This window comes from Chenopodium album, chromosome 11 (assembly GCF_948465745.1).
Source record: "Chenopodium album chromosome 11, dcCheAlbu1.1, whole genome shotgun sequence".
In the NCBI taxonomy this organism is placed as follows: domain Eukaryota; kingdom Viridiplantae; phylum Streptophyta; class Magnoliopsida; order Caryophyllales; family Amaranthaceae; genus Chenopodium; species Chenopodium album.
In genome coordinates, this window is record NC_137844.1 from 9,173,571 (window position 1) to 9,245,659 (window position 72,089).

The window sequence follows — 72,089 nt, forward strand, 5'->3', positions numbered from 1 at the left end:
CTGTAGATGCAGATCAAATAAAACTGTACATAAACTTATACCGATTTCAGACAGTACATAAATATATGAATTCGGTATTTCTTTATTTTGGTGAGTAATATGGTTGATGACAGTTGGGCTTTTTAATCCATATGTCACTTATATGGCCACGTAGTCAGCTAGTCTGGTAAAGACCCATGTTCTAGAATCATCTAGAAAACTGCCCACTGATTTTTATTTCCTAAAGTAGCTAACATCTGTTCCGGTTCAATCTAGGCTTTTCCATTTCAATATCTTTTTATTTATTTTTTTAATATTTTTGCTGGGGACCAATGCCTTGCAAAGTTGCATATTTGCAATAAGCCAAAAATATACTTCCTCCGTTTTCTTTTACTTGCAACACACCTTTTAGGCACACAGTTTTAGGAGATGATTAGTGAGGGTAAACGAGCGATTTTATCAATATAATTTTTACAAGAAGATTAGAATAGGGTTAAGTATCATTTGTAAAAATTATAATGAATAATTTATCCGTTTACATTACATAAACCCGACCTCAAAACACGTGCCACAAGGCTGTGTTGCAAGTAAAAAAAAACGGAGGAAGTAAATACGTACATACGGAGAGATTAACTGGCACTGGTTAGTTATATGGTGGGAGAGATTAACTTCCGTTCTATCAACCTTGAGGATGCAATGCTGAAAAGTGTTTCCAATCTTGATAATCTCCTTCAACGTCCATAAAAGGTAAATATCTGAGGGACCCTTGTTCCTTATAGCCGTGACGAGTATGGCAATACCTTTGGTGTACATAGAAGTAGGTGCATTTAAAGTTAGTTTTTTTGCTCATTTGATATTATATTTTTTTCTATTTTTAAAATTTTTAAATGAGCAAAATATATTAAAATGTGTTGAAAATTTGAAAATACCCATGGTTGTACCAAACCTGGGTGTTTTTATATTATTTTTTATTTTTTTTTTATTTTTTTTTTTTGTTTCAAGAGTACATTTTAATCTAATCATAATTTTAGGAGGTTATATTGATTTTAATATAACAAGATTTACTTATAATTGGGATAGTGGAGTGAAAAGTAAGGGATATAAAAGAGATAACAACTAAAATGAAAACATCAAAACAACATTGTATAACATCTAAAAAGGAAAACAAGAACTACTCTACTCCGTATTTTTTAAGACGGAGTGAATTTCGGGAATAAAAGGTCATTTTGTCTTTCCATTTGTATTTTTTCATGTTCTCTAATTTCACCATTAAAATTTCTAATTTTGTAAGTTTGACTATATACGGAGTAAATACATAATACGTTTTAAATAAATGAAAAGGAAAAGATAAAAAATGATACATAATACGTTTTAAATATAAAAAAAGGCGAAAAAAAACATTTAAATGATCAAAAAAGAACATGCAAGTTTTTGATAAAGAACATGTTTGTGTTTAACACTGAAATGCATTATTAAAGAACATAAAGACATTACAAAAAGAACGTGATAAAAATTTATTAAAATTTTATGAAAAATTACATATAACGGAAAAAAAATCTTTATCAAAGATATCATTTCTCTAAAAATAGTTTTCTCTCTCCAAAAATTCAACTTTCTATAATAATTTTAGTTCTCTCTCTAAAATATTTTCAACTAAAAAAAATTCAAGATTTCATTTTCAAATTAAATTTCAAATTTCAAAATTCAAAATAAAATAAGTTAAAAGAACATAAGTTATAATATGAAGAACATATAATTCATACCCGAAAAACACACTGATCAAACTCAAAGAACATACAATAATTAAAAAAAAATGATATATGATAATAAAAAAAAATATAAAAATTTGTGTGTCACTCATTACCTTAAAGAACATACATGCCAAATTCAAATAACATACTTTATATTATTGAAACCCAAAAAACATATTTGATCAACATATATTAAAGAACATATCAAACATAAGTATATTCTATGTCAAACACGGTATAATTTTTTTTATCAAATAAACGTATATTTTATTCGCTTTTCGGGTGCTTCATGCACACCTGGATATACTATCCTATTTTTAGATAAAAAAAGAACGAACAAAGTACCGACGTACCGTATTTAATGATTTTAATCCCCTCTACCAAAAAAAAAAAAAAAAAAAAAAAAAAAAGAAAAAGAAAAAAAGGCGCAAAGTAATGATGAAAATTCTAGTAAATTCTAGGAAAATCATCCGACTTCCAGACTCCTCTGTCTCTCCTCATCAAAAACCCCTCCATTTCTCCTCTCTCTAAATCAATTCAAACTCACATTTTCTCTCATACTACGCTCTTCAATTTCGATCGTTTTCTTCTTCTATCAGAGATTCACAGTTATTTCGTCTTCAAATTTCATTTCCAAGCTTTTCGATTGTTTCTCAAAGGTATTTGCTTCTTCTCCTGCACTTTTCTGTTGGATTTTAATTGTTTGTTTTCATTCTTATTTTGCATGTTTGATTTCCTTTGAATGTCTGCTTTTTTTTTGAATTTTGATTCATCTTGTTTTGTTTCTGCTCTGTTTCTTGATTATAACTTTTATGTTTAATTATTTTGATTAACATTTTATTAGTTTGAATTTTGAAACAGTGTTTTTGAGTGTAATTTCTATTTATGTTCTTACTTTTTTGTATAATTGTTGGTTGTAGACTTGTAGTGTAATAAACTGGAAAACTTCAATGTTAATCATTTTTGTGAAATTAGGGCTTTGGTAGCTCTTAATTACACTGAAAATGTATGATTTGTTTCAATTTGTTCGAATTTTGTATAATTTTATATAGAATGCTGGAATTATTGATTATCTTGACATTATAATCATCAATGTTAATGCTTTAATGGATTTGAGCCAGAATTATAGTGTTTGAGTTGGTTTAATCCTGAAATTTGATTTCTGTATTGCATTACTACTGATAAATTAGTTATACAGAGGATGTTTATCGCACTGTGAGTTAATTGATCTAGTATTTCTTGATAATCGAAAGGTATAATTTTATAATTGGTTGCATTTCGATTGAAAAATCTAATATTACTGGTGTTTTGGTTTGTGAATAATGGTCTATGAGTTGTTATAATTTGGTTGCATTTGTGTGATCTTTGGTTTGTGGATTTGTAATTTGTTAGTGAATTGTTGAACTTACTATTTGTGTGCAATGCACGATAGGTGATCGAATATGAATCCTGATAAGTTTACCCACAAGACAAATGAGGCACTACTTGCTGCTCATGAATTGGCTTTGAGCAATGGACATGTACAGATTACTCCACTTCATGTTGCCACCACCTTGATTGGTGAACCTGGTGGTATCTTTTGCCAAGCTGTGTCACATGCTGGTGGCGGTGATGAGGCTGCTAACTCGGTGGAAAGAGTGTTCAAGAGGGCTATTAAGAATCTTCCATCTCAAAGTCCTCCACCTGATCAGGTGCCAGCTAGCACTATTCTCATGAAAGCTATTCGACGTGCTCAGTCTCTTCAGAAATCTCGTGGGGATTCGCATTTGGCTGTTGATCACTTGATTTTGGGGATTATTGAGGATTCTCAAGTTTCTGATCTGCTCAAGGAGGCTGGGATTGCGATGGCCCGAGTGAAGGCTGAGGTTGAGAAGCTTCGTGGGAAGGATGGGAAGAAAGTGGAAAGTGCTACGGGAGACACCACTTTTCAAGCCTTGAAAACTTATGGCCGTGATTTGGTTGAGCAGGCTGGGAAACTCGACCCTGTTATTGGCCGTGATGAGGAGATTCGGAGGGTTGTAAGAATTCTATCAAGGAGGACTAAGAACAATCCTGTGTTGATTGGTGAACCGGGTGTGGGTAAAACTGCTGTTGTTGAAGGCCTGGCTCAAAGGATTGTGAGCGGTGATGTTCCGAGCAACCTTTCTGATGTCAGGCTAATTGCATTGGATATGGGTGCTCTAGTTGCTGGAGCCAAGTACAGAGGTGAATTTGAGGAGAGGTTGAAAGCTGTGTTGAAAGAGGTGGAAGAAGCTGAAGGGAAAGTCATTCTCTTTATTGATGAAATCCACCTTGTCCTAGGAGCAGGAAGAACTGAAGGTTCCATGGATGCTGCAAATTTGTTTAAGCCTATGCTTGCCAGGGGTCAACTTCGTTGCATTGGTGCAACAACCCTTGAGGAGTATAGGAAGTATGTGGAGAAGGATGCAGCATTTGAGAGGCGTTTCCAGCAAGTGTATGTTGCTGAGCCTAGCGTTCCTGATACGATCAGTATCCTTCGAGGGTTGAAGGAAAAGTATGAAGGTCACCATGGAGTTCGAATCCAAGATAGAGCCTTGGTGGTTGCTGCACAACTATCCGCCAGATATATTACAGGTCGTCATCTGCCTGATAAGGCCATTGATTTGGTTGATGAGGCATGTGCAAATGTCAGAGTTCAGCTAGACAGCCAGCCAGAAGAGATAGATAATTTGGAGAGGAAGAGAATGCAGTTAGAAATTGAGCTACATGCTCTTGAGAAGGAGAAAGATAAAGCTAGCAAAGCACGGTTAGTGGAGGTTACTAAGGAGCTTGAGGACTTGAGGGATAAACTTCAGCCTCTAAAGATGAAATATATGAAGGAGAAGGAGAGGATTGATGAGCTCCGTAGACTGAAGCAAAAAAGGGAAGAGCTCATTATTTCTGCACAAGAGGCTGAAAGAAGATATGATCTTGCAAGGGCTGCTGATTTAAGGTATGGAGCAATCCAGGAAGTCGAGGCAGCTATTGCTAGATTGGAATCTAATGCTACCGATGTTGAATTGTTGACTGAAACTGTTGGGCCAGAGCAGATTGCAGAAGTGGTGAGCCGATGGACTGGTATTCCAGTCACAAGACTGGGTGAGAATGAGAAGGAAAAGCTAATTGGCCTGGATGAGAAATTGCACCAAAGAGTGGTGGGTCAAAACAGTGCAGTTGCATCTGTTGCAGAAGCCGTTCTGAGATCTAGAGCTGGACTAGGGAGACCTCAACAGCCAACTGGTTCGTTCTTGTTCTTAGGTCCAACAGGTGTTGGGAAAACTGAACTTGCAAAGGCTCTTGCAGAACAGCTTTTCGATGATGAGAATTTGCTGGTGAGAATCGATATGTCTGAGTATATGGAGCAACACTCTGTGGCCCGATTGATTGGTGCTCCTCCCGGGTATGTTGGCCATGAAGAAGGAGGACAACTGACAGAGGCTGTCAGAAGAAGGCCTTACAGTGTTGTATTATTCGATGAGGTTGAAAAGGCCCACACTTCTGTCTTCAACACTCTCTTGCAAGTTCTTGATGATGGAAGGCTGACAGATGGGCAAGGGCGGACTGTTGACTTCAGGAACACGGTGATCATCATGACATCTAATCTTGGTGCTGAGCATCTCCTTGCTGGACTTGTGGGCAAGAGCACAATGGAGGCAGCTCGGGAGAAAGTTATGGCAGAGGTAAATATTTCGCAACTCCAAATATTGTTTTGTATGATTTAAATCTTTTACCTTAAATTAGTGAATGAATGTATTAACAATGTTGCACAGGTGAAAAGACACTTCAAGCCTGAACTGCTCAATCGGTTGGACGAGGTTGTAATATTTGATCCTCTATCACATGAGCAACTAAGGAAGGTTGCTAGGCTGCAAATGAAGGATGTGGCTAAACGTCTTGCTGAGAGGGGTGTTGCCTTGGCAGTTACAGATGGTGCTCTAGATTACGTCTTAGCAGAGAGTTACGATCCAGTAAGTATTTCTGGTGTCCTAACTATTTTTCCTTCTTCAATATTGTAACATTCTGTAAATGTTTTTTGTACTAACTTTTTAATCTTTCTGGTTATTAGGTATATGGTGCTAGGCCTATTAGGAGGTGGTTAGAAAAGAAAGTCGTCACAGAATTGTCGAAAATGCTCATCAAGGAGGAAATTGATGAGAATTCAACCGTCTTCATTGATGCTGGGATGGATGGACTTGTGTACCGCGTGGAGCAAACTGGTGGGATGGTTAATGCTGCAACTGGACAGAGGGCTGAGGTCCTGATTCAAGTCCCTAATGGACCACGAAGTAACGCCACACAAGCTGCAAAGAAGTTAAAGATCGAGGAACTTGATGACGAGGATGATGAGATGGTAGACTGAAGAGCTCAAGTATGATGAATTGATGATGAAAGCTTTCCTTTTTATGGGCTTTTTTTTTTCCTAATTTCATAGATTAACGATTTTCCTTGATAAAAAAAGGTTTATGTAACGTTGTTCAATCTGTAGTGGGTGTTAAACTGTTTGTTTTGGCTTCAAGTTGTATATAGGACAGTAAATGTAACTATGTAAGGGGAAAATTCTGACTCTTGTGAGTTGAAGTTTATACCCTTTGTCAGTTTTAATGGAATTTTAATTTTCCCCTAGGACCCCTACTAAATCTTCTCAATTTTTTTTAAAAATCTAATATCCAGGCTATTATTTACTATTTTTTTTCTTCTCCATATTAGGTATCTCCGAATAATTAGTTGCAAGTCTTGCAACTTCAAATCCTAGTGTAAATATTAGCTTAACTTTGGAAATGCAGTGGTAAATACAAGAATTAATAAGAATAGGCAAAATCATTTACTCTGTTCTTAAACTCATAAAGCATATCAATGGTATCATAACGGGTAGCATGAGTGCATAACGCTTGAAAGTACAAGATGTAGCATGCATTGTGTTTAGGCCAAGTTCATCGTCCTAAGTCCAGTGACTTGAAATTATAAAAATAGCCTTCTATAATTTAGCCTATCATTAATCATTGTAAAGTACATATTTACCCTTAATATGTCCAATTAAGTACAACTTCTGTCACCTGAAAGTACATCTATAAATATCTCATCATTCATTAATGAAGGGAACTTTTTCCTAATTCTCTTTCCTTCTCTCTCTAAAGTGCACACTCTCTCTCTACTTTCTCTCTAGAGAATACCTTTGCTGACTTAAGCATTGAAGGGGCTTTTCCGGGTCACACCCCTGGGGCAGCTAACCTTCCTTGTTTTATAGGCCGAGCTCTCGGACGTGCAAGCGGAGCCCTCAGACATCCCTTTGCTAGGTGGAGCTGAAGGACATCTGGGGAATTCGGACAATAAATTTAGGGCACCTTGATATACCTTATTACCTAAGACTCCTAGGAGCATTTTGTTTCCAGAAACACATTGTGTATATTTTATTTTGCGTAGAAAGAGAAAGAGGAAGTGATATAGCCGAAATTTGATTTTGTTTGAGGTTTTAAATATTGTGTTTGAAATCTTTAACTAATTAAGTTACTTGATTATAAATAATAGTAATGTGTATAGGTAAATTGATTTTTTTTTTAGTATGAAGGTATTCAGTGTTGTATAATTTTTACAAGCACTTGTGGAGAGTGTAGTCGTGAAAATTGTGAATGGAAGTGCTCTTTATACATCTCGGCTACCTTTTTTTTTTTTTTTTTTTTTTTTTTTTTTTTTTTTTTATATATATTTATTTATTTATTTATTTTTATTTATGGGTAAGAAGAGTTGTGCTATTGGTGTAGAATATGTTACAGGTTAATTCGATTGAGTTAGCTGGTAGACACTCTGACAGTGAAGAGTGTATTCTCGAAGTGTCGTTTATAGGTTTAGATTCTCAATTTTCAAGGTTAATTATAACAGGTCTTTTTTACCAATTACCATGTAGATCAAAACTGTTAGTATAATAATTTTGTTAATGGTACCTTTCTCGTCAATGTCCAAACAATTGATTTAGTACGACATTAGAATAGGCTACGTCATACGGAGTAGAGGGGTAGTTAGAATGTGTGGAAGATATATGCTAACCTAGTCACCTATCTCATACGAGGAGCAATCAAATATTCAAATTTATCAAATTAAGCTCTTGTCAATTTTATTTTTTATTTTTTATTTTTATTTTTTTTCCCAATTAAGTTTATTGGTAGGACAAATTCAATATGCCTAACTTTATTAACCTTTTTTTTTTTAAGGGAGCCTAACTTTATTACTACTGGTATATTAATACCTTTATTATTATTATTTTGGAAAGATTGTCACTATTAATCTCAACTTTGCTCCATCTGCCGATATTAATCCCAAAATATTCTAGGACAGGAAGGTAAGTTCTAGCCACTTGAGTTATTCTCACTCTCTATTTTAATTGTATAGATATACATTACTCCATATTATAAATATGTATAAGAAAAAATTAAATAAAATAAAATAGATGCGATAGAAAGGTAGGTGATTTTAGAAATAATGTAGATTAAGTAAAGGTAGAAGGGAAAGTGTATATGTGTAAATATTGTGTTGTAATAAGAGGGTAAAATAAATAAAGATAAAGGGATTCAAACAAAAAGTGGGTTGAATAAAATAATGAAAGTGCCTAGTATATATAAGTTTAATGGCAAAATTGGCCTCAACAACACAAATTTTTAACAAGGTGCATGTAGCAGCATGAATTTTGACTAGTAGTCGTAACAACACCAACTTCTTCATTGGGTGCATAAAATATCATAAATGAAACCTAGGACCAGAAATTTTATCGAATACGTGGAATCTTTAATATTTTATTAAATTTTTGCAAATTTTGATATCATATTTAGTCCTCAAGGTTCAAATTGACCCAAAACCCTAACCGAGACATTTTTATAGCACGGAAATCGATGTTTTTTGTAATTTTTTTTAATAAATTTGATCTCAAAATTGACTAATTTGATCTCCAAAACCTCGTTTGATAATTTTTTTTTTCCACATACAAATCTAGGCACGCAATACCAGACGATTTTTTATGATAATAAAATGTTAGATACCATGTCTTCGGTAATTTTTTTGGTATTGGGCTTCATTTATGATATTTTGTGCACCTAATGAAGAAGTTTGTGTTGTTATAGCTACTAGTCAAAGTTCATGCTGCTACTTGCACCTTGTTAAAAGTTCGTGTTGTTGAGGCCAATTTCGCCAAGTTTAATTCATTTGAACTCTAATTTAATCTAAATTGAAAAGTCAATAGACTAAGCTTGTATATTTTGGAATAGTATTTTGATTAAAAAAAAGGTTTTATTTTTGTAAATTAGAAATTAGAAATTTCTTACGTTAACGATCGATATTTACTAAATTTAATTTGAAGAAGTTATAAATGATCGTATAAACACGCATATATATAAGCATAATCAAGTTATCAATCAACCAGATTAAATCGAGTGCTCACAAATATAAACGAATCGAACACAAACATATTCGAGTTTGGTTTGTTTACTAAACGAGTTTATGCCAATTCAAGCTTATTTATGAACAATTGAGCATCATATGCTGCCCTAATTAAGAAGTATTCTCCAAATTCTATACTCTATTGCACTATTTTAATTGTTTATTTTTGGTGGTCACGTGGCAATCTCAATGACTGTAAGATGGGCACGAAGAAATGAAGACTATTAGAAAGAATATGGAACTCACAATACAACCACCACCTTCATATACAATATCTTATTTGTAATTTGTTCCACTCAACTTGGCAAAATCTTCCTGCCAATAACAAAATCTTGGCAATAACTACAGCTACTAGCTACTTAATTTTTTTTTTGTTTTTATTCAAATATGAATTAAATCTTGCTATTAATAGCATATTAATGATATTATAATGATAAAGCAATTTTTTAAATTGAAAAAAATACATATGAAAATAGTTTAAGTTGTGACTTGAATAATTACTGACTTGAATAATATTTACTTTTTATATAAGATGCAAAAGGTATAAATTTAATCATTTTAAAATTTTTGTCTAAAATCTTATAATAATAATCCAATCGCAACATGTTGCATTCCATATTAGTTTTGATTTAACTACGTTTATATTCCATAATCACTATAGCATATAGCTGATTAATACATTAACCATAAATATAATCTTAATTTAACAACGACCTAATAACTGAAGTAGGTATTCCGAAAAAAAAAAAAAAAAAAGTATTTGTTAACCCCCAAGAATATCTCCCCAGTCCCTTCACTATATAACAACCTTCCACATGCACACCTAACTCTTCACAAAAAAAGTACCTCACTTTCATATCATTGTTTTATTACTTACAAATACATTTTTCATATATCTTCCTCAAAGTAGTAAACATGTCACCCTTAGAACTAACCTCCTACACCATTGCACTAGCCATATTCATCTACTACCTCATCACCACCATCATCACTCGGAACCGGTTCCCCCGGCCGCTTCCACCGGGGCCGAAGCCGTGGCCAATAGTGGGAAACCTCCCACACATGGGGCCAGTCCCACACAAGGGACTGGCTGCCCTAGCACAAAAATATGGACCACTCCTCCACATGAGACTAGGGTACGTCCATGTGGTGGTGGCGGCTTCGGCTTCGGTGGCGGCACAGTTTTTAAAGAGCCATGATGCAAACTTCTCAAGTAGGCCTCCAAATTCAGGAGCAAAGTACATAGCATATAACTACCAAGACTTGGTGTTTGCACCTTATGGTCAAAGGTGGAGGTTACTTAGGAAAATTTCTTCACTTCACTTGTTTTCTGCTAAGGCTATGGAAGATTACAAACCAATTCGTCAGGTTCTTTTTAAAATTATTTATAATTTTTAAGTCATAATATTTGATTTTTGTTAAATTATTATTATTTTATTTTATTTTATTTTGGGTCGTACAACAATTAAGGTGCCACATTAAAATGTGGGTCAATTCCTAGAAAGAACGTAGCAAAGTTTGTATTGGCTGGCAAAATATTTATGTAAGTAGGTGGAAAAAAATAGTAAAATCATGCTTGATCCTAGATGAGCTTAATAGTAGCAATATACTCTAATTTTCCGGAATTAATAACTGTTTCATCCATTGTATATTGATCTAGTAATTAATTTAGTAACAACTAATTGAAGAATTACCACAATAATTAAATTTCTTTACACATGAATCTATATAAAGTGTGATATCTTGTATCATAAAAAAATAAAAAAATAAAAAAATAAAAAAAATTGTTACATATCATAAATGTTATCTTATGTATTTGAAGAATTATTTTAATTTGACTGGAATTTAACCTTTTGTTTTATCCAATAATATTTGGAACATACATAGGAGGAAGTGGCAATACTTACAAAGGCACTAGTAAAGGCAGAATCAAATGAACAAGTTCAACTAGGACAACTTTTGAATGTGTGCACCACCAATGCCTTATCAAGGGTGATGCTAGGAAGGAGAGTTTTTGGCGATGGCACGGGCGAAAGTGATCAAAAATCAGAGGAATTCAAGGATATGGTGATGGAAGTCATGACCCTTGCCGGAGAATTTAACATCGGTGACTTCGTGCCGGCTTTAGAATGGCTAGACTTGCAAGGGATTGCTTCTAAGATGAAGAAGTTACATAAGAGGTTTGACAATTTTCTAGGTGCCATTTTGGAAGAACACAAGGCTAACTTAAAGGGTGATCATTTTGGTGGGGATTTCCTAAGCACTTTGATTTCTTTGAAAGATAATTGTGATGGTGAGGGTGGCAAATTGACTGACACTGAGATCAAGGCCTTACTTTTGGTAATGACGTCTACAACTTTTATCTTTTATTTTATATATGGTATCGCTATAATTGCTTGTCAGCTTCAATAGTTTGCTTTTAAGGATTAGCTTGTAATTTTTTATAATTTTCAAGCCATTAGCCAAATTATTAAATGATAATTCACTAATCAAGCTTAGTCAAGCAAATTAGCTTAGAAATTAATAATTTCTAATAAATAATATTATTTAAATAAAATACGGTTGAAAATACATAAAATAGATATATACCAAGGAGGGCAGAATAATAATAATAATTAAAAAAAAAAAAAACACTCCGTATTGACATGTACAGATGAAGTTGTACATTATTGAAGTGGCAATTTAAGGCCCACGTCGTTGGTTGTGTAGTAGGTGCAACGTCATTATCATTATCTTACAAACAGCCAAATTGGTTAAAGGTCACCCCAAGTCGTTTTTGAGAGGTCTTTTCTTGGCTCTATTTTATCAGTCCTATTCACTTAATCGTCTGACAACATCAACCATTATTAATTACTGTACTTTGGAGTGACGTCGTTGTTCTGGTGTATCAACAATCAATTTTTTTTCTTCTCGTCAAAAAAAAAAAAATAAAAAAATAAAAAAATAAAAATGAGTGCTTGTTTGGTTGATAAGAGAAAATAGAAGAATTCTAATTTTCTACAAACTTGGAAATTGGATTTTTTTTTTTTTTTTTTTTTTTTTGGTGTTTAAGCTTTATACGATCTTATTTTTATTCTTTCCTAGCTTTTGTAAATTTTTTGGTACTCAGAGACTGTTCACGTTTACTGAACTGAATTGAATTGATTGGAGTTAAACTGAACTGAATATTTTATGAGAGAAGGAAATTAGAAACTGAACTGATTGGAGCTAAGTTGAACTGAACTGATTATAGCTAAGCTAAACTGAACTGAAATTAAGCTGAAGTGAACAGACCCTTAGTTACATAACATAAACTTTTGATTTCTTTTTTAACTTTAATCTTGTGACAGAATATGTTCACAGCAGGGACTGATACATCGTCAAGTACAACAGAATGGGCCATTGCAGAACTAATCCGTAATCCAAAAATCTTGGCTAAAGTTCAACAAGAGCTAGACTCAGTTGTGGGTCAAGACCGACTTGTTAATGAATCAGACCTCCCTAACTTACCTTACTTCCAAGCCGTCATCAAGGAGGTGTTCCGGCTCCACCCATCGACTCCGCTCTCCCTCCCTCGAATTTCAGCCGTGTCGTGTGAAATCAACGGTTATTACATCCCTAAGAACACCACCCTCTTGGTCAATGTGTGGGCCATTGCGCGTGATCCAAATGTATGGACCGACCCGCTAGAGTTCCGGCCTGAGAGGTTCTTAAAGGACGGTGAGAGGCCTAATGCAGATGTCAAGGGTAATGATTTTGAGATTATTCCATTTGGGGCAGGGCGGAGGATATGTGCTGGGATGAGCTTGGGAATTCGTATGGTTCAATTATTGACAGCCACTTTGGTCCATGGTTTTGACTGGAAGTTGGCTAATGGGTGGGTGGCTGAGAAGTTGAATATGGAAGAGGCTTATGGTCTGACCTTGCAACGGAAGGAACCCTTGATGGTCCATCCACTACCTAGGCTGCCTGCCCTTGCCTATAAAGCATCATACTAAAGTGGTGTTTCAGTAAGATAATTTGTAGCATTCCAAGCATTTTACATATTGAATTTGGTTATAGCTAGAACTTGCACTTGTTTTCTGCATGTGAGTGTTCCTTGTACTTTCAATCAAATAACTATATGAATCACAGAATGAGGTATACATGCTTTGCTTACTTGATTTAAAGATTTCGACTCAATTATCAAATTGATAAAGTAATAACATGATTGACAGAATCACAGAAAGAGGTACAAAATAACAATATAATCCTCTTCTTATATAGGCAATTCTACCTCATTCTGAAATTCACATTATAAGTCTGTAAATCTGTAATAGTGAAAACAATTGGGTATAAGAATTGCACTGTAAAGAGTAGAGTAGGATGGGAACTAACGAAACTTGTAATTATGTAAACATGGCCAAAATTTCATTTCATGATTTGAAGATATGGTATACACTCTACAGGCAAAGAGCACTCTTCATTGTCTTGTATTTGACATTTCAGTACACTGTATAAAGCATAAAAACAGTTCTGACCAATGATCGAAAACCATACACGGAGTATTTACAACTTAACTTGGATGCATTTTCCATTTGATGACTTTGGCAAGGCCTTTTGGGATTCTCCCTGATGAGATCTTCATCGGGCATACAGTTTTTTTCATTTTTCTTTTACGGTGCATACAACTTAAAACAACATAAAACTTGCCAAATGAAAATTCCAGATCAGATGAGAAATCCGTACCCTTACATCAGAAAATACTGACTTAAAGCAGGCACATTGGCTCTTGAAATTGGCACCTTACTAGACTCCTCAAGGCTGATCTTTGAGAAGTTCTTCCAAAGAGTACTCCAGTTCGTAACCAAGATAACAATCTGAGACCAAGATGAGCTTCAACCCCTGGATAAAAGAAGAAAGACATCAATTCAGACGAAATAATTGCTGGCTATCAATTAAGGCATATTATTCTCTAGTTTGATAAAATCAAGGTACCTGGCATATGACTAAATCTGACGGAAAATCTATGTTCGTAACCAGGTGGTCTGCAAATGAAACTCTCTTCAATGCATATAACTCAGAAGAGACAGTATTTCCGAGTACAAGCCACCACGCTTCATCTTTAACCTGTTAACATAATTTCAGTTTGTGTTACGGGTAAACTTGATTTTAGAAGTACACAGTGGTTACATGCTGATCTTGTGAAGTTGATGCTGGTAAAACTTTTAAGCCTGAATCTAGCACTAGCCCACATTTCATCCAAATAGTAAACATATTACTTAGAACTAACAAAGCCTGATATCATATGGACTGAAGAATCCACAGCTTAGAAATCCCAAAAAGAAATATAGATTCAGCAACAAGGCTGGTATTTGTCTTAGGGGTTATGTATATTTTTTTATTAAAAAAAATAAATAAATAAAATAAATAAAAAAACAAACCCAGTTTTGATCAGTTCAAACAACAAATTTACATTTGGCCAATACAAATCACCGCCTCTAAAGATTTACCTTGGGGAATCGAGGAGTAAATGCTCGTGGTGTCTTTCGCTTGGCATTAACATTCTCCAACCTCACATTAAGAGAACTAGAACTCGCCCTTTCATTCTTTTTCTTAAGTCTCAATTTCACATGTATGCGAGGAAACCTTTGCAAATCCTGAAGTAAATGAATAAGATGTAAGTCATACATAAATTTGGAAAAGGATGAACAGAGCAAGAACAATAAACAAAATCATACAAGTTTCAACAGTCTTAAGTAGAAAATAAAACATTGTGCAACTTCACACAAAATGCAGCAGATTGGTGAGAGACAAGAACATAGAACCACCAAACACATATTACCCATCCTCTGCGGCTTAGATTCCAAAATCAAGAAAATTTAGAAATTACCAGGTTTGATTCATGAGAACTTATCCCGTGCTATACACAGAGTGCAATGTTTTGAGTACAAATATCCCAAGAAAAAAAGAGTAGAATAACTATCAATGCCTCTATTAATCAGTGAGAACTGCAGCTTCTCGACTTACTACTAGCATTTGATAACCATCAAAAAGTGTTGCAGTAAATGAGACAACTGCAAGACCAAAGAGAACCTAAAACAATCCCGACCCCAGGAACAGATTCTTGGCAACCTTGAGTTGATGCCACTTATTCACAAATGCAATATATTAGAAAAAATAATAATAATAATAATAAGATAACTGTAGCTTCAAATCTTCCCAGAGAATATTTTTGGCTCTACACAGTAATTCAACTCTGAACAGAACATTTACCCTGGAGAGTAAGCACAAGAAGAAAACAGAAAATTTCAAACCCATTGTCCTCTCTTCTGTATTTCTCACTCATAATTGGCCAAATTCCTTTTCTTTTCCATTTGTACATATAATCACCTACACACTCAGCTACTCAACCACTAATGTTTGCACACCTCAACATCACCCACACTACAATATAGCTAATAAGCCCACACAGTTAGCAATAATGAGATGCCTAAATGCTAATTTCAAGATATGTCCAAAATTCAAAAAATAAAATAAAATAAATTGCGAGCAAGTGAGAGATCCTCTTTCATTGCTCTACCTCGTATAAACTTGAAGCTGGGAAACTTCCAAGTAGACCTTGCATAGTCGCCCTAGGAACATCCAATAGTTGCTGCACATTTGATATTCCTTGTCTTGTGAGTGTAACCATAACATTGTTGCTCAAGCAGGGTAACATTTGTAAAGCAGAACCATTGTCAAACCACAACCCCTGTAAACCAAAGAAACTTTTAACAGTAATTCTTCGCAAGGAGTAAAAGAAGAAATATATCTATTGAACACCACAGGAAGGTCACAGTTAATCATTAAACATAAAATGCAGCAGGAGGATTTTAAGAATGAAAGTTGCAGTGACACATCCTTCCAGACTTTACTATTTAAACCATCAGATTCTTTTTTTTCCTTCTTTGGGGAGGGAATGGGATGGCCACAGGTCCACAGCTAGGAAACAGTTCTTGAGGCTTTAGACTTGCAATTTTAAGATGCTTACTAGAACTCCTTACCTGGAGAAGAGCTAATAATCTGGAAACATACTTCAGGCATATAGTAAAACTTCCTAGTAAACTTCAAATAGAATTCTGACAAGCTCATGCATATACACACACAAAAACCATTTGTACAGACAAAACCAAGCAGAAAGCCATCAACAGAAGCATTAGTAAATCAATAACTTGAAATCTTACATAAAAAATTAAAGATAAAGAGAAGCTGAAATTAAAAGTCACGAACATCATTGTTTATTGGGTAACAAGCTACCTATGTCAGCTTAAATATAACTACAACAGACTGCATATAAAGCAATGTAAGCACATATAGGCTAATTCTTATGACAAAAAAATAAAAGACATATATATATGGGAAGAAAAATACCTGCATGACCATCTGCATTAGATGCATACAATTAAGTGTGCTAGAAAGCCATCCACTGTTGGCACATACATCTATCATGGCCTGAATTATACGTATACTCTGATCCAAAACAGACTTTAGATCTGTCAAATAGTCGCTGACTGGCAGCTCTAACTGGGAAAAGTGTGCCTGTATTCAAAGTTTCTTCACTTATAGTATATTCCAGAATATCTAAAGTCAACTTCACAGTATAAAAATGCAAAGAGGTGACATAATAGATAATATGGATAAAGGAATGACCTGAAAGAGCAAATTTGCTTTAACATGTGGATCATCAAGACGATTCTTATCCACCTTGTATGGAAGCCTCTCAGCTAATGTTGCATTGTGGTTTTCCTAGAGAGAGAGAGAGAAAGAGAGAGAGAGAGAGAGAGAGAGAGAGGTAGCAGCTTTAAGTGTTAAATCAAGGAAGACTAGAGACCTAGAATGACTTGTTAATTATTCATAAAGTTGAGTGCAGCTGGCAAAATTTTCAATTTTAAGTGATTGTTGTTGATTAAGCATAACTATTTTTGCAGATTAGTGACACCCTCTCTAAGCCTTGGTACTCATATTTATAAATGACATAACATATAGATACCGATTGAAATTTCCATCATCGAATAAAATTTCTTATTGCATAAATGATAATAGTGAGAGATACATTACCAAAAAAAAATATGCTAAGTTTCAGAGCCAAAATTTCTTATGGCAAATAATGCATTTATAATTATACCTCATTATGCCGCACAGGAAGCTCATCATACTCTGAAGCAGCAGATAATATATGCAACGAAACCTAGGAGAGAAGGATCTGATTAAAAGAAAAAGATGGGAGCTGAAAACAAACAATCACATCTCAAGCTAACACTCACTTCAAGCGAAAGGCCTGGTCCAAGGTTGGAGCCAAACATTGACACGGTCAAATAACTAAGGTAATATTGAGATGCAATCGAGCCTAGAATCATCGGTTCCACACTATCCTCAACCATTTTTATACAACCACTGTCTTCTAGATCCTCAAATGTACTTTGCACCAACCTGCGACAGAGAGTTAGAAGGATGAAAATATTAATACTAATAATGCCTTTATAAAAGAAGTCATGGAAAAAGAAATGAGCCACTAATTCATTACCTTGATAAGTAAGAGCTCACGACCACTGGATTGATATCTTCCAAACCATAATAAGCTGGATTAACCGTCTAGATTGAATGTAAAATGTGATTAGTTTTTGCAGATAAAATGACACAGATGATAATATGACAACCAGAACGTGAAAGCCAGTATTTTTTTTTTTTTTTTTTGCCCAGTGGCGGGGATCCGGTATTTTCTATTAGGGGTAGCACTGTAAGTCACATGAGACGGACTTGAGCACAAATTAGAGTTGTAAAAAAAAGGTGAATGAGAAAATCGTCGGCTTAATATGTTAAGTCTTGAAGGGCAGTCCTAAGATTAAATCCTATTTTCATCTCTATATATCAGAAAAAACATACTAACAACACACACTCATCTTATAGATAAACCATGACAATTATGAAATGAGTATACCAAGTAGCAAAAAAGGCGCATCTTAAGATCCTTTTATTCTGATCATTCTTTACACTAGCTTTAACCAGGCAAAAAATAATAAGTATTCAAAAGAAATGAACATATTGGCACAGTAAATTGTAAATTAAATGAACGTGCCACCATAGGCCACTAGGCCCACTAAATAGATCTGCCAGTAATTCCATGTGGACTGCATTGTATCTAACAAGTAGCCTATTAATGCACTTTCTGTTGAAGAGAACGACTATTACACTAATGAAAACACGAATCCAGCAAAGATAATAAAACTATATAGACATAATTGTTGTTTATTTGTTATAATGAAGTGTATAATTTTCCTTTGGGTTGTAAGATAAATATCAACACTTCAAACTAAAAGAAAAAATCTGAGTAAAAAGGCAAACAAATGAAGAAAACGTATTATACCTAAGAGGACAAACAGACAGTTCAGCAACAGTAAGGAAGCAAAGAGTAACAATAGCTTATCGAGGATTTAGATATTCAATTTATAGATAACGAGAAACTCCAATGCTTATCATCACAATCCACATGCAATAAAAGTTCGTAAAGTAATAAGTAGAAATTTACCAGCCTTCGGTAAAGATAAGTCCAGGTTAAGTAGTGGATGGCATCCTCCTTATGGCAAATCGTGCCAGACACAATTTCTGCATTGAAGTGATTGTGCAAGTGCTCTCTGAGACTACTCTCAACTGGAAAGGGTTCATAAAGGAACTGCAAATAGAAAAAATGCTTTTAGCAAACAGATTCAAAAATGCATTCTCATGATTGAATTTCAAAGCAATATGTATATAATACCTTTTTGTAGAAACTCTTTTTTGGTTCATGAACCAAAATAACTGCTTTCCCATGCTGGTCATATTGAGGTCGACCAGCACGGCCCATCATTTGCAAGATATCTGTTATAGGAAAATCAACATATCTTTTTGATTTCCCGTCATAAAACTCTGTTCCCTGTCATTCAACAAAAAACTCATGATTTTAAAAGGTGACACTCAGGAGATGAATGGTATCATAGAGGAAAACCTGGAGATGCAAGAAATAGCTGCAAAAGTAAAAATAAGAGCCATTAAGTTGAATAACTCATTTTCATCGTCATATTTTGGAAAAAGTTGTGACATTCAGCCCTCAGCTGTTGACTCAATTGTAAAGTGAGGATTATGAGTACAATTTCTTTTAGTGAATTCCTATACATGCACCAACCATTGAAAGAGGTAAAGGGAAAGGTTTATGCATAACCTATCAAGCTTCCTTTCTAAATGGGAGTGCATTGGATTCTCTTCTGAGTTGTCTCCCTAATAACCGGTTGCATTCACAATTTCTTCGTAAGTTAAAAAAAAAAAAAAGGTGCAGTCGCAGGTATTTCAATCCTAACCTACTTTATCATTAATATTGCATATCCCTTCTCTCTTACCCGATAAAGATTGTATACATAATCATCTTCCACAACCCAGCCACTTAATATTAACAGATACTGCCAATCATTGACACACAAACATTAAAATACATAGTCGAAGCACCCTCAAAATGGTAATAACCTAGGACCAGATTCAGGCAATATGAAAGAGAATAGGAAAGCTAAACATCAACCTACTCCTAAATGCAAATATCCGTCAGTATGATTATGAACATTAATTAAACAAACAGAAAAGAAAATATTTTCCCTGTCCTTACTAGATCTGGTTTTAATAGGGTTAGGACAATTTTAAAGGGTGTTAAATGGGTTTGGCTTTAAAGGACAGGGTTTCCCAATAATTTTGTAAATGCAAATAGTTGGGATAAAGAAAACTAATTGTGTAATTCTGTAGTCATTTGCAATTATCTTTGCCTCTCTCCATTTCATATTTTCTTGCTTGTTTAATGACCTGTCCATAATCAACCCATGAAAGACCCATGCACAGCTTTGGCCCAAACCATTTAAACCCTTTGAAAGGTTATCTTCTTACGTCTTGACCCACTAACAACCAAGTCTTGTCCCACCATCTATACATCCACCACTTTTTCCCTCCTTCAGCTTAAACTACCCAAATACGCTCTAGTCAATAATATATATATATATATATATATATATATATATATATATATATATATATATATATATATATATATATATATATATATATATATATATATATATATATATATATATAAGCTCCATACTAAAAGTACCAGGAATTAATAGAATCAACAAAGCATCTCTGTATAGGCCAGAGGGAAAGTGATAGTAGCAGATTAAAAAAAAAAAAAAGAGAGAGAGAGAAAAAACTTGCATATATCATAGCAAGATTGGATACACTTTATAGTAGGCTAACCTTTATAATAACAAGATGTGCAGGAAGATTCACACCCCAAGCCAATGTACTAGTTGACACCAATACCTATCAAGGAAAAATCAAAATACTTAAATTAATCATTATAGAAGTATACGTTATGGAGCACAAAACGCTGCAATATAATCAAAACATGAGCAAGACAGGGAAAATGGGTGCTATTTTAAATCAATACACGGAAATTTTACATCACACCAAAAAAAAGCTTCCAGACTAAGTCAGCAGATGAACCTGAATCTTGTTGTTTCCAAACAATTCTTCAACTACAGATCGATCCTTGTCGTTCAATCCAGCATGGTGCAAACCAATTCCAAACTGCAAGGTGTGCCTTAGGTTTTGATCTGTTATCTGGGAAAGAATCATCTGCAGTGCATCTTCTGGTATATTCAAGAACTTCCTTGGATGCTCATCAGATGCAGCATACTAAATACAAGTGAAGGGCAAGGACAGCAGCAAAAATGTCATAAACATCCATGAACGTAAAAGCAGTGATCTACAAAAAAAAAAAAAAAATAATAATAATGGGAAATAAACAAAACCAGTCCAAAGATACTCCTCTGTACCTGAATTAGGTCCAAAGCAGTAAGTCTTGTTTGTCGACGCGAGGAAACAAAAATAAGAACTGGCTTTGTAGGTGAATGTGAACAGATAGCAGCATACGCAGGCTTATTCATGCTATTCATTCTTGGACAATAGAATTTCCCAGGGTATCCCTGTACATGAGAGGCAGAGATAACCATTCACCTTTTTGCAATACTCAAATCAATATCTTGTAACACCAAAACAATAGGTATCTAGAACTAAAAGACAATAACCAAAAGACAAATATTTAAAGATGTAAACATATCTACAATTGTGAGCTAAACTATTACAAATTTACAACTAATGTTAAAACAAGAGCAATTTTTTAACAAACCTAAGACCAAAGATACACCCCATAGTGTAGCACCACAAAGAAGCAAGCAACCCAACTCTAACCTACAAAGACGTTATGATTACAGATCTATTTCTATAAAGCTGATGTTTCTGAAATTTAGCAATTACTTTTCAGCCACAATAGCCAGTCAAGCAGCACCAATGTTACATGGTACCCAGTACAATATGATTTGTGGTACAGAAATTGGAATGTAGAATACAGCTCGCAGTTTTGATATGGTCTTTTTATTGTTTTAACATCATTTATGTTGAAATTCATCCTAAATTTTCAGAATCCATCAGATATAGAATGAAGAATAATCTATGCAGCCAACTCTTGGCAATAAGGAAATTCACGCATCATGATATTTAGAAGAAACGCTCCTCTAAGAGAGTAATCACACATATCTTAGACTTTAGGAGCATATGCAAACAACACTCTGATCATTATACCTTCATAGTCAGATATTAAGCCAATTGAAAAGAGCAATTTCACTGACCTGGATATGGACTTCAAGTGGTACAGGTCGCACACTCGGCTTGAAATTATAGAGTCCCACTTCACCGACACCCAGCCAGTCAGCCAAATTCCTATATGGTTGATAGTATGAATAGATTATCAAGTAATACAACTTATTTAATCAAAAAAATCACAAACAGAGTTTCAAAGTTTTATTTACATATTCATAAAATATGTAAAGTAGGAATTCATCTATTTTTAGCCACACTTATAACTTATAAGTATATAAATGATTCAAAGATGTATTATTTTATTGCACCAAGAAGATACACAAATTTGAATTTCATTAGCTTATGTAGATACCATTTTATTTTTGTGCTTCTTTGAGTTATTTATAACTTTGGATTATGTGTTTTTGTTAAAACTTCATCGATGGTGATTACGCAAAGTTTATGAAGAGAGTTATTCACACCTTATTTTGTATATTTGGCTTTATATTGACAAGTGCCTGAAACCCTAAAGGTGGCTGCAGGAAATTAAACAAAAAGAAAGGGAAGGAAGAAGAAAAAAATGTGGTTAAGGTATAAGCGAGGTTGTTGGCGGGAAAAAGGAAGGGTAAGGCTGACTAAGACATGAAAGGAATCAATTGTGGCTTGCAGACTTGCCAATTGCAAGGGGAGGGGCTTCTACGGAGAGAATGTGAATTAAGAGTGGTTTAAGTCAAAGATGCAAGAAATAACAACAGCATTATCGGTAACTAGTCAAAATGGGTGGGGGTGGGGAAAGCAGCTTCCAAAGCAGGTAGGCCTACCGATGGGGAAGAATGAAGTGAAGGAGGAGATGCAATAAGGGAAAATATGGGAAAAAAATCGAATTATACAAAATCGAGTTCAGAAAGAACTAGTCTATTGCAGCAATTGCTGGCCAAGGTGGATCATAGACATCAATTTGGTTAAGTGTTAAAATGAGTGGTTTTCAAGGTTCCTGGGCTTGATTTTTTAGTGGCAAATACAACATTATCATTACTCTATAACGAATTATAAGGCCCCTATATCAGATCTCAGATATAACCCTAATAGTTGTAGAATGTAGGATAAAATTTTAAATACTAGTAGCTTTTTCCTCAAGCAAGATGTGTAGCTCTCTGAATAGCAATTCAAAAGTTTCTGGCACTTTTGAAGTTTTATATGGAGTATTTAACAGAATATCTTAACTCCTACATAACAGTCTATGGCACAAATTGGGTAATTCAAATTTGTTTTACAGATCATTGAAGCATCACTGACGCAGCTAATATGGACAATACATATAACAAGTGTTTCTTACAATAGTGAAATATATGTAAGTCAATGCCAAACTCACCACCTCACATGTCAAAGTACTATATTATTAATACCCTGCTTCCTCTTTGTCTACATAAACTATAGATTTCATTGCACAGTTGTTGTAATACAATGAACACAAACAAGGGTAATTAGACAATATTAGCACAAATGCACAGTCAGGAAGGAAAGACTAATACAGATATTCCTAAGGAAATAATTACATACCCTGCATTTGCTAAAGCTGTTGATAAACCCACAAATCGCACTGAACGTTCTGTCTGTGATGATATATATCTCATCCTTGAGACAATGACCTAAAAAGCACAAGCTGCCATTAGCAATATAGAAATGATAGTTGCATGAATTGCTTAAAAGATCGTCAAACAAAGCAGGTTAGACATGATTATAACCTGAAACAATAATGGATCATTCTCAGCAACATAAACAGATAAAGTTAGCTTCAGACTTAAGAGTAAGAGCAATACAAAAAATTACAGAGACAATCGTTGTAACAGATGTGAAAATGATTCACACAAATTTACATGGTTCACTAAAGTAGCTACGTCCAAATGCAAAGAACAAAATCGAACACAAATATTAGAGGATATGCTAGGTTAATAGCCTAAGGAGTTTATGTAGAACTCCTAAACAAATATAAAATAAACCAAAAATTAGGCCCAAAACAGAAAACCATAACAACATCCCCGTTATGGTAATGTGAAGGGGAGTGACAATTTTAAGGTATATTCTAACAACAATTTTCTTGAGCACAAGAGTAAGAAACCAACTTAGAGGACTGGCTAAGACTGTAGCCTTTCACCACCATCCAGGGATCAGAGTTCAAATTTCGGTGACTGGTTGTTACAGTCTTACACTCTTTAGTACGGTAGAAAGTTTACAGAATATAGGCCTATAAGCCTTTGGGCATAGGTAAAGTTAATTTACAGCCCCATCATGCCTACCTGTGCGACCCTTCTATTATTTTAATAAGTGGAAAGTGGGATGAAAAGGATATTTTCAATGAAAAGGATGCAATATAATTGTTAATAATCCAACCTAACATTACTGTCCAGATGTTACCTTTAGATTACTTACCAGACCAAAGTTAGTTTTCCATAAGACCATGACGCTCATAGCCTTATACAGAATAAGTGTGCAAGGATGATATGGTAAACTATCTAGTATCTTAATTTGGGGGAGGGGTATCCCTATTTGTTCTCTTTAGGTTGAGGCAATCAGTTCACTCTTTAGGTTGCCATTTGATTTTTATTTATATATGAACCGGAAGCCCTTATAATCTCCCTAATCCCTAGTGGTATGGTAGTTTGGTTTCACCTTGAGCCCTTCATAGTTTTAGCACATATGAGGAGCTCTGAGGAATGATCACTTTCCAAAAACAAGGCATGGGGCAAAGGCACGCACATTGCAAATATTAACACTGTTATGACTTCATACATAATTTGCAAATATACACTATATAACATATTAGTATTCAATGAGTAATAGAATTAGTGGAAGAGAATGAGAATAAAAGGGATAGAGGAACCAAACAAATAAGACAGAATTAATAGGGGGTCTGATTCATCGTTGCAAATCTGACCCACCCAAGTGACAACATACATGCATTTGCGATCAATATTACCTCAAGAATTGGTCCACGATCAGCTCCAAGTAGGTGAATCTCATCCAAAATCATAAGCCCTACCTACAGATCAGGTTATCAAACAGCTTAAAAGGTAGCAAATACACAAAAAATCATAAGCCTTACCTACCTACACACACACGCACGCATTTCAATGTACCATTGAATTTCAACTAATAAAGGAAGGAGGCAACAGAGAGAGATATTAACTAAGAGAAACCATAGCAAAAGGTGAAAGGGAGAACCTTTTTAACATAGCTTCGAGTGTGCCAGTTACGGCTGATTCCATCCCACTTTTCAGGAGTAGAAATGATGATATCTGCTGACAAAAGGGCCATTAAATCTGGAGTAAAATCACCAGTCATTTCAACCTGATCACATGAAATGTCATTGAAATTATTTAACCATACAAAAAGAAATAACCAAACAAAATCCTTTCTCCAAATCAACTAGAAAAATATCCAGTGTACCATCTTTTTCCCCAGCTGAGTGACAAGTCGCCTTTTCCAGTCTTTCATTCTTTCTCGGACTAGGGCCTTCAAGGGTGCTATATAAATAACCTGCAAGAATAAAAGCAGTGCATGTTTATTGATGTTAGACTAACAACGAAAACCCGCCACAAAGTCAGATTAAACCTTTGTCCAGGTTAAATGAAAACAGTTTGCCTCAAGACAAGTCTTATAACATTTACTAGAATTTGATAACCACAACTGTCCAAAACACAATTAATACAACAAAAAAGCAAATGCAGCATTAAATAAATAGAATTATCGTTAAATAAACTTCAAGAGCTGTGTGCAAGAGGATACTCCCTCTGACACATGATATTCTGCACAATTGGACTTTAATGGTCTCTAAGACACACTTTTGACCATCTTTATCTTTACTTGTGTATCATTATATTATAAATTTTGCTAATTTAAAGATACGCATTGAGTTTTATTTAACTTAACTTTGGACAAATTTGGAGATCAAATGCAAGAATAAAGCAATAAAATGATGTTTGATTGATTAATTTCTACTGAATATCTCGAAAGTTTGAATTATCCTTCTTATTGCTGTTTTCCAGAATAAAACATCATTCATTGCTTTATGCTTGCATCTAATCTCGAAATTCTGTCCAAAGCTATATTAATTCATAACATCAAGGCAGATCTAACAAGATTCCACATGACTATGCATTTCCCAAAAACTGATGAGAAATTACGATTAAAGTTTGTAACATGAAAATTAAAATATGCACATTAATGCAGGAAGAAAGGGTTTATATACTAGGAGCAAGACAAAGCCCTTATGTACACATACCTGAAGAAGGCAAAAGAGACAGGATCAAAAGTATGACCAAAAGAAAATTATTATTCTATCTTTCTAGAGTTCTAAGATAAATTATATTGTACATGAAGTCTAAGCCCATGTATGTTGCATTGTTGCCAATAGATAATGAAAATTCACAACAAAACAACTCACATGTTGAACTGTTGAAGGCCAACCAGAGCCATATATTACACAACATTGTGGGTCTAATAATCTTATAGAGATCTAATTACACTTCTTATTATCATCAGAAATATAATTATTGATAGAATGAATTCAAAAGAAAAAGAAAAACATATTAATCAAGCAAGAAACCTTAAGCCAATTAAATATTGCAATCATACTTTAACAAGATATAAGTACCAAGACAATTTACTTTACTGTTTTATCTATGCCATAATGGTAATGGAGGATATAAACATGCATACTTCCCCGTGTGAAGCCGCTTTTTTTAATTTAATATGGGTAACATCCTCCTAATTAATATTAGGGTGTTATTTTTTAATGCAATCATTATTATTGTATATTTTCACAGTCCACAATAGCTAAAGGGTAGTTAGCAATGATTCCTTCTTTTTAGGCTACCATTCCCATTTTAACTTCTTCCATATGGTTACAATTGGAAAATCCTTACGTATCTTCAATACTCTTTCTACTCTATAAGAAATTCCTCGTTTAAGTCGCATACTGTGACAATCAATCTATTATATACGGTACTTTCTCATCATCTAACACATTCCTTTACTAATATCAATAATTACATTTTGTCATCAATCTAAGTAAATCTTTTCCTTAATTATTAATATTAATTTAGATCTCTAAAATAATTCTTATTTCCACTTCTTTCGGTTGATATACTGGGGAGTTTTGTTTTCAAGCTAGATAAGATGACATGGATTAGAACTTTAAAACATAGAAAGATGCTAATATTTAATTGTTACCGTAAACAAGATAAGTATCGTCCGTAAAACGTCTTTCCTTTTTTATAATCAACCAGTTATTTGGCCAGTTGGATGCACAGGTTACTTCTTATAAATTATTTTGCTTGAGGTGTGTCTTTAAGAAAATGAAACACCTCATTTGGTTACTTAAATTATTCAAGTTACGGAATGCCTAGAATCTAGATTCTTTAACCGATTAATGTTACACAGTCCATATTTAAGCTTGTGGGAAACTGAAAGAAATATTGTTGATTAAATGTAAATTTTTTTTTTTTTTTTTGACAAGATTAAATGTAATTAATTAACTTTATTGATTATAAAAAGGAGAGACATGAGTAAAAAGAAATAATGTTGTGAGTATAAAAAAAGGAGTGATATCTAGATACCTTAATGTTAATTATTTCTTCTATTTGTTATTAATCACATGAGTAAAAGGTTTTCGAGAGGGAATAGACACTCCTTTATATATTCACCTTCACATGTTTCATCTTTAAGAATCTAAAAAATAGATGAGAAAAATGGAGAAAAAATAGCAAAGAAGTGAAGTCACTTGGGTAAATGAGGAAGAAAGTGAAGAGAGATGCAATAAAATCAATGATTATACATGCAAGTCGGCAAAACAAATGCAAAATCTCTATTACTCCAACAAATATTTTATCCCAAAAGAAAGTAGCTCTGAGATTTTTAACATAATTAAATATATTAATAATAAAGTTAGGATCTCGAAGCAAACATAGCACCTCAACAAGAATCCACCACCGCTGAGCAGTTCCATGAAAACGATCCTTCCAAATGAAATCAGGAGTTACAAGTAAATCAACCTGGACAATAATTACAATAGCAATTAAGAAGGATTATGTCAGCCAGTAGATGGTGTATCCAGTAGCTAAATCCATGACAATATGGAGTTAATAGATTCAGTCTTATAGAGGAAATATAACTTATGAAAAGAAAAACTAGAATAACCTTTAAGACAGTTCTCGTGATAGGACTGACAGTGGCTGATAACAGGACCATTGGAAAAAATGACAAATATTGCTTCACTGTCTGCAAATGCAGTAAAGAAGTTATTCTCAACATCAAAAGGTTCACATACAATCACAAGGATTACCTTCCCTCCAGGTACATAACGAATCAGAGCTCCAATATCCTTTTCTTCCATATCATAAAGGCGATCCAGATCAGCCCCTCGATCTTCGAGCTTCCTCAAGATCTGAAATAAATAAAATACATTTATCAAAAACTACTTTAAACTGTTAAAGTGTAAAAGAGTAGGAAAGCTCCCAAAAAAACCTCTAAGGAGATATCCCTATCAAATTGTCTGAGTGGATGCTGATGGGGCCAGATTTGACGATCAACAGCCTTACAGTATTCTAACATGAACGCTGACATCTCAGACCATCCTCTCCGCAAGCATATCTCAAATAAAGCACGCATAATACGAGCCAAACTTGCACTTATATATGCAGCATCAGAAATCAATGAGAAAGCCTCTATGGATCCACGCGATATGTATAACTGCAAATAATAACATAAACAGAACAGTCCATAATCGTACTGATTATTGTATTCAAAAGATGTAAGCCACTACATCTCTAATAAATTGCAACTACTATAATATACCAAGACAGCCATCTGTTGATACTATAATTAAACTGATCAAAAATTATGCTAAAAGAAGAGTAATACTGAAGTTATGGCACATGAAATATGGCAAAGGAAGCGTAAAAAGAAATGCAACACAATATATTTTGGAGGGACTGTATAAATTCAGAGAGACCAAATGTACCTGAATGAGGATAGAAATTTTCCCATGTTTACTGGAGGGACCACCTTTAATTTCTAGGGGGCATTCACGTGCTAAATTTTCTAATTCCAATTGTTCTTCATCTCTTACAACAATATTTTCAAACTCAGAAGAATGTGCAACCATGTCAATAACCTACATCAGTATAAAGTATGAACCAACATAAAAAAAAATTAAAAATTAAAAAAAAAATAAACAAATTATTATCATAAACTGAAGATCCTGACGCCACAGGATATAGTGAGCAGCATATCCCAGGTCGATTATCCACAAAATAAATAAAGAACCAAATACCAATGTGTATTGCTTTTGTCCTAAGGAACCTGATTGCCTAATGTACAAGAAGATCTAATAATAGAGAGTCACCATAAAATAAACTGAACTAGCAACCTCAACAATATTAGAACTTTTTCAACTAAATCTGATGCAATGAAGGAGATAAGTGAAATATCAGCTCAACAGATTAAATTGGTTAAGGAAGCTATTATCTTGACTAATTACCTCACTATCACTCATATGTCGCTTCAACAATTCATTGTAAGTTTCCACACTGGAATAATGTATATAGAAATGACTTGCAATACGACCAAGCTCAGTACAGTAAAAATTGCCACTTTTCTCATCAAAACGCATCATCTTTGCTTTATCAAGGGCACGAGCAGCATCAGTTATAAAAGACCTTTGTTTTAAACCCAAAGAAGGATCCGCAACTATCTGTAACAAATAAGAGAAAATTTATGAGAAGTTCCTAGAGGGATATATAAACCTTATTTCTGGGCCCAGTGTCAAAACAAGCAGACGATAGGTGATGAAGATGTGTAAGTAGACACTAATACAAAACTAGCTTAGTTACAAATCCCCATCAAGGAAACCAATTGTTAGCTTCAGAAAATAACCCTCTGAAGGATAAATCTCAGCAAAGAATATACAACAAAACGAGAACAACAAATGCCCTTACAGTCATAATTGTAAAACATTACACCCACCACCAAAAAAAATGATTTCTTGGTTTCAAACTGTAATGAACTGGCTTACGGAAGGAAAATGATCGGGAATGACTATAAGTCTGTTGCCAAAACTTGCGGAAGAAGGCAATACATATGTGTGTAAGAGAGAGTAATCAGGAGTTTTAGTTTGTTAATTCAGACTCATGCAGAATATCAAGCCTCTCTAAGGCCTATTACACTATCTTAATTTACTAATCAAATTATACTTCTTCCCTTAATCTTCTTCATCTACAAGTTTCTAGTTCATTACACAAACCTGCAGAAATACAACTGCATTTCCAAAACTTAAGAAAAAATACGAGAATATATAAACTAAACAGATTAACGAATACCTCATCCCATCCAATCCCATATGCCAAAGGATTCATCTTCATCCTTATAAATAGATAAGTATACCCAAGCCAAGCACAAGCTTCTTTCACATTTGTGACAGTACCCAGCGCAACCTCAGCATTCAGATTATCTTTCAAGGAGTTGATGAACTGCCAAAAGAAAAATTAATATAAGCCCTGTCAGAAACTCAGCCTTTACAGTTTTTTTTCTTCGACGTGAAATTTCTTTTTCTTTTTGACAAATCTAATTAATTGATGCATAATGCAGTGTACAAAAAGAAGATGCAAGATGACAAAGAACTATCTATATCAAAACAACATGTATAAAAACAACATAACAGCATGCCTGGCCGCCAGCCAATCTAAAGATCTGGCCAAAGAATGCCATAGAAGCATCATTTGGTCCCAAACAACAGTCAACAAGTTACATCCTAACAAAAGCTAGCAAACTACCAGGTTAGATCACCCAAGGTATCCTGATCCACACCCGTGAAGCATGTTCTCCTTACCAAGTGTGGAACACACAGATTAAGATTGGGTCATGGACACACCCGCAAATCCCTTTTTCACATCAAAAAATTCTATCCCACAAGTACAAAAAAAACTCGCAAGAGCACATGCTTTATTGATTCTCAACCCATAATGCATGTAGCACAAACATATTTTAAACAATATAAATCAAACTAAATAAATAAAATAATATAAAACTCCCCTATTTGTAAAAGAGTTGTTGGTAGTTAAGTAAAGCTTATTGTAAGGGCTGAAATAATATAAAACTTCCAACGTTGAAATTAAAAAAGAACAGACAGAATACAAGAAATTATAATAGAGAAATTTTGGATATTTTAGCATGGGAAAGTTTCATAAAAATGAAATACTCTTAACTACAGATATCCAATCTCAAACCTATAACATCAAACCATGAATTTAAATGACTAAATCCAAAAATAAATCATCATGTCCGCCATAATACTCCTTATTTCACTCCACGACAAGGATAACATTGCGGATTCTCAAGATAGCACTTCACCAGGGATAATAGAGAAAGCTTAAAGCAGTCTTAATCACTTTACATAACAAAAAGATCATCAAAAGACTACCTGACTTTCAATAGGGAGTTGATTAGTAAGTAGCCGCAGGTAATGGGCTAACTTGTCATGAGATGTAATGATAATGCCTTCACCACTTTTGTCAAACTGAGGCCTTCCAGCTAGGGATGTCAGTGGGGCGGGTCAAGTAGGAGACCCGCCCCATCCCCGCCCCAGTGGGGCGGGGATGGGTCTCGGTTTGGCGGGTGGTGGGGCGGGGATGGGGATAAAAACCATACCCGCCATGGGTGATGGGGCGGGGGTGGATTTTAAGTTGTACCCGCCCCATCCCCGCCCCGCCCCGCCCCACTTCATACCCGCCCCATCCCCACCTCATACCCACATCTATATATCTTTTAAAGCAAAATTACATACTTTTATACTATTTTTAAAATAATTACGTGAAATACAATATTAATTATAATACTTTGTATGACACTTATATTATAACACAAAAATGTGTGTAGAATGTTTTATTTTATAATTCGTATTAATTATGTAAGATTGTTTATTTGAGATACGAAGATTAGGTGGATCTTGGGTGGGGATTATGCGGGTCTTTTGTGGGGATAAGGTGGGGATGGATATCCAAGTGGGGGATGGGGCGGGGATGGTTTTTTAGTTGTACCCGGTGGGGCGGGGATGGGGATGAAAATTGGACCCGCCGCGGGGATGGGGATGGGGATGGGGATGAAAATATTAGGTGGGGATGGGGATGGGAAGGCCAACATCCGCCCCGCCCCGCCCCATTGACATCCCTACTTCCAGCACGCCCAAAGATCTAAAAGTACATCATCAATAAGAGTATTAAGAAATAGAAACCATAAATAATACTTCCTCTGTTCTTTTTAAATTGAAATGTTTGGAAATTTACACGATTCACACATGCTCCTTTGATCGACTTTTGTGATTTATACATTAGGAATAAATATATTCATGTGAAATTGTTAGATTCATCTTATTTATACACTTTCAAGATATTTAATTAATATAATATTTACCTAATTAGAGATATTAAGAGTATAAAAAGTGCATTGGCAAGCATGAAACTTCCAACATTGAAATTAAAAAAGAACGGACAGAATACAAGAAATTCTGTTAACTAAGCCACAAGCAAAAGCTACAAGAATTTTCTCACCTGCATAACATCAAGCATGCCTAAGTCCCGCCAACCACCAGCCTTTGGATCATATATTTGTGTGCCCTAATCAGTTAAAGCATATACATGTAAGCTTGAGTTGTTGATCAATAGAAGGGTATGCAGAATTTCCCAAACGAAATACCTGCCTTTTGGTTCAGGGTTTTTCATAGTCAAGGAATAAAACACATAATTCGCATTCAGCATTAGCAAACAAACAAACAACCGTAACCAATTTTAATCATTTTGACCAAACTCTACAATCAGATAAATTGATTAGAATTTTTGAAATATTTTCATCCTGAATGGCAGTTAGTAAGAAGTTCTATACTCCCTCCGTTCCATAATATAGTTCCTATTTGTGTTTTTCACGGTGTTTAAGAAATAGGAAGAAAAAGTAGATGAAATACATTAATAAAAGTGAAAAGTACAACTATAGACAAAAGTTAGAGAGAGAGAGAGAAAAAAAAAAGTACATGACATGTGTAAAATTCAAGGGTAATTTACGAAGTACAATGAATAAAGTTAAAAAAAGTGAGGGTATAAAGTCTTCACATACTATCCAAAAATAGAAACAGGAACAACATTTTGGATCTCCAAAATAGGAAAACAGGAATTATATTATGGGACGGAGGGAGTACAAGAAAAACTATTTGTAATGAAGACTCTTCTCAAAAAAAAAACCCCAACAAGTGATAAATGGGCTTATCTGTGGACAGGACAGCGCATGATCAACAAAGATCTCTAGTTCCACTATCTCGCAAGCAAGATGGGACTTTCAGCCAAACTAATTTTCCCAGATGGAACAGAAAGCAATGGACAAGCATTTCTGATTCTTGCAAGGGAAAATGATTTCATATTCAGTGATCCATTGATATTATACTTGAAGGGTGAAGTAAACGTATAGGCATCTGATGTTTCAAATCAGGATTAATGAACGTTGAAGAATATGCAATGGATGAGAAAGAGGGATAAAAACCTCTCAACCCGGATTAAAGACTGTTGAGAGATATTTCATCAATGAGAGAAATTCTGCATCATGTACATGCTTATTAAGAAAGGAAGGGACAAAAATCACTTAACCCACTCCATTTGAGAGGATTCCATATACTAGATGCCAACCTATGATTTCTAATAGTATGGGGTAGATACAATGTTAACAAATGAGCGGCTGACAGGATTATTTCAGCAGGATCAACTTGTGTTACATTTTTGCTGCAAAACAAGAGCATTCCTATGACCCATGCCAATAATTTGATGCAATGTGGTAATATATGAAGAAATTGTTACAGGCATACCAATTACCAAACGTTGAAGGGCACAACAGAGATACGATCATAATTTTAAAATTTAGGCTATGTACAAATGACTGCAGAGCTCTGACTGCAACAATTGTGTAGTCAAAGGAATACATGTACATATGAGCAAAGGAATATATTTAACAACACTTTCTGAGACAAATTGTGCCAGAAATTCATTGCAAAGATTTATTTTGCAATTCAACATTTCAACCCTTAATTTCTATTATAAAATTAGTAAAAGGAGAAAGAAGACTAGAAGAGTGTAACAGAAACTTTAAAATATTGTTCTTTCAATGTCATCATGCAAGAGCACACTACATAATACACAGCACAATGCAAATGAGCATGATCGAAGATGATGTTGCAGTTGGTAGCATGATTATACAGAGCACTACAGGTTTTGTTATCCTAATTAACCAAGTCAATAAATGGCTAAATGAAGCCTCATCTTAGAAATGATAATGAAACAAATGTGAGCTAAAATACGCATTATTATATCAATATTCGGCATCCATTAACTACAACAAGCATAGGGCATTTCTTATACACCATTGGTCTTCCAGGTTATTAATTTTTTTTTCCTCCCTAAAACTATAAAGTTTCACATGCCGAAATATGAGAATAACATGATATACAACTGCAGCCCCACTTTTTGTGGGTGATACTCAACTTGATAAATAGTTACCACCTTCATTACCAATATCAAAAAATAATCCACTTTGATTTCTAAAATTTCTATAGGCAATAGAGAAGAAAAGAACAAACCTTGATCACAACAGTGTGAGCAGGTAAGTTAACTCCCCATGCCAAAGTTGCTGTGCAGACAAGCACCTGCAGCAAACATCATCCATGAAATAAACAGAGTTCAAAACAGGAAATGAACAATAAAGAAATAAAAGTTAAAAGCATTTTACCTTTAGCAATCCATCAGAAAAAAGTCTCTCAGTAAGACCCCTATCAGAACGAAGCATTCCAGCATGATGAATACCTAACCCAGAATCAAAGAGTCCAACTAATTCTCTGTTTCTAGACTTCATAACCTCCTTCTGAAATGTAAACAGTTCAAAATACATCAGTGACCTGCAATCATGTTAACAAAGAGTAAGTGAAGAACAGTTGAGGTCCTTGCCTTTATCAAGTGAAACTGTGGATGTGTCTCATTCTGAAAAAGCTCTAGATTATTGTCCTCTCGGGCAAGCTCAACCTATTGTAGACAAAAAAAATTAACAAGAAAACCATGAAATGTCAAACAGTAGGCCAGCAGGCATTCAACTTCACATTCGATATATGTTAGTACCTGATTAATACCATAACAATTACAACACTCATCATACGTCAAAAATTTCTTTTTTTATTATAATTTTTTATTGTTAACCCCAAATATTGAAACCAAGAACAAATACCAGGATATAGGCTTCTAAGCTTCTTCTATGCTACAAGTGGGAAGCCAAGGTTAGTTTTTCATACTGAATGTGCCATTGAAATCTAAAAGAGTTCAGGAAAAAATATAATAACTAGCTGACAAATTTAGCACGTTAAAAAAGCACTATCCTTCTAATAACCAATCCTATTACAAGGTTAATTTTCATTTCCAATATCCTGATTCGAAAATTCTCCCTAGTCTCAATTTCAGACTCAGGTTCCCTCTCAAGTCCAAGCTATAATATGGAGAATCTTTCATAGAAGTTACACTAACAATCTCCTAAAATCTGCTTATAGCTCTTACAATGTGATTCCTTTAACAACTATCTTCATAATTCATACTCAGTAAAATTGAGGCTGTGGTGATTGGCATCTTATTTCTTTTACGTCATTCAGATATTCTACATACTAATATTGCTTGATTGACCAAGATTGACCCTTTATTGTCATCAGTATTTTCCATTGGAGGTATTATACCATTCACCCAAGATCAGATCAAACTATGTAGGAAAGCCTGGAATCTCTAAGGAAAACTAATGAGGTGCAACTCACACTGAAAGTCAACACCATTCCCGGAAAGCCCCATGCAATAGCACCAAAGAGAGGCTAGATAAAACATCCTGACCCAAAGAACTTGACAACTTGAGAAACAGCAATGAAACAAGAACTATCATTAATGTCTATCTTTCGTTGATGAACAGATGAAGCCACGAAGAACAGCTAATTTGTTCATATTTCATAATATATAATGAATAAAACCCTAAATTTGTTCAATGGACAGCAGAAAAACTTATAAAGCAGATGTACCAGTCTTTCAGCAGTCTTCCCAGTATCTTTGCGTGAATGGACAAAGACCATTGATTGATGACCTTGCTTTAGGGATTCAACAACCTGTCATGAAGTTATGGGTGATAAACATAAACACTCACTTCAAAAGAAAAAATTAGCAAAACTATGTAGAAAATATTACCTTGTAGTAGCAAATCTTGTTCAACAGCTCAGTGCGAGCCATATAGTTTTTCTCACTGATACCAATGTACTGCTGTGCAAGAGGCACAGGACGGTAGGTAGAATCAAAGAAAAAGAGCCCCGACTCCGGATTCACCCTCAAAAATTGTGCCACCTAAATGGTTCTTTGGTCATAATTATTCTTATTTAAGAAAATTTATAATGTTCTGTCAATGATAAAATCAACAACAGCTAAAGGGACAAACCTCCAAATAATTAGGTAGAGTGGCTGAGAGACCCACAATGCGAATCATTGATTGAGTTGACTCAACCTATCAAAGAAATTAAAGCAGCTTCAATCAGTTAGAACAATTCTATAAATGATCTTCCACAACAATGACAATAACCCCCCCCCCCCCCCCCCCCCTCTCTCTTCTCCCTACAAAAACAGAAAAGGGAGATCAGCCAGAATAACAATTGGGATAAAAGAATGACCCAAACAAGTACAAAACTTTCCGATAAAATAAATAAATTAAAAGACCAAAACACAACTCCCATATACCAAAACTTTCCAAACAAGTCCATATCCCCAAATACCAAAGCTCTTCAATTTTGCAACTGTCTATAGTTGATTTTACTTTTAACTAAAAAGCTTCAAGAATAAACTCAGACCTTTAGCCATCTACAACGGAATTCTGCAACTCTCAAACAAAGTTCCCCGACAATCACATTTAAATTCTGTAACTCAAAAACACGCCTCCAATGCCTTTGTGGTTTAGTCCCTCACTTTCCCTTGTTATTATGGATAAGTTTGTTTATGCAATTGATTTATATTCTCTGGAATTATTTATCTGCTTTTAAGTATTTGGAACTGTAAATATGCTTGCTCTAATTGAATATAATGATATAACTATACTTAATTATTACAGTTGTCCCGATGACAGGATGTTTTAACAATATCCTCGTATTGGTGAGGCAACTACTTTTTCTGAGCTAATTCAAAATTGATCACTATGGTTGTGGACTTGTGGTTGTATTGTTGCCCCTTTAATTTTCTCCAATCATTCAATTGTTTTTGTTTAATCCTTATATCAATGTGATTCAAATTTTTCTGAAGTTCGTAATATGACAATATATTCTAGTATGTATATGTTGTGTAAACTGGATTTAATTTTATATCTGTTTTTTAAAGAGCACATTGAGATTGTTTAACACACAACATAACTATAGCTTTATAACATACTATTGACTTTGTTAAAGAACACATTGGGATTACTTGAATGCACAAGATAATTAGAATTTTATAATTCCTGGTATCCTATGTGTTTCAATATTTGCTAATTAACTAATACTTGTATCAAAACATGATATTCTTTGGTATCTTAATGTTTAACTGCTCAAGTTTGTATGATGCAAGATCTGTGAAAAAGAAGTGGCTTATCTACTTGGATACCAACTGCTCAAGCCATCGTCCAGTTCTATACTAATTTGGGTACCAAATACCTAATTTAAAAAGATCAGAAATAGCACCTTATTACCAAGAAAAACCTTAAAACCTTGCTCAAATCTGTGGTAATTGGTAAAGATGATGGCTCAAATAAAGAAGTTTTTAAGAAGTTGATTTGTTGCTACATTTCCTGTTTTGCTATCTCTTTGACACCATGAGAGAAAATCATACTTTGGTTATCTTATATCTTAAAACAGAATAAAATCTTCGAGTCCAAATCCAAGGGACAGATCCTTCTAAAACATGTCCCTAAGTCGTTGATTTTGAAATTTGAAGCATCTAAGAGTCGGATATATGTCCAAGTGGGTGCATGCACTTATTTTAGTTGTCTTTACTGTAAAATGAATTAAATTTGGATGGGTAACGCAGATCTTGGGTCAAGTAAGATGGGTGAAAAGTAGTTTAAAAAAATGCAAGTAACTTTTAAACTGCAACATTTACTATTATATATAAGCCAAGTTATGGGGCAACATCAGGTTTAATCAACCCAATCACCCAACAATTGCTCTTCCTACATCCACCGAAACACAATCTACTCACCCTCCCAGGTTTTTTTGGGGGCTATATTAAATAAGAAGATTCAACATATAGATTGAGGATCTGGTAAGAAATATGACAGATGGAACCATAAGCCTAATTGGCTCAGCCTTACCAGCAAAGTACCTCGCATGTCTAAAAAGGCTACAGTGGGCTCTCTTCTAGGACATGTAACATATGACAGTTTGTAAACTTCTTACAATGTTGTGAGCACATGGACCTGAGATATCCGACTAACCTGAAATATTTGACAAAATACTACGAATAGCATACAATCCCTAAGGTAAGAAGAGATCAAGTTCGACAAATACATGAAATGACCGATGTTACTGAACTGGGGTAGCTTTCAGTAAAAATAAGCAATTTTATTACGTTCAGCCAATGCCATCCTTACTCAAAGGTAGACACTCACCACAACAGGGTAGATCTCAAAGAATTTCATAAGGAGGTTTTAAAACAAGGTTAGCAGTCTTAGCACCCTAAACATTCACCTCAACAGCTGCTGCGTGCAAAACTCCTAAATCTGTGAACCTCTGATGATTCTAATTGTATGTCAAGAAGCTACCTAGAGGAACAAGAACTGCTATGATAAAGTAGATTGCTATATATGAGTTTTAAATTGCTCTTAATCGTCATTTTCTATCAAAATTTTCATGCTCAGGGTAAATATCTACAGAACGAAGATGATTCCAAAATTTCGAGGATCTTACCTGACGAAGAGTACGAGCAACTAATGCTTCTATAACAGGACCTCTATCATCATTCAATAGGTGTACTTCATCAATTATTAAAAGCTTAACAAGCATTGAAAGTGACATGTCGCTGCTCTTGCGCGTGATGACGTCCCATTTTTCTGGTGTGGTCACTATCATCTAATTGACATAAAGCAAAGAGATAAGCCATGTTAATACACTAGTACAACAGCAAAATAGGTTGAGGCATGCAGATATAATAAAATAAAATAAAAAGATAACCAACCTGAGTTGCTTCAAGTTCATTCTTAGAAAGTTGCATGTCTCCTGTAAGCTCCTTTACTGTCATATTTAATGGAGCTAACCGATGGCTAAATGTAGCTGTAACTTCAGCAGCTAATGCCTACAGAAATCAGAGAGGATCATCAATGAAATGAAAAAAATAGACGAAGGGGATACTTTAAAAAGCTGAAGGGAAGATGACAAGCCAGAAAAAAACCAGACAAGTCTACCTTCATTGGAGCAACATAAACAATCTTGAACTCATTTTTGTGCAGGTAACCGTCCTTGAAATGCTGTCCAATCTGCCATTATTCATAATTGATATAGTGATTACAATTGTATCATATAATTTCCACAGCATTTTTGGTTTTTCCAATATTAGAGTATATAAGATAGTGTAAACTTGATGAGAGCAATTTCAAGAAAACAATCAGTTATGGATGCATAATTTCCCTAATGTTCCACCTCAGAGCTATAAACTAAATCCAGTATATGGAAGACCTTAAACAATTTCAGAACAGAACATCACCACCCGCCCCTTTTAATGGTAAAAAACAGGACAAAAGAACTGAGGAAGAAAGCAAAAGGCCCATACAAATAACATAATGGTGAACATTTGCAATACATACTACTCCCTCTGATCCTTAATGTTCTTCCCATTTTGGTTGTGTACGTTTTCCAATACATTACTTTGACCATAAATAAATTTAGTTCTATATTAGTAAAAAACAACAGTTGGAATATTGATAAACAACACAGTGAGATGAATCAAATAAGGCCCAACATGACTATGTTATGTTTTATATATTGAGAGTAGTTTAGAAGATTCTCTCATCTTATGGATAGGGCCAAGATTCCGAATGGAAAGAACAAAAGAATCGGAGGGAATACAAATTAATACAAGAAACCTTGCTTTAAGATTTATAACATGTGAGTAAAAATTTAAAAAATCTAATTTAAATTTTTACCCATATGTTGGATCTTTACTCTTTTTTTATTTTTACACATATGTTTGAATCTTAAATCAGATTTTCTAAATTATTACTCACATGTTCTAAATCTAAATCTGATGTTCCAAATGTTTACTCATATGTTTTATATTTCAAATCATATGTTCTAAATTTTTACTCGTGTGTTCTAAATTTAAAATCAGGTGCTCAAAGTTTTAAGTCACATTTCCTAATTACCTTAAATCAAGCGTTCCAAAAGAAGAAAAAAAACATAAGAATACGAATAAATAAGATTTTGAAGCACATTTCCATCGTCAAAATAAATACTAACAAAATGCATTTTTTTTTTTTTTAAGATATGCAAAATTGCAAAAATTATCTAAAAACTGCAGAGCTTATCTAAAACTATCTAAAAACTGCAGAACTTAAAGAAACAATTTTTGAAAGAAATTCATAAATGCAATAATCTTCTAAATAACCGACTCACGACAATTTCGATCAAGCTTAGTAAAATCAATGGTGGAAATCAATTTCAAATTTATGGTGGAAATTAATCTCTCCTCCGCCATTATCATCATCATAAATGACTGCGACGTTCATCCGTTAAACAAAAGGTAGCCTCTTAAACATAGCCGTAACCAGGGCTTATTCATCTTTAGCAATAGCTACAGCGTTAGAAGGCCGACAAACAATAATTCCAACTCGTTAATGTTCAGTTCTATATCAAAGAATTCGCTGCCATTAGAGGCCGCCATTGATATTCACCTTCAAGCTTCGTAGAGAGAGGTGGGTAAATTTTTTAAAGAGAGAGATGTTTGATTATAGAATCACTGTACTACCATCACTATTTGAGATATTTCAGTAGTTGGAGCTTGTAGTCTCTAATGGTTGTGATCTATGTTACTCGGACACGGGTACGGGTATCCGATATTGGTACGGATCCGAGTGTCCGATACGTCATTTTTAAAAATTTAGGACACAGGGACACCGGCTAAACTTTGGACTCGGGTACGGATACGGCAATAAAATTTTTTAAGGAAAAAAACCGGATAATTAGTGCAACAAAATTAAAATATTCATGAAAATTGATTACATAAACTGATAAACACATAACAAAAGAAGTCTTAGAATAAAAACTTAATATCCCAAACAATACGGACTACATAACAAAAGAGTGAAAGACCAAATGTACTGAACAATATATCAAAAGATGTTCTTCAATTCTTCACTTCATAGTTTTAAACTTCCAAAATTCCTTCAGCAGCTCAAGGATGACTAAAAAAAACACTTCTTCTCAAAGGTCATTAAATGATATAGCTTCAAATTCTGGTTCATTGAGGGAAAGGTCAGCAACTTCTAACAAGCTATCTCCATCAATATTATCTCCCCCTTTAAAACCATGCAAACAACAAAAGTTAAAATAAATAAAATGAGACGTTATTTACAAGTTGAACATGAAAATAATAAATAAATAAATGTTACCAACTTACCAATATCCCAATATTTGCTTGGTCCCTCTGTGTAATCCTTTTGCTTTCTAGAGAGCAATCGTAAGTTGTTGTGAATATAGACAAGAATTTCCAAGCGTAGAGTATTAAGCTTGTTTCTTTTGATACTTTGGATGCCCCCATATGTGCTCCAATTCCTCTCACAACAAGAAGAAGAAGCGGGTTGTGATAGCAGCTTGAACGCAAGGCTTTGCAACATTGGAGCACCTGAGCCATAATTGGACCACCATGACATGGGATCTTCATATGCCCTTGCTGCCATGACATGAGGTTCATTAAAGAACCCTAAACCCCCAGAAAAAGCTCCATATTCAAGAAAGACTTTCCGAGCATCATCGGCATTTGGGAAAAGCCTTTGTAAACACGCGTTTCTGTTTCTTGAAACCTCTTCATCTTCATTAGGAGGTACTCTTGGAGTGCTGCCTCCCCCTTGAATCCATTCTTGAGTGTAGTATTTAGGAACTAAAGAATGTGCCAAGCAATGTAAAGGGGTATTGCTTTTGTTCCACCTACTCTCAATGACTTTTTGAATAGCATCATAAAATGGAGACTGCCCTGTGAGAAAATCAGCATCTTCATGATCGAAAATAACTTTTTTCACTTGTTCGATCATCGTATCCCACATGTCATACACCAAATGTAAGACACATGAGTCTGTATCAGCAGCCCTCAAGAAGTTCATCATGGGTAGTGTAAATTCAAGAAAATAATCAAGTCTATCCCACCATCCATCACTCACCAACAAATCCTTAACCTCCCTCGCCTTAAGTTCAACATAACCCTTCCCATTGACCTTAAATTTCTTCTAGTCAGCATCCATCACAGTTTTTTCAAGAGCATCCTTTACCTTTCTTAGCCTAGTTGCCATCACTATCTTAGACCCAAACCTAGTTTCAGCAACCTTTAAGAGTCTTAAATCAGAATAACGTTCAAAAATTGTTTTGGACAAACTATGATTTTGAATAAAATAATTAATTTCATCAACTTGCTTCACTAAATCTGAAATCCATTGACACTCTTTGTAATGGTCAGCTTTCTCACTAGGCTCACATATAGATTTCAAAACCAAGTTTAAGCAATGAACAACACAAGGTGTCCAAAAAATTTTAGGATATTTTTTTTCAATCGCACGACCAGCGGCTTTATAATTGGCAGCATTATCAGTTACAATCTGAACAACATTAGATTCTCCTACATCTTCAATAATTTCAGAGAACAAACCTGCCAGATATTCAGCGTCTTTTGTAAGGATTTCGCTTGCATCAAAAGCTTTCAAAAACATAGGGCCAGCAGCTGAGGCAGCCATTATGTTTATCAAAGGCTTTGATGTTAGATCTTGCCAACCGTCTGAGCAAATTGAAACTCCTTTCTTCACCCAACTGTCTCGAATTGGTTGGAGTAATTTGTCAACATGAGCTTTCAATTGAAATAGTAAAGTTGTTCGGAGTCTTTCATAAGTAGGAGGAACAAACCCATGCAAGTTTCCATTGGCTAGCCTTTGACAAAATTTTCTGAAGTAAGGATTTCTTGCTAAGTTGAAAGAGAGCATACCCGTATAAAACATCATAGCACATTCTTTGTCAGCTTCTTCCCTTTCTAACACATTGAAGGATAACTCCAATGTACCTTTTCTTTTCTTTGAATGAGCTAAATCCGAACCTTCGGGAAGAGAGATGTAATCCTGCTTTTGTTTGGCGCTTAAATTACGAGACCTTTTCTTCTGTTCAGCTTCATCATTTTCCCTCTTAATCTCTCGATATATGTCGTCTGCGATTGTGCAAGGTGAAACACCCAGGTTGGGAATTTTAAGCAAATGCCCTTTCACTTTAGAATAAGAACCACTGACTTCTTTGTTGCAATACTTGCATCTCCACTTCCTGTTACCACCTCCACCAGCAGACAATTGCAAAACTTCGACATGACTCCACAACGGTGTATCGTCAAACCCTTGATTCTTAGTTGGTCGAGGCATGAATGCTGGATACAATTATAAATTATAAGACAAAATTAAATTAATTAAATAATACAAATAAATAAGAAAGTATAAAAATTGATAATATATTTAGAAGATAATCATATATGTAATTAAAGATTATCAAAAGAAAATTAATCAGGGGAATTTGATTCCTATGTACCTTATTATAATTGTAGATCTGATAATTTTTCTGGTAATTTCTCAATTTTGTGGAATGTTTCAGCATATCAAATTTGTGAAACATTTTATTTTGATGGGGTGTTTTATATAGAAGACTATGGAGTAAACTGTAAACCAGTAGGCAGTAGTTAATGAGGGAAGGGGAAGAGTCAAGGAGGAATAAGCATGAGTAGTCAGGGAAGAAGAAGGATTAGAAAGAATTTAAGACCAAAACCTTTTATTGTGCATTTGTGCATCACACGTGGGCTTTTCCCAAGGTTTTGGTCTTATCAAGATTTTTATTTTATTTTTAATTTTCAAAGTAAGGAAAAAAAAAACGTATCATCTATTTATCTATTAATCAAATTAATGTATTACCGATTAATCAAATTGATAATCAATAAATAATTTGATAATCAATCAATAAATTGATAAGTTATTGATCTTGTAACTTAGTAGTTAATCAATCGATAAATTGATAATACATTGATCTTGTAACTTCGTTCGACTTGATTCTAAATAGGTTAGCCAATAACTTAATATGAACAATTCCTTAGTTATTGATCAATCTAATCAATCAGTCGTAATACGATCGATCGATCAATAACTAAGGAATTATTCAATACTTAGTTATTGATCAATAAGTTAACCAATAACTCAAAATAAATAATATCTTTATTGTTGATTGTTGTTCTTATAGTCTTATAGATATTATTCACTACTTAGTTATTGATCAATCGATATATCGTGTTACATTGATTCGATTATTTCGTATTACATTGATTCTCAATAGGTTAGCTAATAACTCAATATAAACAATTTCTTTGTTGTTGATTGTTCTTATAGATATTATTCAATACTTAGTTTGATCAATCGATATATCATATTACATTGATTTGGTTATTTCGTTCGACTTGATTCTCAATAGGTTAGCTAATAACTCAATATAAACAATTTCTTTGTTGTTGATTGTTCTTATAGATTTTATTCAATACTTAGTTATTGATCAATCGATATTCGTATTGCATTGATTCGGTTATTTCGTTCGACTTGATTCTCAATAGGTTAGCTAATAACTCAATATACTACCTCCGTTTCGTATTAGTTGCAACTTTGGGGTATTATTTGTGAGATATATAATATTCCAAAGTTGCAACTAATACGAAACGGAGGAAGTAAACAATTTCTTTGTTGTTGATTGTTCTTCCAGATATTATTCAATACTTAGTTATTGATCAGTCGATATATCGTGTTACATTGATTCGGTTATTTCGTATTACATTGATCTTAATAGGTTAGCCAATAACTTAGTATGAACAATACCTTTTTTGTTTATTGTTGTTTTTATAGAGTTGTTTCAATACTTAGTTATTGATCAATTGATAAATCGAGAATTTGTTGATTCGGTAATTTTGTTTTATTTGATTCTAAATATATTAGCCAATACTTTAATATGAATAATTCCTTTGTTGTGTATTGTTGTTCACTTGTTGTTATAGAGTTATTTGACTTATTTCAATACTTAGTTATTAGTCCATCGATAATACATTTCCTTATAACTTAGCTCGCTATATTAATCTTTAATAGGTTAATTGATTTGGAAAATTAATTGATCAACTATAAATTTTCTTCTTGACTCTACTAAATATTACAATTACTTAATTGATCTAAAGAATAAAAACAAATATTTACAATTGATTTATAACTAATAAAATAAAATCATATAAAAAATAGCGAAGATAACCTTTCTTTTTATGTCAATTGAAGTATAATTTTATAAAATTTTTTATTTAAATAATGTATAAGAGAACTGTGATTTTGATTAATAAATTAGATGTGATTTTACCACCAGTAAAGTGTCTCTATGTCATTTGAGCTTTTTTTTTAGACTAATAAATTACAATTGATTTGTACAATGGAATGTTTTTAAATTTATACATTAAAGCGTGCAAAATATAAACAATATCCTTTTTTTTTGTTTTTTTTTTTTTTTTTACAATAGACTACTACAGTAGTAATTGAAATTCTAATTAATATATGTTCAAAAATTGTTTAAAAATACCTGGTAAAAAACATTCAAGAATTTTGAAGGTTGTTTTTTTTAAAGATAAACTTTCTTACTTTTTGTTCGCTATTTTATACGTCATTTTTTTAAATCTGTACTCCATCTATTTTTTATATAGTGTACCATATATTTTTTTTGAGTAATATTTAATTATTTATTCAAGTTGTTATACTTCATTTGGATTTTTTTTAAACAAAATGTATACTCCAGACTCCAGTTATATATACTCCGTATTGAAGTTTTTTCACCATAATATATCAAATATTTTCTTGATAATCAGAAATCTTTTTTTTTATTTTTTTTATTTGGCAAAGATAAAAAAATTTATTGAGTCTATTTTTAACTAATTAAGATAAATAATATAATATTTAATTTACACAATACGAAGTATAAAACCTTGAGATAACTTTCTTAAAAAAAAATACTTGGGATAGCTTGTTTGGGAAGCCAAACCATTATTATTAAAAAAAACGAGTATCAGTGTACCACAAAACCTTTCTGTACCAATGTATTGGAAACCACAAAACCTTTTAAATGTACAGTACACTTCAATAAAAAATAAAAATAAATGTACATTTGTACAGTACAAAATTTTCTCCGCATCTCTTTCTTGGAAACCAGAAAATAAAACCCTAGATCTTCTTTAATGGCCGCATCTCTTCTCTGAGTTATCTTCTCCGCCTCTCTCCTCTTTCTCCGCCCTCTCTCTCCTCTTCTCAGTCTCACTCTATCTCCTTTCGTCTTCATCTCTTCTTTCTTCCGCCCTTTCTCAACTTTCACTCTCATCTCCTCTTTTCCCCACCAGCCCGCATCACCATCAACTAAGGTTTCGAGGTTTTTCGAACTCCATAAGGGCATCAACTAAGATTTTTCATTTCGAACACCATCAACTAAAGGGGTTTCATGTCAAATTCGGCCATGAAAACTCTAGATCTAGAGTTTTCATGGTCGAATTTGACCATTAAAACCCAAAACCGACGTTTTTTTGGTGTAATGTGAGGACGTGAGGTATGTTCTCTTTTTATTTCGTTTAATTTGGTTTAAGTTTTGTTTTTCAACTTTACTTTAATGGTGGTTTGTGATTGAAATTGTGGTGGTGGTAGGTAGTTATGGCCTTTTGGGTCGATCTGGGGATGAAGGGTGGTGAAATAAGGTGGGTTGTGGTAGGTGCGGAACTGCATATCTAGGTTAGAGGTGTGGTTTTGTTTGTTTGGTTTTTGATTGGTGTGGTTTGGTTCGGTATTTTTTGCTTCTTCATCTTCTTTTCTGCTCTAGCCGTACCCGAGAGCCAATCGGAGTATCCGGAACGGATTTCATACCCGAGTCCGTGTCGGGTCGTACCGACCCGGGTATGAGGCCAAAAATGGCGTGTCCGAGTAACATAGGTTGTGATATCTTCTCGAATATAGTGCTCTCACATAGAGAACTATTCTCACCAGATCTTTCCCCTATATAGAGATAGAAAATTCTGCTCTATATAGATAAAATATTGGTGGAAAGTTCAGTTTTCCAAACTAGTGGACAAATGTATATTTGGTATTTATCCTTTTTCAAAAGATTCTATATACTGATATACATAGTATTGATATATATATATTTCTTTTTAAAGGGAAAAACTTTTGACAGCAAAAAATTTTAACAGTGTTGAGCTGTTGACATATGTGGCAAAATTGTGTCTACTTTACTCGTATATAACTTATTAACAGCTTCCAGTGTGCACCCTAGGTAAGAATAATGAAGAATGCTTCTAGCTGAATACACCTAGAGAGTAAAATACAGTATGAGATGTCTGCATGATATACTTGTAAACAAGTCATACCTCATGTAGAATAGAAATCATAGCTTTATTTGTTTTGCCAGCTCCTGTTGGGGCACATACCTGAAATTACAAAGTACCACTTCAGAAAGATGTTGCTTTATGCCACAAAATATTACTAGGATAGTTCACTAATTACTCACTAGAATATTCTCATTAGTGTAGTAGACTGTCTGAAAGATCCTACTCTGGATACGATTGAGGGATTTGTATCCATGAAAAGCAGCTTGGGCAAATTCATCTAATTCCTTTATCTCTATCTGCAGGCAGGAAAATCACCATTAATGGACAAAATCACTTATTGAAAGTTCGCAACATCCAAAAGCAAGAACATTGAAAGGGTCCACATTAAGAGATGAGAAGCATTGAATCACAATCAGCATTGAAGACTTAAATTAGGTTTAAAACAAAGGACCCGGGAGCAATGAAATAATTGAAACAGAAGCGTTTTGAATCACTTAAAGGCTTAGAATTTTCATTGCAGCAGCAAGGTAAATATCACTTGGAACAAGGAGAACAATTAAATCGGAAAAGAAGATGCAATGTGGTCTGAGAAAGCGACGAGACATTAACCACTGATATCAGAATTTAAACTGTGCCTAGCTTGTTAAAACAAAGATTGTCATGGATATTGGAAGAAGAAGAGTTGTGATTTGAGAGAGATGAGATACTTCTTCAATACCGATATACCTGAAAATCTCTAATATTTCTAATTTTTCCCGGTGCCTGGATCAAATAAACAACAATATTCTGACCAAACCGATGTATTCAGTTATCTACAAGTGGCAAAATTACAGAGCTAGCAGAAAATCTTCAATTCAAAACCCCTATTCTCACATTAGATGATCTATGAAAATAACAAAGAAAAGCATGACATACAAAATATTTACAAAATTGTCTTAGAGGCACCCTGTCCTATAGCGATGCCCCTGTAGTAAAGTTTATAAATATTTTGATTTAACTACAAATATGTAACTACGAGGCATTCTCAGGCTGTGTGACTATGTTGATGGTGTGTTAAAATAATAGATAGAAAATACAATATCAATTATATTTTCACCAGTAAAGATATTCCTAGAAATGCCTCTGACCCAACAAAGTAGCGCCAAACAGAAGCAAAGATAACTACTCTTTATAAGACTAACACTTAGAAGTGTAGAGCACCTGTTCTTAAAACTCTTACCATTCCCATCGAGATCCAAATCCTACACGGTACAGTATAAGATCAATTCCCAAATTAAACCAACACTGAGAGTCAAACACATCAGTAAAACCTAATCATATAGTACTATCCTTTTCTCACTCTCATGTATCCTCTCGGCTCTCACAGTAGTAGTCTCCCTTATCTCTCAACACCCCTACGTATCATTTTCCAAGTGTTTTGACATCGGATCCATGCGCCCTTTAGTTAGTCAATATTGCATCAATTGCTTCAAAGTAGAAATTATTCAATACTTCTATTATTGTTGGTGGTGTGTTAAAATAATAGATAGAAAATTCAATAATTTTCTTAGACTATTCTTGTCACATGTTCTCCCTGATCCGAAAAGACAAAAACCAGAAACATTCAACAGAAGCACTGTTATACTAGAATTGTAATTTATCAGCAAGAAGAAATGGATGCATGGTGGCAAGATTGATACCAGTCTTTCCCCAGGCTTCATTGGAGCTGTTGGTATTGGAGGAATTAAGACTTCTTCATAGCCTTTGAAATGCTTTCTCACAGTTCCCTGTGGAAGTGCAGAAACACCTAATGACTGAGGTCCTGGTCCACTTCCAATCACATCATCAAATAGATTTTTCCTCTCACTTGCTTCCAGCAAGGACGAAAAACTTGTAGAGGAAAAGTCATCTTCGATCCCTTGCCCAACTCCACGCTTGTGGCGTTTCTCCTCTTTGCGCCTAAGTTTATCAATCTGTTTCTCGGACTCAGTGTGCACAGTGACCTAAAATGACACATATAGTCAAAAGTAATAATGATGTTTCTTCGGCAACTAACTTATACGGAAATATGTAGCAATTACCTGAGTGCCATAACTGGGCATGCGCGGTTGAGCATTTGAAGGCGACTTATCAGATCGTAATACTAGCAGGCCATGACTAATTGCTTCAACAAGCTGTTTTCTATGCTAAAACCAACAAACACAGAGAAAAGAGTCAATTAACCATCTGCAAATAATTACACCAAAGGCCTTCTCTGCTACTGTAAAGACCTATTCTACCCATAATAAAATCAAACAATAATGAGTCTTGAACTTCAATTAGCCAAATTACCAATCTCACTAGCTGAATATGTTGTGCAGAATTATTCTGACACTATTCCACTAGGCCCACTATCACCCATATTCGAAATTCAAGTTATGGATCATTCGATATCTTGATGCAAATTTATGTTTCAAAAGTTCAGGTCTTATGTTTTCCTTTCTACAACCAAATCATTAATGACAGCACCTAGCAAACAAACATTAATGGACCAACAATCACAATCCCTGGATGTTAAGATTTTCTTATGCTCGTCCTTTAGCAGATTATTTGCCCTCTTTTTTGAAATACTCTCTTCTTATTGTTCTTAATGAAAAAAATTTCCTTCAGTAAAAAAGCTTTTGCCAACAGAAACTACATACCTAAGTATAGCAGTGAAATCAAGATGCATGTAATAAAAACACATGTGGATTTCGACATGAAAAAATATGGCAAGTTATAGAAACAAAGAGTCATTACACCTTACCAAGATAAGCTCCTGAACAGTCTCAAAAGCACTATCCCCAACAAGATCCAGTAGATCACCAGCAATCTACAACAAAAGGCAGTTATTGTCCAAACTACACTTCTTCTAGTTGCAACTTTAAAAGCCAACAACGAGGAGGTGACAACAGATTAAAATCTAAATAATACCTCTTCCCCAGGTTTGTCAGAATCGAGAACTCGACAAATTGTCATGGCCAGTTCATCTCGAGAAAGCTGTGAGCCACTTCCTCGAACTATTAGATCACATGAGTCTCTTAACCATTTTAAATCATATTTGATCCCACCGTTTGAAAAACGGTTGTTATCAGCATCAGTTGCAGGCCAATCGTTGTACACTGAAGTCGATGGAGCCAAGTCCTCTAACCCCAAAATTTCATCATCATCCAAAGTACTATCCAGCAAAAACCGTGAAGGAGGTCTAAAATCAAGATTAGATCCGAATTCTACATCATCATCAATCAAATTTCCATCCATCTTAGGTGAAGCTGTTCTAGGTTGCAGACTAGATAGTCTCTGAGCCAATTGAACTACTTTCCGCAGGCTACCTTCAGAAACAGTATGACCCAGTAATTTTTGTAATTCAGACCTGAATCCATGTTCAGAGACTATCAGATTCACAAATGACAATCATAAGTTGGACAATAATAACAATCTCTTTGAGCGTGAAAGCTCCAATAAAAAATGCTTCTAAGAGGAAAACGAAAAAATTAATGCAGAAAATTACAGCATTTTCATAAGTTTACCATGTTTTCTTTCCCCAACTCCACCCAAGTGTTCAAATATGAAATTGGCTACAAACCTACAATTAGACTACAGATGAAGCACAAGCAAAGATAGCATATTTTACTTTATCTTTCAATTATCATTTGCATTCTTTCAAAGGCCCTTTGTTATCACCGTAAAAAGAAACGATAAGAGCAGCATAAACCCCTATAGCAAAGAGAAAAATCTACACCCAAAGCCACCGCCAAAGTGAGATTTTGAAAAAAAATTCTAAGAGAACCCTGTCAAACCTATAATGCCATTCAAAACCACTGCTCATGTTTAAAAGTACTGCCTTTCTTATTAAAAACATCGCTTTTACTCTTAGACTCCATTTTTTAAAATGGAGAAAGGAAAGAAAACATTTTCCAGGATAAAATTTTCCAGAAAAACAATTGGAACCTGAGTGAAAGCTACAAAAGGGCCAAGGTACCCTGTGTTTCCATAGAAAATCCTTTGTGAATCTAGATTCTACTATTCTAGGCAACAATAAAACTACAGCAATTTATTAAATGGAGAAAAGGAAAGAAAATCATATTCCAAGATAACCATAAAACTAGAGCAATTTCACCATATATCAAAAATTAAATTTTAAAGAACATTTCAAAGGTGAGAGAATTAAGAAAGCTATACTTTTTCTCGGCGAGCATTCTACTATTTTCCTCCTTCTCCTCCTCCCCTCGGTCACCAAAGAGTCGATACACAGTCAATGCCACCTCACGAAACTCGTCCGACACAACTTCTCCATCAATCAATTCAACAATCACGCCAATAAACTGTTTGTACGCTTGCCGCACTTCAGTAGAAGCTAAAAAAAAAAAACCAGTTGCGCACATATCATGTCAAGACTTCATTCTCGAACCAAAACAATCACAATTTAAAAAAAATATTGAAATGATTCAATTACAAGTAATTAACATCAAATTAGACAGTCCAAATTAACTGAATTTCGAAGCAAAACTAGCTTAAAACATTGAAATTTACCTTGTTCCCAATCAAAAACAATCTTTCGCGCTAATTCCGACTCATCAACCGAATTCGCATTACTTTAAACACCAAAAACAAGGAAAATATCAAAAAATTGTAAACCTAAACTAGAATGAGAAAATTGATGATTGATTATATGATTTAGAGTATTCAAAATTGAAGATTACCTAGTTGGAAAGAGGTTTTGGAGGAGAGCTTTGCGATGAAGATAAGCACGATCGATGTCGAAAGGGTCTCGAAGAGAGTTGGCGAGTCGAGGGAGTTGAAGCACCATGGTTGATTCAGGTGCGCTGCTTTCGGAACTCTGTAAGAGAAAATGCGGAAGAATATGGTGGCACATTTGCAATCGACGTTAGTATTGGAACTTGGAATACAAGGAAGTTGCAATCGAGGAGTTTTTTTTTTTTTTTTTTAAGGTTGTTTTGGTTGTAGTGGGTGAAGAAGAATGTAACGAGGGTCCGTTTTAAAGGTGGGCACGGGCCGTGCCGGCACGCGGGCGGCACGGGCCCGGCACGACTCCGGCACGGGCACTGATGGAGGCACGGCGGCCCACCTGTGGGCCGTGGGCCGTGCCGTGAACAAAAATCCGGATTCCGGCACGGGCACGGCGGGTGGCACGGTGGCCGGCACGTGGGCCGGCACGCTGGCACGACCCGCCGGCACGGCACGTGGCACGGCCAGGCACGGCACGGCCCGTGCCTTACCGTTTAGTCGTTTATGGCCGATCACAACATGTGTATCGTGGATATCTTCCATCCATGGAGGATAAATGGCGTAAATATTACACCGATATTCCTATGATTTATATTTTTGCTTCTATTTTAGATCCTAGACAAAAATATGATGGCACCTTTTTATTAATTGATATTTATTATAGTATCATGAATTTTGAAGATGATGTTGAAACTTTTAAGAATAAGGTGACGGATGAGTTTTTTAATTTATATAGAGTTTATGAAAGTAAATATGGAACCGTGTCTCGATTTTCCCCTTCTCAAACATCCAAAAATGTAAGTAAACGGGCCAAAGGTTTATTTGCACAAGTTGCTAACTTGATGTCTAAGTATTCAGGTACAGAATCATCATCATCTAGGAGAACACAAAGCGATGTTTCGGAGTTGCAAATGTACTTAAGTTACGACTTCATGAAAGGCATGGACGATGAAGAGAAGTTTGGCCTCGACATCCTCGATTGGTGGAAATCACAAGTCGTGAAACATCCAATTTTGTCGGCAATAGCTCGTGATATTTTTGCTATCCAAGTCTCCTCCGTTGCTTCCGAAAGAGCTTTTAGTGCGTCGGGAAGAGTTCTAGACGATAGAAGAACAAGACTAAAACCCGAAACACTTGAAATGTGTGTTTGCTTCAAGGATTGGTTGGATGCCGAAACTCGTTCTCAAGATCGTACTTATGCACAAAACGACGACGATGAAGGAACGTCGACTTCTTTTAGTTCTCATACTTCTCAATCCACTCAATTGGCGGATGAACTTGAACCTCTAGGAGACGAAGACGAAGATGAAGACGAAGGCGAAGACGAAGACGACCAATAATAATTACATGATTACATATTTACATTATACACTATTGTATTCTTTTTGTATTATCGAACTTCGTATTCCGTATAATAAATGAAGTTATTCAATATTCATACACTATTGTACGATTTTTAATTATCATCACTTATTTTGTAATTTTGTATTATTGAATTATCGTACATTCGTACCGGCTACCGTCATATAATAAAATAAGTTATTCTTCAATTTTTTGTGTTTTCGGATTATCGCACTCGTATTTTTTTTTATTATATGCATTGTTGTTTTTAATTCGTTTTTTTTATCATTTATTTTTTAAAAAAAAAAAAAAAAAGAGTGGCACGGTTTGGCCCGCGGCCCGGCACGGCACGGCCCGCTAGGCACGTGGGCCGTGCCGTGCCGTGGGCTGGGGTGTGCCAATTTCAAGCACGGCACGGCACGCCGCGGAGCCGGCACGGCACGGCCACCACCCCGGCACGGCCAGGCACGGCCCGCGGCGGCACGGGCACGGCCCGTGCCCATGTTTAGTCCGTTTGGTTCGTATGACTCGGTGAAAAGGTTTAACTTATGACGGATGTTGTACCGGTTGGGTATGGCTAGATATGGTTGGGTTTAGATGATTCTTTAGTTAATATAAGATTTTTTATAATTAAAATTTAATTTAATTACTACTCATATTAGATCTGATTGGTTGAGTTGGGGTAAGCTAAAAAATCTCAAAAAGCTATATTTACTCCACAAAGTTTCATACGTGGCTGGTGTGGCCAACCACAATTTTTTTTTTTGTTTTTTTTTTTAATTCAACACTGTTTTCTCTCTCTTCTTTCTCTCTCCTTTTTTTTCTTTTGTTCTTCAATTCATCTCCTTTAATTAATTCCCCAATTTTCATATTTTCTCCTTTTAGGGTTCTATCTTCTTCAATCTGAATCAAATATTTGGGAAAGTACCTAATTTTCAAATTTTGAATTCTAGGGTTTTAGCAACAATGGTGAAAATAAAGAAAGAGCAAGGAAATACTAGTAAGAATGCTGCTGCACCAACTGCTAGGTTGAGAATTGAGGAGTCGAAAAAATGGCGCTAGGGATTCCGTCACTTTGGAGCGGAAGCCACAACCACCGTCAAGATGTACTATCTGTTTTTTGTTTTCTTCACATTTTTGATGTATCAAGGGTTTTCTGGGTGTTTGTAGTTCTTTGTAGCTTGAAGTTGCAATTGATCTATTGGATTTTAGATTTAATTGTTGTCGAAAACATAAGATTTTGCATTTTGATCTAGTCATGGCCGACAATGTTTCATTCATATTGTGGGTTAGAGCTACGGTACTTTTGATGAAGGTCTTCTGCTTGATCAGGGGTTACTAGGTCGATTAGGGGTTACTCACTACTAAAATTCGGCCAAATTGCGACCATTTATCTACGACCGCCATAAAAACAGTCGCAAAAATTGCAATTTGCTATCGTTTTTCAAACGGTCGCAATTTTGCGACCGTTTTTTAAGCGGTCGCAAGAGTATTTGAACAATTTTTTTAAAAAAATACATGTGTAAAATAATTGTAAAAGAAAAATAATCTATTACGACCGTTAAAAGCGGTCGCAAATTTCAAAAATTGCGACCGTTTATAAAAACGGTCGCAAATATCAAAAATTGCGACCGTTTTATAAACGGTCGCAAATTTCACAAATTGCGACCGTTTTGACGGTCGTAATACCGTTATGTTTTTTTTTAAAAAAAATAGGGTATTTAAAGGTGCCCACTTCACCCTAACCCTAACATTCATACACGTCGCTACATACATCTCCTCTTTCCTTTCTCTTTTCTTTCTCTCTCTTCTCTTTCCTCCTCCCTCTTTTTTCTGATCGGCGCTACTCCTCCTTTCTCTTTTCTTTCTTTCTTCTTTCTCTCTCTTCTCTTTCCTCCTCCCTCTGTTTTCTCATGCCACCCTTTCTCGTTTTTCGTTGGTCGAATTTTGGTGTTCATGGTCGAATTCGACCATGAAAATTCCAGATCTGGAGTTTTCATGGTCGAATTTGACCATATAAACCCAAAGAGGATGAAATAATTGTAAAGGTATGTTGATTCTTCTAGAAATTTTGGGTTTTTTTTTCGAATTTCCATGTTTGGTTTTGTTTGATTTTCGTTAATTGTAGTTATTATTCGTTTTTATGATTTTTATTTTGCTTTTGTTTGAATCGGTAGTTTAGTATGCTTTTCGTTAATTTTTGTTTGATTTATGATGATTAAGTTTTGTTCATTTTGGTTTTGATGTTCATGATAAATTTGTTTAATTCTTGAGATTTTAATTCATTCATTTTTTTTTGTTTAATTCGTTATTTTTTTTTATTTTTTATTTTCGTTATTTTGTTTGTTTGTTTTTTTTTATTTAATTTTTGTTCATTTTGAGTTTGATATTCGTATGAATGTTTGGTTTTATGTTTAATTTTACAATTTTGTTGGTTTAGTTTGGTGGGTCTTTTTTGTTATAAATTTATTTTTGTGGGTAAATTGGGGTGCCTCGTGGTGGTGGGTGGAGATTGTTTAAGGTGTGCAGTGGTGGTGGGTGGAGTTGGTTTGTTTGGGTAGGAATTTTCGGTGCGGGCTGGGTGAAATATGCAGACAGTAGGTGGTGGTGGTGGTGGTGGTTGGAGTTCGCTTGGGTGGGACCTGACGGTGGTGGAGCTGGTTTGGGGGGGAATGGTGACAACGCTGCTGCCTGAGAAGTACAGGCAGTGATTGACTTTTTTTTGTTTTTTTAAAAACTTTTAGCGACCGCCATAAGCCGTCGCTAAAATCAAGATTTGCGACCGGTACATATGGCAGTCGCAATTCTGAATATTTACGACCGTTTTTAGGTTGGTCGTTAAAAATAATGAAAACGACGGTCGCAAAAATCTCTTTTTGCGACCAAATGAATAACGACGACCCTATTACGACCGTTTTTGCTATTTTCTGTGACCGTTCGAGGCGGTCGCAAAAACCTTTATTTTTAGTAGTGACTAAGGGGGTTACTTAAGTGGGGTTACCTAAGGGGTTACTAGATGAGTTACTTGAGGGGTTACTTAAGTGGGGTTACTTAAGGGGTTACTAGGGGAGTAAGGTGTTACTTAAGTGGGGTTATTAGAGGTGTTACTTAAGTGGGGTTATTAGAGGTGTTACTTAAGTGGGGTTACTAGAGAGGCTACTTGAGGGGTTACTGATGTGGCACCTTGCCGCACCGTGTGGTTGGGGGCACCCAAATCCCATTGTATTTACTCATAATGGATGGAGTGAATAATTGGAGAGTGAATTGAAATAGGAAAAGTAAAAGTTAGCTAAAAAACCAGAATTGGGATGTGAGGGAAAACAATTCAAGGAGTAATTATAAGGAAATTTTGACATTTACTACCAGCGAAAGCACCTTACTTCACATTTACTATCGGCGTCTCCCCGACATCACCAACCACAACCCACCCAAAATTCGTTCATGTCAATCAGGTGTCTACAATTTAGGGTGGTGTTAACGAAACCGCCACCCCGACACCACCCATTCCCGCTTTTCCCTAACCAGAAACGGCCCTTTTCCCCTTCCCCCAACCTGAATCGACCCCCCCTCCCCTTCTCCCACCCAAAAACCGCTACCAATACCCTAAACCCATTCCCCGAAACCACCCTAAACGGGTTTTAGGGTTTTGTTTTCACCCGTTCAGGGTGGTTTCGGGCAGCGTGGAGTTTGGGAATGGTGGAGGTGGGGTTCGCCGGCGTCGGGGGAGAGTTTAGGCGTTGGCACAGACGACGGAAGCCGGCATAGGGAGGGGGGAGTGTGGCTGACGGGGAGGGGGAGGCGGCTGTGATTTTTTTTTAAAAAAAAAGTTTTTTTTTCTTTTTTTTTTTAATAAATTTAATAATTATTTAATGAAATAATGAGTCCCACTTAACGTCGTTAAGTGGTAGCAATATCTATAACTTTGGGATTTGGGTGGTAGTAAGATAAAATAAAAAATTAAACCAGTAGTAAATATGAAGCAAGGTGCTTTTGCTGGTAGCAAATGTCAAATTTTCCTAATTATAATTGAGTCCTACAAGTTGTACCTTTTGTTGTTTGTTGCAACACCAAATCAAACCTCCGACAGTCAAGGTTGGGAATTTGACAAATAGTTGAAATTGAAGTAAATTAAAGACTGCAATGTTAACGAGTAATTGATTAGTTCTTTAATTAATTACTTGTGCAAATGCAAAAGAAAGCAGTTCGTTCGTACTACTTATTGGTTTGGACGTAAAGGATTGTATAGTCTCTTGGAAATTTTGGCTACAGACAAAATCCAAAGTCACCCAAACTCTTATAATTTATAAAGAAAAGAGCAAGATTGATTAATTAATTTATCAAATTTGTGACAAAGCAAGTCAAATCGTCAAGGAAGGGTCTGTTCTCTTCAGATTATTTTCAGTTCAGTTCAGTTCAGCTCTAATAAGTTCAGTTCAGTTTAGTTTAGTTCTTAATTTCTTTTTCTCATAAAATATTCAGTTCAGTTCTTAATTTCCTTTTCTCATAAAATATTTCAGTTCAAATCAGTTCAGCTCCAATAAGTTTAGTTCAGCTCAGTTCAATTCAGCTCAGCTCATTTCAGTTAATCAGAACAGGCCCGAAGTTAGGCAATACAAGGTCAACATGCAATTGCAAATATGAATTAACTCCTTGAGATTCCTTACTCCTAGGTGTCAAATGATTAAATTAGGGGTGGAAGAGAATTGCCTTGATTTGACCGCATTAGTTACTTAAGCACTTAAGCATGGTCGACGACAGTGATGAGGTGATCAAAGATTGGGATATCGGCTCAGCAAGGAGGTGTTGTTTGACAATTAAATAAATATTGTTAGCTACCCTAATTTATAAGTTAGGGTGGACAATGATCTTTTAGGATATCAAAACCTAGTACCACTAGGACTCTTATCTTGAAGCCCAAGCGTCCCCATAAATCAAACTCAGTACAAAAAAATAAAAAATAAAAAAAAAATGTACTAGTGACTCCTAAGTCAAACAAAAGAGTTGAGACCTTGTCACGCCAAACACTTCAAATCGTGTATGTGACACAGTCTCAAGAGGCACTACAACAAATTGACCGACCTTTGTGCCACGGGTTAAATCATGGCACAAGTTCAAAATTCTCGTGGCTATGCTATTTAGCCACGGGAATTTTGAAATTTATTACCGTGGCACAAGAGGTCGTGGCTAGAAAGTTGTCACGGGAAAATGAATGTCGTGGAAAATTTTGAATTTTATGCCACGGATATCCACATGGCAAACAAAATCACTTGCCACGAATACTAATGTGGCTGACAATTTATTTGCCTCAAGTTATACCGTGGCTAATAAGCTTCTCCACCATAACATTAGACGCCTTTTCATGCCTGAAAATAAATACTTGCCTTTTTTTATCATAAAATGATGCACAAACTTTTTCTTATCATGTATATAAACTTAGATATTTTCATTGATAAATTATTGTAATATTACAATTTCATCGTAAAATAGAAATTACATTTGGTTCAAGGCTAGGAGTACATGTATGTTACAACATCACTAAGCATAGGTAGTTACCATATTACAATATCATATAGCAGCAGTAGTAGGCACGCAGCAACTTAAAGCATTAACAGCAGCGACAAGTAGCAGCAGCCAGCTGTAGCGTCCTGCAGTAGGAGCCGCTTGCAGAAGTGGTGTCCAACAGCAGCAGTGGTGTCCTACAACAGCAACAATGGTGTCCTAAAGCAGCGGCAGTGGCATCCTACAGCTGTAGCAGCAATTTACAGTAGTGACTCGATTAGATAAATCAAATGCAAAGCTGATAAAATGGTTGTTTTGCGACCTCCAAACTCCTCAACTGCAATGACCAAACAAAGCAATAAATTTATAAATTTCACTAAAACCCTCCAGCATTTCAACCCTGTTGCTGATAGTATTCGGTTACTAATCTTCTGGCCCTTAACTTATTAAAATAAATAGATATAAATAAGTAAATAAATTAGCTCAACAACAATTCAACCTTCAAGGTAAATAAGTGCGAAAGTGCTCATTCGCCACTTACTAGACTCCCAACACTAACAAGCTTTAACTACTAGCCAATCAGAGAAGCAAACTGCTAATTCTGGTATACAAATATTAAACATCTAAAAAACATATGCACCAATGAAGTAATCCTTACAAAATAATTGCTTCCATCATGTAACTGTATTAGCTTCAACTTGACTAGTTCCAAAACACACTTCCTTCAACCAAAGAGTAAATACTACAATGCTCTACACATCAGCTAACTAGAATCAAAAGAATCAACAACACAACACAACAAACAAATATATTAAATTTACTTATAATCAACGGAGCTAACTTATTATTACCATAATTCAGAGCAGAGTCTACCCTCTCTCCATCACAACCTAAGCTGCCCACAGTTGTTATCAGATAATTAAGACTTGTAATAGCTAAACCAATACTACCAAAAATTTTAACATGTACCACAAAGCAGTCTTATGCTACACATTTTATACTGATTCAACGGCATCTAATACATATACCTCTACATAGTTCTAATAATTAACCTACAAAGGCTATACAATTATCAGAACAGACACGACCGGAATCGAATAACTAGAAAAGTACATTCCCTGTCGACCACTCCACTAGTATAGTTTGATAATATAAAGCCAAGGTCTATATTGAATCGAATAAAAGTCACGGGACAAAGAGCTTCACTTGTCCCTAAATGCATATATTGGTGACATTTCCGCCAGTAGAGTAGAATACAAGTATACAACGATAATCCAAATTTATTATAGGCTTATTATATACAGTATCTTACTTATAAAATAAACTAACACTTTACATGCATGGATTTCTACTAAACGGTATGCATAAATTCAATTAGCTATAACAAATTCCAACCCTACAGTACATACCCCTTCATTTACAATGAGTTTCAAGATTTCTTTATCAAATTCGGATCAACAAACAGACATAATACGCTCAACATTGTGTTACCAAGCTAATTGAAATTCAAACATTTTCAATAAATCTAACAACTAATTCAACTAATCACTTAAAAAATCAAAAACTGATTCAACCATAAATTAGCTATATAATCATTTAATCTAATGCCTAGATAATATCATATATAAATTAAAGATTGAGACTTGAAACTTAAAAAAAAAAATAGAATGATATGGATGAAACATTGTAAAAAATGAAAAGATTTGCAAAGTAAAAAACTAGAACTTATAGTGAAAGGCCTGAAGTGGAGCCCTGTATTCTCGATTGCTCGGTGTGCCGGCTTGGTGGAGCTATGAACCTCTTTTTCCCAATTTCCCCCAAATTCCTCCTGATATAGACCCTAATTTCCCCATTTAAACTCATAATATCAAATTTCACTTCGATTCTTCATCGTTTTTAATGTTCAACTCATAGTATACGATTGGTTGTAATTAATTTTTCTGGGGTGGAGAGAGGAAGAATAGGATTGAATTTGGCGGCGAATGTCGTTGGATAGGTCGTTTGAAGATTAAAGATACAAATTGGGTAAAAAATACTGAAACCCTAACCTTGCTCAATTGTTGAAAATGGAAGAGTGGAGAAGGAGTTGAATTGCTTAGGGGAAAGTCTACGGTGATGGAGGTGGTAGATACCACCGGTTGGTGGTGGAAGTCGGGAAGTGCGTAGGCGGCGAATTGAAGGAGGCGGCATGGGCGCTGATACAGTACTGGGCGGCGAAGCGCGTGGGAAAAGATGGAGGAGGCAGCGTGGATCCGGCGGCGTCGGTGGTAAGGACATCAGAGGAGAGGGCGGAGTTGTAATACTCCGTATTTTTATACGTATTTTATTTAAAATAAGTATTTTGTGGGGTATATAAATAATTTGAAACGAATTATTTATGACATTTTAATTATTAATTTTAAACAAGTTTGGAAATATTTTATAAAAAGAAAGTTTTATTTAATTAATTATTTTATTAAGTTGGAATTTAATTTAGGAAATTTTTATTTTAGTAAAGTTTAATTAGGAAAGGGATTAGGAAAGAATAAAAAAGGGAAAGTTTAGGTAAGAAGGGTTTCTAGAGAAAGGGGTATAAATATTCAACACTTGGGCAAATTAAACTTTCCCTAGAGTGGAGAATACCCAAGGTAAATTTTCTCTCCCTTCTCCTTTATTTTTCTCTCTTTTTATTTCTTTTTTTCCTCTTCCCCTTTATCGGATCACCACCGCCGGCCACCACCACCACCATCCGGCAGCAGCCGGCTGCTGTCCGGCCACCCTATTCTCAAAGAAAAAAGAAAAAAAATTAATCTTTTGTTTTATTGTTGTTTAAATCCTAGATCTAATTATAAATTAAGGGTTTTGTGTTAATTTCATGATGATTGATATTAAGTATGGTGCAAATTAATTTTCAGATTTTAATTCTAATTAAAAAGCCCCAATTTTGAAACCCTAGATTCATAAATAATTGATTATTGAAGGATTATGATTTAGGGTGGTTTAAACCTTTAATTTAAGGGTTTTAAAGCATAATTACAGCAAGTTTTTATTAATATATGTTGCTGGAATTTTTGGTAGTATGCTAAAAATCAAGTTTCTTTAAAGAATTTTAATTACCCATTAATTGGGATTAAAGTATGAGATTTTAAATAAAATTTCAGCTTGTTTTAATTAAATTATGAGCGGTGTAATAAGAGTATATATTGCTAGAAATTTGTGTAGAGTGGATTTTAATGCTCTATTATGATTTTAATTTGTAGCAGACTTTGAAGTGAGTGATTTCTATTAGTCGTGGCGATATTAAGATCGTATTCAAGGTACATTCGCATACTTAGCATATTTTTGATGATATAGTGGCACGCTAGATGTGATTAATTAATTCTAAGTAGTATCATGCTAGATTATGATTGGAAATTCTGATTTGGTTGTTACTGGTGATTGAATTATCAAGCATGATTTATTTGTGATGGATTATTGATTTGGAAATAATCGTTTGGCATGTTGATTATGAACCACACTTTTACTTATGGCATGATTGAAAGCATGATTAATTAAACTAAATGTTTAATTTGGTTTGGAATATTAAAAGGGAATTTATTATGCTTCATATAATTTTTATTGATGCTATAAGCATGGGAAAGGAGCTATGTAAGTGTCCATGTACACGAGGAATAAATTGTATGTTGGTGCCTTGGTGCACTTAAGGTGTTTTTAACACCGAGGGATAGGATTTTTGGCGCATTAAGCGTTTAAGGTGTCTTTGACACCGAGGTAGATTTAATAAGGGTTCAACATTAAATATTATGTGGTCACTAATTATTCAAGAATTAAATTGGAGTGTTTAATTGTTTGAATAATTATAATGTTTGATGTTATTAGAGTTAAGTATAAAACAAGGGACTCAATTCTTGCAAAATGTGGGGAAAGGGGACTCTATTTATTTTATAGAGAGAAAAGGGACTGGGCTAGAATGGGTTTGGGTTTTCGGTGGGTTCTAATTAAATAAGGGAAAGAATTGAGTCCCCTTGGTTAAACAATTGAGTCACTTTGGTCAACTAAAAAAAAGGAGTATGTTTTTTTTTTTTTTGGTAAACATTTTAATTTAAGACCAATAAAAAAAAAAGATTTCCTTCCTCTTTTTGGAACAAAAATAAAGCATAAATTACAATACTTTGAATGTTTATTTTCTTCATCATCTTCATTACATCCCGAACTTCTAACTCCACATTTCTCTTTAATTAAAATCATGACCATCTCATAAACTAACTCTGACTCACGTGGACTGTCAACCAACCTACCACCTAATATAATCACACCCATCCACTTGTTTATAGTTTGGGCATATTATTAATCTCATAAAAGGATGCTTGACTTTCTTAGAAACTCTCCTTAATGACCTTCTGTTGCAATATACACTAGGCTTATCGATAATTTTTTTATTTTTTTTAAAAAAAAAATAATTTAGGGCCCTACAAGCCTTCACTAAAATTACGATGTGTGCTTCTACTACAAATGCAAGACAAATAAGCTACAAACCAGAGAGATGAAGAACATTAAAAAATTATTGAAAGAATTTTTTTTTTTTGGATAACAAACATTAAAAAAATTTCAAGAATAAAGCTTTTGTATTGTTGTTGTACTTTCTTAATTTCAAACAGCTATATTTTCAAAACAATCAGCAGAAATGATTAATGAAGGGATTGAATTTGTCTGGTTTAATTAAGGCAATAATGAGGGGACTTAATTCTTCTTGGGTTAAAGGTGAGTTAAGTCACCTGAAAAATACCCCCTAACACCAGAAATTTAACCCTAGTCCCCTTTTCCTCTATAAAATAAATAGAGTCCCCTTTCCCCACATTTTGGAAGAATTGAGTCCCCTGTATTATACTTAACTCGATGTTATTATGATTTGAGAGTCATCACCAAGTTTAATAATATGTAAATAACGTAAAGTGAAAGAGATTACGCACCAAAACTCTTGGAACGTATATACCTTGAGTATGAACATATGGGGGGAGTTATGGGATTTTATATTTAACCATAACTTCTACTGGGAGTACAGAACACTGTATTTTCCTTTTATTATTATGCGCAGGAATTCCGCCACTTACGAGTAGTTCTTTTATACTGGCACAGTTAGCTCCCGTGTTAGTACCCCTTTATTGGGGCAGGTTAGAGGGGAAACCCGTTCGATATGTAATCAATACCAAATAAATTATTTAGTTACTTAGTTGAGAAGTTTTGATGTATGTTGTGTGCTTAAAAACAGGTGCAACAAGGTAAGTTGGGTGTTGATAGGTAAAAGTATGTTAGTGTGTTTAACTACGCTTATGTACTCACCTTTGCTGATTGTGTGTTTGTGTGTTTGTTGGCCTTGTCTTTACCTTGGCCCTATGATGACCCATTTTTAATGGAGAGTAGTGGAAACAAGTAGACAGAAGATTTTCAGGTGATGAAGCATATTCATGATGGGCATGAGTGAAGAGCGAATTATGCTAGTTTGCATAAGTTTATGATATGTTTATTGCTTTAATTATTTTATAATATTATTGTTTGTGAGACTAATGCAACGGTTTTGAATTTGTTTTGGTTTTGTTAAGGGCCTACAATGGTTCCAAGTTGTAGGTTTGACTTTGTTTTACTTTGGTTGACTTTATTTTTGTTGGTTGACTTTTTAAGTTGAGTCGTTTTAAATATTTTAAAGGAGAGTTTTACACTGTGTGTCTTTGATAGTTGCCTTAGTCGTTTTCACGGTGGCGGTAATGTCTTAAATTTTCCTATTTTAGAGTTTTAAACAAGGCAAAACAGGTATTTTAAAAGAAAAGAATTTCTAGGGTGTTACAGGAGTGGGCGACTATACGTGGTGGATGAGTAGTTTTTTCTTTTGAACAATGGTGGATGAGTAGTTAAAAATGAGGGAATTTGGGACTTGGCAAGTTGGCATATTATTGTAAAATAAAATCGCGAGCCGAAGACTTGGGTAGTTGGGTTTTTTAATTTTCATTATTTTTTTAAAAAATAGTCTATTCCTTTTTTTTTCGAAAAATGGTCAATTCCTTTTTCAAACACTAAAATGGTCAATACTAAGAAAGAGGAAAGACTTGGAAAATGAAATAAATAAAATAAAATAAATGAATTTCCTCAAAAAATAAAATAAAAGTAACTAAAAAACTTTAACGTATCTCTTATCAATGTAATCATATGGTTTTAATATAATTTTGTATTCCCATCAACTGATAAGAATCGATCCCAAAGTTTGTTGGAATCGGGAGATAAACTTTAATCATACCACCTAATCTATCCCTCACTATCTAGGAACTGAGATTTTTATAAAAGTAATGCATTCCTTAGAAGTCTTTAAAAAAATTTCTACTAGTGATATACACTTATTTGGCGTTGAACTGAACAACATTTATAAAAAAAATGAAAAAAAAAGCTAAACATTTCTATAATAAGAAATTTAAATTTATTAGAAATACATCATATATAAAGCAAAATTTTTTTGAAAAAAATAATTGTGCCTTTATAATGGGGTTTTACTTTATTTTATTTTAATTAGAGGGACTGAGGTTTATATAAAACTAGTGCATTTCTTTGGCATCTTTTAATATTCTACTTTGTATTAATTAGTGATTATGGTATTTCAAGTCTAGAACTAAAGAAAAACAAAGTAACATAACTAATTTATGGTATCTAATTTACTTGTCATGTAATTATATATTCTTTTTTTTTTTGAAACCTGTAATTATATATTCTTAGTAAAGTTATTGTACGTTATGATTCCTATTTCAAGGCATGACCAGATCTAGATATAAATTTTTTTGTGGTAGGCATAATCGATCGTGGCATAAGTGTACGCTTGTTATTGGAAAATTATTACATGTGACACTAGTGTAAAGTTTGTCACAGGAAAAAACTACTTGTGAAACAAATGTAAAGTTTGCCACGGGAAATGCAGTACTCGTGGCACAAGTGATACATTTGCCACGGGAAAATAATTCCTGTGGCATAAATTGTTCTTCTTATTTAGGTTTTGTATCATAGTTCATTTTTCCCGTGGCTAGTTAAAATTATGCCATGAATTTTGAATTCCCGTGGCAAATTCATGGCACAAGTGATGATTTGTTGTAGTGGGGGAATTTGTAGACACAGAAATTTTATTAGTGTTTTACATTAAATTAAATAAACTAATTTGGGTTAAAATCATATTAATAATCCCCATTTTAATTATTTTTTGGTCCGCCCAAATAATAATCCAAATTAATCAAATACAATTTGGGTTATAAAATTAATTAAATGGACCAGGTTAAAAGACTTCCAAGTCATTAAAGTGGGTTAAGCCCAAACCTACTAAGTCCATTCAGGGGTTCTCATCTCCTATAAATACACCATTCCTCCATCAGTTGAGGGATCTTGAAATCATTATTCCCAAGAGCTCATGAAACTCAAATGGAATTCTCTTTGAAATAAGTCAATAAGCACGTCGAATTCATGCCGACTTGTTCATAACTCAATTCCGTTTGAGTGTACCTACAGTTCATCAATTTTCATTTTAACAAGGCTTAATAAGATCAAATAGATAAATGAAAATCAAGTGAATATAGCATGCCATTAGATTTCAAATTCAATGATTGGTAAAGCTTTTGGGTAAACCATTGTGTTTCAATCCCATCGATGGCGTGGGAGAGATTAATTGCAAGTGAAACGAAATTTCTTGCATGTATGCAGGGGTGGAGCCACCGGGGGGGCTGGTGGAGGCCCAGCCCCCATGGCCCAATCGCCAACCCCTTTATTTTTAAACCTGGTCCGGCCCCCCTAAATAAATAGTGTAAAATGAGGCCCAACTCCCGTGGCCCAATCGCCAAGCCCTTTATTTTTAAACCTGGCCCGACTCCCCTTAAATAAATAGTGTAAAATGTTAATTTCTGTATAGTTATAGTGTTAAGTTATTAGCTCAATTGGTTATACACCTATAGTTGCCAACGGTAGACCCAAGTTCAAATCTTATAAGCCTCAATTGTCCTGCTTCTTTTATAGTTTTGCTTACTGTTTCATTTCAATCTTGCTTTTATAATTTTCCCTATAATTTTAATTGCCTAAATTACATAGCTTACGCAGTTACATTCTATATTAACTAGTAAAAATTACCGTCATATTTTTTTTTTTGAGAACTAGTCAAATTTAATTAATACTAGTGCATAAAAAAAACTTTTACAATAAGAAAACACAGAATATACAATTATACATTACTATTTTACTTAATATGTAGTATAAGTCTTGCCCCCCCTATATTTTATTTCCTGGCTTCACCCCTGCATGTATGAGTATGTTATTGTAGACACCAAATTTTGATCCTACTTTTGTAATTGTCACAATTAATTATCTTTTATTATTATAGTTATCGTTTTTGCAAATAATTATTATTATTTTGCTAAATATATTTTATAAACTTAATGACGTTTGTTTTATTAGTTAAAACGAAGAAAACAAGTAATAATAATGATTTTTATTTATAATTACCAAAATACATGTTACAATTTGTCTTCTAAACTACTAAATTACAAAATATAGAAGTATAGCTAACACTACATGTATTTTTACCCTACTCTACCGACGTAATTTTCGGGCTTTACTTGTGGATTAACAAGTAAATTAATACAACCATTAGGAGGACCACTAGCCCCACAATGTACATGAAGTACACCCTTATCATCCTCATGTCTTCCTCAAAGGTGAAGACAGGCTGATCTTCCTGGTTTTCTTGAAACATGGTGGCCGAGTTTAATGGTGTTTTTTTTGTTTGGTTTTTTCGGGTAAGGAGGAAGATGGAAGAAGATAAGAATTAAGTGGTGAGTGGAGATTTTGGATAAGGGTAATTTCTTTTTATAGTAAAAAGTGAGTATTTTAGACCGTATTTTTATACGTATGTGTATAATAATCGTATAGTATAAAGTACAATATTTTTTGTCTCGCCAGGGGAATATGTCATTTTCTTTATAAACAAGCGTTGTTTACTCCTTTAGAGTATAATAAGTATATTCGTATGTTCACTTAGACTGCTAGAGTAAGTTTTATTCCTTTTATTTTATCTAATGATTTTTGCGATTTGTACACTACTCTATTATATGACCAGTTTACCTAAGATATAAAGTCCACTACTCTAAAGACTCATACCCAACCAATGTAGGGAAATGACAAACATCCCCACACCTAAAATGGGTACTATATGTTGTAGTGCTAAAGGGACCTCCATTTATGTACGCTTGTTATAATGTCTTTGTCTTTTTGTCCCGCAGTTAATACTTGATCCGATAAATATAAGTTCGGACCAAACCCATCGATATTTATCTAAGGATAATTGAGTATTGTATGGACGAGAGTAAACGGGAAATACTTGTGAATACAACGCGTAGTAATGAAGTATGTATGAATAGTAAAGACAACTGAAAATTCGGATCGTGTATTGAGTTTCTGTGAATGATGTTGCATGATTATCTTCACTTTTGGTATCTTACCTCTGTTCGTTCTCCACATACTTAATGGCTCTGACATTCCTTTTTTTTTTTCCAATCATTCTGTTTTGCTTATTCAGTCTAGTTAGTGTATTCTTCTGTCAATTTTTGATGTACAATCGTCAATAGTGAATTAACGTTACCTTTTTATTATCCCCCGCGGTTAATATTGTATCCAATAAATTTCAATTTGGATCAATTGTATCAATATTTATCTGACGCTAATTGGGACAGCTGGATTTCATACGTGTCATATATTGCATTTCACTATGCAAACACTATTTGACACTATTCCAAATAGTAATTTCCGTTACGATAATTTACGTTGCCGACGTGAATTTGGTCTTCTGTTTTATTTGTTTTCCTGTTGTGTTGATCTAGTTTTGTACATATATATATATATATATATTTACGACTATGATAAATATAAATTTGTGTTTTAGTAGAGTAAAGCAAGATAAGGGTTCACCTTTTTTTTAAGGTCATTCGGTCAAGGGAATATAGTTTACTCTTTACTACTTGAAATTTATGTCGTATGACTTAATATTGTATGATTTTACATAGTATATTTTTCACTTTGACCATGTCAATCTTATGATTTTATATGATTTACCTTACTTTATACTTTTAGTAAGGGTTATTATTTGTAATGCTCGTACTTTTAGCTCATACTTTTAAGGTTTTGCCGTATGTTTAGATGTTCTTGAGTAAATTTATATGTACTGTCTAATAAGGGCAGGGGTTATTGTTTTTACTTTTTTTATATAAGCTCTGAAATATTTTGTCCAATCCTATTAATATTGTAACCTAATGTCTTTGTGTAACTTTCAGAGCTGACATCTCAGAGCTGATATTTATTTTATAAGTGTTGTTTTAATACCTTGGTAAGTATAATAGTCACTAAATAAATTTAGGCACTCTGCTATCGTATACCATGTAAGTATTACTGAGTTGTGACATAACTTGATTATATATATATTTTTTTTAATACCATGGCATTTTAGAGCCTTTTTATTATGTGAATATTAGAGTTGATTTTATTACGGTTTTCTTTATTTTATCAGTTTAAGTGTTGCAAAACAGATTAAGTAAGGTTATTACATATAAAACGAAAGAATTTAATATCAAGATTTTCATTATTACCAAAATCTTGATATTTATTGTTTTTTAATTTATTTACTTTTTTTTATTTACAAATTAATCCCTTTATTTTCCTATAAATACCCCCCTAATTTTCAAGTTTAGGACACACCAAAAATTCCTACAAATTCCCTCTCTAAAAATTCTCTCTAAAAAATTTTCTCCTCTAATCTTTGGTTTAGTTAAAATCTCTCTAATTTAGCTTTATTCTTAAATTATTAGCTTATTAAATGCATCTTATAATTAATTTTATATTGTTATTTTTATTTAAGAGTTGTTATCATCTTTAATTCCTATAAAAAAACACACAAAAATATTTCAAGTTCAAGCATTATTTTTTTATTATCCTTATTAAAAACTATTAGTAAGTCTATATTAAAAACCAAAAAAAAAGGGGTTTGTTTCTCAAGATTTAGCTTTATTTTTCAAGTTTATTTTCTCTAATCAAAAATCAAAAAAAGTTCTTTAGCTTTATTTTTGCATTAATTTCCTTTAATATCTCAAAACTCCAAAAAAAATCAATTAGTCTCTTTTGTTGCACTTTAATTAAGGAGTGATCATCTTTTCATCCTTGATAAGTAAGAAGGGTTATCCAAAAAATTGCTACATCTAGTTCGAGGTATTATCTTTATTCCTTTCTTAATTTCCTTAATTATTATTATTATGCTAACTAATGTGTTTGTTTTCATGTGATGTTACCAATAGGGGTAATGATGATATTAGGTGCTAAATTAGCCCTAAATCTCTCATTACTCCACATTAGAAACCCAAGCCTATTGGTGAGATGATAGGTTACAAAGAGGGGGGTTAATTGCATTTTGCATTGCATCTCTTTATAATGCATTTTAAATATGAAAGGTTAATACATTCATGTGACTGCCTAATATATATTTTAAAGAATGATTTATTTCTTAAAGTGAGCTTAAAGACCTAAGGAATTAAGAGTTTAAGCAAAGGTTGTTCAAGAGTAAAGAATTACTTACCACGACCCAAAGATGGCCTGTGAAACAACCCTTACGACCAGAATCAGTTCCATTTATTTAGCTCAAGTGTTAGAACTTTTCAAGAGCTTTCCAACCATATCTCACAATAATTTTTTATATTTTTCTATGATTTTTAATGATTTTTTTAGTTCAAGCTATCAAAGAGATGAAATATGCACGTTTTTCTCTTAATTGCTTTTTAAAAAATTGTATTAATTTATTTTTAAAGAACTAATGGTGGTATGAAACCTATATTACACTATATTATATATATACTTCTTAACTTATGGAGTTTTAATTAGAATGTCTTTAATCTTATTTTAAAAATGACTTTAGAAATAAGAGTTTTAACCAGCCTTAATTCTAAGTGTTGTTTTAAGAATCTTTTATTTTATTTTAAGATGACTTCAGAAATAAAGTTTTAACAAACATTATTTTCTTTTATAATTTCGTGAACCTTTTTATTTCAAACCCTTTTGTGACACAAGAATGAATCATAACTTTGCTTGTTTATTTCTAATAATTAATGATAGTTAATATAAGGTTATGGCCTCATTTCCAAACATGAGGTTAAAATTAATTATTTAGTTGTATAAGGTTGTAACAATTATCCATCTCCATAAAAATAAGCTTATATCCCATTATAATTACCCGATGGATTAATTGACAATCGAATATAATTAAATAGTTTATTGTTCCCTTTTATTTGGAAGTAAGGCCTTGACAGGTGTAGACACCCAAATGTGTCTCCCCAAAACCAAACCCAGTGATGAATACCTTTTGCGTCGAATGATTATCGAACGAGGTGAAAGTGTGAAAGGTCAAGTGTTGCGGTTGGTTTCTTTTAAAAATTATTTCTTTCTGTTTTCGAAAAACAACTCTATTTTATGAAAATAGCCAATCCAGTTTAGTTTGGTCCACGACAAGGGTCCAATAATAGTATAGTTGGATAGGGCTTGCAAATAGCTTTCCAACGATATATTATAAGCCCAATTCCGATGAATAATGAGGAAGTTATGGCCAAAATACTAAACTGGGCCCGTTTTAATCTTTACATGCGGCCCAATGATCTAGGGGAGGGCCCAATGTTAATTATTATTCCTAAAGTTATTGGAATTAATTATAGTCTTCTAGAATTCTCTAGAAGGTTCTTTTAAGTCCTAATAAGATTATAATTAATAATTATATTTTGATAAGTTTTATTTGGAATAAAATATTATTTTATGAAAATACGATTTCAATTTTCATACGGACTTTACAAATCGATTTTGATTGATAAGTGGATTCCGTATTTGAAAGCGCGTAGGAATCCAGGCTGTCGCCACGCGACAGACCTTGCGACGACAGCGTGGA

The 72,089-nt window shown here is 34.2% G+C and overlaps 3 protein-coding genes across 3 annotated transcripts; 2 read left to right on the forward strand and 1 right to left on the reverse strand.

Moving 5' to 3' along the window:
- Window positions 1-3,166: 3,166 nt before the first annotated feature.
- On the forward strand, window positions 3,167-6,117 carry LOC145568501 (chaperone protein ClpB1-like). The gene is made up of 3 exons (XM_081627925.1): window positions 3,167-5,410; window positions 5,501-5,698; window positions 5,797-6,117. The coding sequence occupies exons 1-3, from the start codon at window positions 3,173-3,175 to the stop codon at window positions 6,088-6,090; spliced, it is 2,730 nt and encodes a 909-aa protein (XP_081484051.1). The 5' UTR covers window positions 3,167-3,172; the 3' UTR covers window positions 6,091-6,117.
- Window positions 6,118-9,986: 3,869 nt separating this feature from the next.
- On the forward strand, window positions 9,987-13,279 carry LOC145568502 (flavonoid 3'-monooxygenase-like). Its single transcript, XM_081627926.1, has 3 exons — window positions 9,987-10,523; window positions 11,043-11,495; window positions 12,485-13,279. Exons 1-3 carry the CDS (start codon window positions 10,071-10,073, stop codon window positions 13,130-13,132), a joined length of 1,554 nt encoding a protein of 517 aa, XP_081484052.1. The 5' UTR covers window positions 9,987-10,070; the 3' UTR covers window positions 13,133-13,279.
- Window positions 13,280-13,524: 245 nt separating this feature from the next.
- Window positions 13,525-52,407, reverse strand: LOC145567345 (DExH-box ATP-dependent RNA helicase DExH14-like). The gene is made up of 47 exons (XM_081626610.1): window positions 52,237-52,407; window positions 52,067-52,128; window positions 51,716-51,890; window positions 50,468-50,906; window positions 50,301-50,366; window positions 49,597-49,701; window positions 49,216-49,518; window positions 47,716-47,832; window positions 47,576-47,635; window positions 39,330-39,401; window positions 39,104-39,220; window positions 38,836-38,997; window positions 36,348-36,413; window positions 36,104-36,256; window positions 35,941-36,024; window positions 34,841-34,915; window positions 34,626-34,757; window positions 34,477-34,542; window positions 32,411-32,476; window positions 32,035-32,053; window positions 31,285-31,394; window positions 30,185-30,334; window positions 29,347-29,559; window positions 28,828-28,980; window positions 28,332-28,556; window positions 28,150-28,251; window positions 28,005-28,085; window positions 27,779-27,859; window positions 25,254-25,343; window positions 25,029-25,154; window positions 24,784-24,846; window positions 23,367-23,455; window positions 21,857-21,947; window positions 21,005-21,154; window positions 20,673-20,864; window positions 20,424-20,489; window positions 18,910-19,065; window positions 18,682-18,825; window positions 17,680-17,747; window positions 17,420-17,585; window positions 17,281-17,343; window positions 16,806-16,901; window positions 16,527-16,694; window positions 15,697-15,867; window positions 14,627-14,773; window positions 14,112-14,243; window positions 13,525-14,018 (listed from the first exon to the last, which is right to left on the reverse strand). Exons 1-47 carry the CDS (start codon window positions 52,341-52,343, stop codon window positions 13,932-13,934), a joined length of 5,826 nt encoding a protein of 1,941 aa, XP_081482736.1. The 5' UTR covers window positions 52,344-52,407; the 3' UTR covers window positions 13,525-13,931.
- Between the last annotated feature and the right edge of the window lie 19,682 nt (window positions 52,408-72,089).

Excerpts from the sequence above, each read along its gene's own strand:
- LOC145568501 (XM_081627925.1), top strand. The coding sequence starts at position 3,173 with ATGAATCCTGATAAGTTTACCCACAAGACAAATGAGGCACTACTTGCT. Across the intron at positions 5,411-5,500 it reads GGGAGAAAGTTATGGCAGAG|GTGAAAAGACACTTCAAGCC; the intron begins GTAAATATTTCG and ends AATGTTGCACAG. Across the intron at positions 5,699-5,796 it reads TAGCAGAGAGTTACGATCCA|GTATATGGTGCTAGGCCTAT; the intron begins GTAAGTATTTCT and ends TCTGGTTATTAG.
- LOC145568502 (XM_081627926.1), top strand. The coding sequence starts at position 10,071 with ATGTCACCCTTAGAACTAACCTCCTACACCATTGCACTAGCCATATTC. Across the intron at positions 10,524-11,042 it reads ATTACAAACCAATTCGTCAG|GAGGAAGTGGCAATACTTAC; the intron begins GTTCTTTTTAAA and ends GAACATACATAG. Across the intron at positions 11,496-12,484 it reads AGATCAAGGCCTTACTTTTG|AATATGTTCACAGCAGGGAC; the intron begins GTAATGACGTCT and ends ATCTTGTGACAG.
- LOC145567345 (XM_081626610.1), bottom strand. The coding sequence starts at position 52,343 with ATGGTGCTTCAACTCCCTCGACTCGCCAACTCTCTTCGAGACCCTTTC. Across the intron at positions 38,998-39,103 it reads ATGAACTTGAAGCAACTCAG|ATGATAGTGACCACACCAGA; the intron begins GTTGGTTATCTT and ends TATGTCAATTAG. Across the intron at positions 25,155-25,253 it reads CTCAGCTGGGGAAAAAGATG|GTTGAAATGACTGGTGATTT; the intron begins GTACACTGGATA and ends TCATGTGATCAG.